This window comes from Schistocerca piceifrons, chromosome 4, assembly GCF_021461385.2.
Source record: "Schistocerca piceifrons isolate TAMUIC-IGC-003096 chromosome 4, iqSchPice1.1, whole genome shotgun sequence".
Taxonomy (NCBI): domain Eukaryota; kingdom Metazoa; phylum Arthropoda; class Insecta; order Orthoptera; family Acrididae; genus Schistocerca; species Schistocerca piceifrons.
In genome coordinates this window covers 141,164,812-141,236,900 of record NC_060141.1, presented here as the reverse complement: position 1 = coordinate 141,236,900, position 72,089 = coordinate 141,164,812, and the positions used below count along the sequence as shown (strand labels likewise).

General features: G+C 37.8%; 1 protein-coding gene across 1 annotated transcript; it reads left to right on the top strand.

Annotated features, from left to right (window-relative positions):
* The first annotated feature begins 16,936 nt into the window (after positions 1–16,936).
* Positions 16,937–54,421, top strand: LOC124795676. Its single transcript, XM_047259748.1, has 6 exons — positions 16,937–17,035; positions 17,218–17,303; positions 17,385–17,571; positions 29,766–30,001; positions 54,172–54,294; positions 54,403–54,421. The coding sequence occupies exons 1-6, from the start codon at positions 16,937–16,939 to the stop codon at positions 54,419–54,421; spliced, it is 750 nt and encodes a 249-aa protein (XP_047115704.1).
* The last annotated feature ends 17,668 nt before the right edge of the window (positions 54,422–72,089 follow it).

Genomic DNA, 72,089 nt, shown 5'->3' with positions numbered 1-72,089 from the left:
CAGTACAACAAATTTTGTTTGTGTGTTACAGGTGCGAGGGGAGGTGAAAAGTGCTAGTACCTGTTACAGGAGGAGAATGAAGTATTAGTATTCAAAATTTTCTTATGTTTCCAATCTGTGCAATCTGTTTATTTCCTCTTTAGGGCTCCATACCTTAAGAAGGTAGTACACAACAAGCGTCAAACAATCGGCACTAATACTTCGTCTACAGCAAATGTTTCGAGGTTCGAGAATGTAAACAATTTTGATGTACTTTGTTCTAGTAATAGTCTCACTGAAAGTGAAAACAATTGTAAGAAGAGTGTACCAATAAACTATCGGAAAAAGGTTAGGTTTGATCTTCCAAAGCCACAACGTTCAGTTAACAGCAATGAAAGTGGCAGTGGTGTGATCCAGTCTGCTGTGAGTGAAACATCAACAAATCGTTTTCACATTTTTGCTGATAGTCATGGTAGAGGCATGGCTGATATAGTGAAAAGCAGTTTTAATGCTGCCGATGTTTGTGGAATTGTGAAGCCAGGTGCTAAACTTCAAGAAGTTGTAGCGGGGTGTGATCCTGAAAAAGTAAAAAACGAGTGTGTGATCTTAATAGGTGGCTCAAACAACGTTGCCTGCAACGAAGGGAATGATGCCATACAGTCGCTCAGGAAGAAAATATCGGCGCTTCATCAGTCTAAGGTATTTGTTGTGAACATTCCACAGAGACATGACTTAATTCCACAGTCCTGTGTAAATGAGGCTATCTCACAAACGAACTCTAAGTTAGCAAAGTTGTGTAAGCATTTTAAAAATACTTGTGTTGTAGATGTAAGCAGTTTTGGACGAGAATTATTTACAAGACACGGTATGCACCTGAACAGATCAGGAAAAAAAGCATTAGGTACCCTCTTAAAAACAAAAATATTGGAAGAAGTCCACAAATGTACCCCAAAGTTGGAACCAATCGCACTTGAATGGCTCCAACCATCAAGTCAGACTCGGTTTCAAACTCAAATGTTTCAGGAAATTGTTAGTAATGAACGTACTGTGTCTGTAGCTACAGATAATTTTTTAGGCAAAAGCTGAGATCTGTCTCTAATTCCAAAGAAATGACGATTTTTCACCAAAATGTGGGAGGACTTGGTAATAAAGTAAATGACATTATTGTTCTGTTAGAGGAACCACAAGGAATAAAAGATACTGATCTATTATGTTTTAGTGAACATCATGTGAAAGATATTGAAAGGTTACAGCTAAGTGGTTACTGTCAGGCAGCGCATTACTCAAGAACCATCATGGAAAAAGGTGGAGTGGTAATTTATGTAAAAAACAACATATCTTACAATGCATTAGATTTAAAGAGCCATTGTATAGAGCAACAAATTGAAGTATGTGGTGTTGAGATTACTGTAAATGACTTCACGGCTGTAGTGTTAGCACTGTATAGATCCCCCTCAGGGAATTTGAATGTATTTCTTAAGCACTTAGATTCTTTATTATCCATACTGTGCTCAAAGTCCAAGAACTTGATAATTACTGGTGACTTTAATGTTGATTTCCTAAATGAGAGCAATAGTAAAGCTGATTTAGTACATTTAATGGAATCTTATAATCTGATGGCAATAGTAGATTTCCCAACTAGGGTTACTGTTAACAGTAAAAGTCTGATAGATAATATATTTATAGATAAGTCTACATGCAATGAGATCACTGTACATCCAATCCTTGGCCTTTCTGATCATGGTGGTCAATTGCTTAGGCTCAATTACATCAGTGTGTGCAACAGTTCCGAGCATTCTTGGAAATCTTTTAGGATAATAAATGAACAGGGCCTTAAAAAATTCAATGATAGCCTAAAAGAGATAGACTGGAGCCGAGTTTATAGGGAAACAGATGTAAACAAAAAGTACAATTCATTTTTAAATGAATTCATGTCTGTATTTGAGTCCATTTTTCCCAAAAAAGTAGTTAGAAATAGTCATATAGGCAATGCCAAGAAGTCTTGGATCACTACAGGGATAATAACATCTTGTAGAACAAAGAGGATGTTATACAGTTCTCTCAGGACTTGTAATGATCCAAAGAAACAACAACACTACAAACTTTACTGTAGCATTCTCAAGAAGGTTATAAATAAATATAAAAGTATGTGCATAAAATCAGAAATTGAAAGCTCAGAAAATAAAATTAAAACTATATGGAATGTAATAAAGAGGGAAACTGGCAGGACAGCAGGGAACATTACAAGTCCTGAATTAAAACAGGGGACAGTATCATAAAGAAACCTGAGTTGGTTGCAGAAATATTTACTAACCACTTTTTGAGAGCAGCAGAGAAGACAGGCTGTAATGGTTCCATGGAAGAATCATTGTCCCTCCTACAGAAAGCTATTAGCAACAGAATCCCACAGTTATCCTTATCTCCAGTTACTGTAAGCGAAGTCATAAGAGTAATTAGATCATTAAAAAATAAAAATTCTGCTGGTGTGGACAATATTTCTAGTAAAATACTGAAACACTGTTATAAATTTGTTAGTCCCGTCTTATGCAACATATACAATGCATCCCTACAAGATGGGATTGTCCCTGACAGACTTAAGTTGGCTGTAGTGATTCCTCTCTTTAAAAAAGGGGATAAAAGCATTGTTACAAACTATCGCCCAATATCCCTATTAACTACCTTCTCAAAAATTCTAGAAAAACTCATGCACAGGAGGATTGTAGACCATCTCAACTTCCACAGTATCTTAAGCAAAAATCAGTTTGGTTTTCGTGCCGGTCTTTGTACTGAACAGGCAATATTCTCTTTCAGCAACCAAGTTTTGGAAGTCATTAACAAAAAAATGTCTCCAGTGGGTATTTTTTGTGATCTTACGAAAGCCTTTGACTGTGTAAACCACCAAATTCTTTGGAAAAAGGCAGAATACTATGGTTTAGGTGGTACTGTTGGCTTGTGGCTACAATCATTTCTACAGGATCGGAAGCAGACTGTAATGCTAAATGGCTCTTCTGGAGAACCTGCCTCGTCTGAATGGGGCACGATAACGTGTGGTGTGCCTCAAGGCTCCGTTTTGGGCCCACTGCTTTTCCTCATCTTTATTAATGATCTTCCTCTTTGTTCTGAGACAAACAGCAAATTTACCCTGTTTGCCGATGATACCACAATTCTAATTGACGATTTGATTGATCATGATCTTGAAAAAACTACAAATACTGTTTTTAATGACATCTTAAATTGGTTCTCCTCAAATGGTCTCTCACTCAATGCAGATAAAACTCATTATATGAAGTTTCATACATCACAAAGTAATCCCGATGAAATTGACATAAAATGTAGGGATCAACCAATACAGAAAGTTGAAGACACAAAATTCCTGGGTGCTTACATAGACAGTAAATGTAATTGGTCAGTTCACATTCTTCATCTATGTAAAAAACTTAGCTCAGCAACATTTGCATTACGGGTAATTTCTTCAGTGGCTGAAGTTGACACTATTAAGGTTGCCTACTTTGGCTACTTCCACTCGTTGATGTCATATGCTATCATATTCTGCGGGAACCAACCACTTGCAAAAAAAGTTTTCACCATCCAAAAAAAAGCAATCAGAATAATGTGTGAGGTCCATCAAAGACACTCTTGCAGGCATTTGTTTCGGAAGATAGGTATCCTAACAACTGCCTCACAGTATATTTTTTCCTTGCTGACCTTTGTGTGCAAAAATTATTCCATCTACCAAGACAACAGTAAATTCCATGGCTATAACACCAGAAACAAAAACAATCTACATTTAGAAATGAAACGTCTCACTCTGGTACAAAAAGGAGTTTACTACTCCAGCATTAAGCTGTTCAATGCTCTACCACGACATATCAAATGTGTTCATACAGAACTGCCAAAATTTAAACAAGTTCTCAAAGATTACCTGACAGAGAAATCTTTATTATACTGTGGATGAATACCTGAAAGAAAATGTATACCATCACCAAACTTATTGTGTCTAGAAGTAGTTCAATTGATTTTATTGTGCATTTGGGCATTAGCACACTTTTTGTAACAACAGATTGGCTGTACATGTATTTACTCTTGTAGGCCTAATATCTGATTGAACTTTGTGCTCTTATCTTTAACCTTTATTTGAAACTCCTTTTTCTGTCAAATGGTTGTTATGTTATCTATCTGACATTGTATCTGTTACTGTATTTATAGTGTGTCTTACTTAAACTATGTACAATTTGCCATTGAATTGCCCTTGTATTTATTGTAAGTTTAAATTGAAACCTGTACAATTTGACACGTTTCATATCCTTGTGCTTGACTCACTAACTGGATCTATGGAACAAGAAATAAATAAATAAATAAATAAAATGAATAAATACCTTAATTGGTAAAAATGAACACTTACAGGATCTCTTTGTTGTCTGTCTGTCCAAATGTTACTGTCCATCGGTCCAACTGTTACAAATCCTTTTTCTTAGAAACAGCTAGACATATCAAGTTGAAATTTATGCGACAAATGGTCCCTTGGTGCTGTAAAAAATTGAAGTTTTCAGAGGGGCAATCAAAAGATATAGCCATTTATGTAACAGATTTTGATACTGGCAAACTTACTCATCATAATCTTGAGGGTACTTCCTGATGACTTAGGATTATGAAATTCGACAAGAAGTAAGATTTGACACTATAACAAAAGGAAAAAAACCTGAAAATTATTAATTTGTTTTGAAATTTATGTTGCATACTCAGGTCTATAGTCTCCTGGCAGTATAATAAATGTAAGCTTCTAAGTCTGTGGAATCAAATGATACAGTCATTTATGTCATATATTTCAGTACTGCCCCCCATGAACCATGCACCTTGCCATAGGTGGGGAGGCTGGCGTGCCTCAGCCATACAGATAGCTGTCCCATATGTGGAACCACAAAGGAGGGGTATCTGTTCAGAGGCCAGACAAATGTGTGGTTCCAGAAGAGGGGCAGCAGCCTTTTAAGTAGTTGCAGGGGCGGTAGTCTGGATGACTGATTGTTCTGGCCTTGTAACATCAACCAAAACGGCCTTGCAGCGTGGGTACTGTGAACGGGTGAAAGCAAGGGGAAACTACAGCCATAATTTTTCCTGAGGACATGTAGCTCTACTGTATGGTTAAATGATGATGGCATCCTCTTGGGTAAAATATTCCAGAGGTAAAATAGTCCCCCATTCAGATATCTTGGTGGGGACTACTGAGGTGTATGTCATTATCAGGAGAAACAGATCTGGTATTCTATTGTCGGAGTGTGGAATGTTAGAGCCCTTAATTGGGCAGGTAGGTTAGAAAATTTAAAAATGGAAATGGGTAGGTTAAAGTTAGATGTAGTGGGAATCAGTGAAGTTCACTGGCAGGAGGAACAGGACTTCTGGTCCTGTGAGTACAGGGCTGGAAATACAAAATCAAACAGGGGTAATGCAGGAGTAGGTTTAATAAGGAATAGGAAAATGGGAATGCAGATAAGCCACTATGAACAGCATAGTGAACACATTATTGTACTCAAGATAGACATGAAGCCCACACCCACCACAGTAGTACAAGTTTATATGCCCACTAGCTCTGCAGGTGAGGAGACCGAGGAAATGCATGATGAAATAAATCATTCAGATAGTTACGGGAGATGAAAATTTAATAGTTATAGGGGACTGGAATTTGATAGTAGGAAGAGAAGGAAAAGTAGTAGGTGAAAATGGACTGGGGAAAGGAGTTAAAGTGGGAGCCACTTGGTAGAATTTTGCACAGAGCATAATTTAATCATAGCTAAAATTTGGTTTAAGAATCATGAAAGAAGGTTGTGCACATGAAGGTTTCAGATTGATTATATAATGGTAAGAAAGAGATTTTGGAACCAGGTTTTAAATTGTAAGACATTGCTGAGAGCAGATGTTGGCTCTGGCCACAATTTCTTGTTATGACCCGTAGATTAGAGCTGAAGAAACTGCAAAAAGGCAGGAATTTAAGGAGATGGACCTCAATAAACTGAAAGAACCAGGGATTGTAGAGAGTTTCAGAGGGATCATTAAGTAACAATTGACAAGGACAGGGGAAAGGAATACAGTAGAAGAAGAGTGGGTAGCTTTGAGAGATGAAATAGTGAAGGCAGCAGAGGATCAAGTAGGTAAATAGGGCTAGTAGAAATCCTTTGGGACCAAAAGAGATATTGAATTTAATTGATGAAAGGAGAAAATATAAAAATGCAATAAATAAAGCAGGAAAAAGGGAATACAAACATCTAAAAAATGAGATTGACAGGAAGCATAAAATGCCATAGCAGGAATGGCTGGAGGACATATGTAAGGATGAAGCTTATATCACTACAGATAAGATAGAAGCTGCCTACACGAAAATTAAAAGGACCTATGGAGAAAAGAGAACCTTCTGTTTGAATATCAAGTGCTCAGATGGGAAACCAGTCCTAAGTAAAGATTGGAAAGCAGAAAGCTGGAAGGAGTATGTAGAGGGTCTATACAAGTGGGATGTACTTGAGGGCAATATTATGGCGTAGTGGCTCAGGATGTAGTGTCACTAGATACTGAGCATCGATGACAGAGGGAAACAAAAGTCATTATTTTGTCAGGGATGGTGGGAGGGAAAACATCACTTTGTGGATGGTGGACTGGGCTCTTGGCTCAGTGGTTGAGGTGTGAGTGAAACATTGGTGGTTCCATTGTCAGTCTTTTATTGACACCCAAGACCCTTTACAGAAACAGAGTAATACAATATGTTTTAACTTGCTCAATTCCTCAAAGCAAAGGTACTGCAAGGAGACATTCCAGTGACCACTGGTACAGTGATGGCTCGTGTTGCAGCAAACGCCAGGTGGCATACTATTCTTCCACTCATTCTTCCACTCATTATTGTATCTGTGACCCTCTGTGGCAGTGGCATGGTCTTCTCCTTGTGAATTTGCTGATTGCATTTTTAACAAGTGGCTCCGGGGTGGTGCGGAGTGCTCTGTCCTGGAATTGAACCAGCAACCCTCAGGTTTGGTGTCTTCTGGCAGAGTTCATCAAGCTCTAGGTTCACAGGTGACCCATTTGGTGAAGCAGCAGTCCCTTTGTTCTCACCAGCCACCAGGGTAAGTACCACACAAACTTCTTTCTGGTAACATCTGGGATGGCATCTTCTGCGTTGACCAGTTGGCGCGGTACTGACATGTTCTTCTGTTGAGCAGTGTAGTGACTAAGTCGTTGCATCGAAGTATGACGTTCTCTAACTAACCATCAGTCTGTCCGTCCAGGCAATGTTTCTTTGTCTCTTCTTTCTCTCCTCAAAGGACCACCTCGTGGCAATTTATCAGAGATATTTATTTGGTGTTTTCACCAATGTCACAAAGTTTGTAGAGCAGTGACTGACTCTTTCGTCATTTATCTATGCTTCTCACATTGGCCAGAAACATGACCAATGTTTTATTTCTATGCCTTGTTTTACATCTGTGCTGGCATGGTCATGCATTGCCCTGTTGTCCTCCTCTACATCACCAGATATGTCATTCACGTGAGTTCAGTCTGCAGACAGTTCCTGGAGCTTTGGCCACTGATGTGTGAACTGCACCGGTCGTTCTCCTTGGAAGCATTGCCAATCTGGTTGGTTGTTGATCTGTTGAAGTGCTGACTGCTGCAGTGCAAACTCCTCTGGTCATCGGCCTCCTTGTTCAACTGCTGTCACATCCAAATATTGTGGCTTAACGTGTCAAAGTCTCTAAATTGTTCATTTAATCAATAATAAGTTTTTACATATTTTTCTGTCAGATCTCTGCTTTGAACAACTCCAGATAACACGTAATTACTACACACAATTATTATATATAATTATTATACACCATACAATGGAAATGGGGAGGAAGTCGATGGAGGTGAGAAGGGAAGTATGATACTGCCTGAAGAGTTTGACGAATCACTGAAAGAAGTTGAAACAAGGTCCCAGGAGCAGACAACGTTCTGTTAGAGCTAGTGATAGCCTTGGGAAAGCCAGCCTTGTCAAAACTCTTCCATCTGGTGAGCAAGATGAATGAGACAGGTGAAGTACCCACAATTCCAAAGAAAGCAGGTGCTCACAGATGTGAAAATTACTGAACTATCAGTTTAATAAGTCATGGTTGCAAAATACTAACAGTAATTCTTTACAAACGAATGGAAAAACTGGTAGAAGCCGACCTTGGGGAAGATCGGTTTGGATTCTACATCTACATCTACATTTATACTCCGCAAGCCACCCAATGGTGTGTGGCGGAGGGCACTTTACGTGCCACTGTCATTACCTCCCTTTCCTGTTCCAGTCGCGTATGGTTTGCGGGAAGAACGACTGTCTGAAAGCCTCCGTGCGCGCTCTAATCTCTCTAATTTTACATTCGTGATCTCCTCGGGAGGTATAAGTAGGGGGAAGCAATATATTCGATACCTCATCCAGAAACGCACCCTCTCGAAACCTGGTGAGCAAGATTACAGAGAAATGTAGGAACACGCAAAGCAATACTGACCCTATGACTTCTCATAGGTGATACCCAATAAAGTGATTGAACCATTGTATGCCATATCACATCATACCATTGTATGCCATAGCCTAACTAAAATAATCAACCAATCTTTTGAACAGGGATGCTTTCATGATGTGTTGAAGTATGCTGATGGCTGACCTAGTTTCAAGAAAGGGTCAAGGGAAGACATGGGAAACTATTCCCCTACTTCTATGTTTCCAGCCCTGTCAAAAGTGTTAGTGAAAGTAGCTCTATACCACGTCAAATATTTTATTGTGAAAAAGTGGTATTATTATAAGCAAGCAATTTGAATTTCAACCAGGAAAAAACTCTCTAGGTGCAGTGAATAACTTTATTAGTTAACGCAAATCATTGGACCAGAGGAATAAAGTTGCCTGTATCTCCTGTGATCCTACAAAAGCATTTGACTATATGAACCATGCCGTGCTTATTTGCAACTAAGACAAATATGGGATTAAGGACAATGCTCTGAATTGGCTCACCTCATACTCACACAGCAGAAAACAAAGGCTAACTATCACTTCAATTCCATGGTTTATTATTCTGAATGGAGTACAGTATCAGAAGTTGTACCTCAATGCTCCATTTTGGGATCAATTCTGCACCTATTGTACCTAAATGACTTACCCATAAATCTAAATTGCCCATCAATATTGTTTGCAGACAGTATTTGTGTTTTAATTGAAGATAATAATGCAGAAAAAATTTTGAGCTCTTTTGTAAGCACACTGGATACCCAAGAAAACTGGTTCCAGTTAAATGGGTTGAAACTGAACAAGTCAGAAACCCATATAGTACATTTCAAAATTAAAAGTTTGAATAATGGAACATGTTGATATGATCAAATTCCTAGGACTACATGTAGACAATAACTTTGGCTGGAATACACATATTGACTTCCTATCAAACAACCTAAGCAGTTTTGCATTTGTAATGCAAATACTTGATACTTCCACTGACTTGGGTACATGAAAACAGTGAATTACAGTTACCTTGTATTTGTAAGTAGTTATGGTATACATTTCTGGGGAAGTTCAAGTAGTGTATCTGAAACTGCAGAAGAAAATTATCAGATGCATGTCTACTGCACAGCAAACAGAATCTTGTCACCCATTATTACAGAAACTACAAATTATAACTATTCCATCTGTATATATTTATGAAATTTTAATCTTCCAACATAGCAGACAAATATTATTTGTGAATCATTTTAACCACACACATCAGATGAGAAATTAAAATAATTTTATGCTACCCATGCACCAGCTGGAATCATATGCACAGACTCCACAGTATATGGGGATGACTATACAGGGCATTACAAAAAGGTACAGCCAAACTTTCAGGAAACATTCCTCACACACAAAGAAAGAAAATGATATGTGGACATGTGTCCGGAAACACTTACTTTCCATGTTAGAGCTCATTTTATTACTTCTCTTCAAATCACATTAATCATGGAATGGAAACACACAGCAACAGAACGTACCAGCGTGACTTCAAACACTTTGTTACAGGAAATGTTCAAAATGTCCCCCATTAGCGAAGATACATGCATCCACCCACCGTTGGATGGAATCCCTGATTCAGCCCTGGAGAATGGCGTATTGTATCACAGCTGTCCACAATACGAGCACGAAGAGTCTCTACATTTGGTACCGGGGTTGCGTAGACAAGAGCTTTCAAATGCCCCCATAAATGAAAGTCAAGAGGGTTGAGGTCAGGAGAGCGTGGAGGCCATGGAATTGGTCTGCCTCTACCAATCCATCGGTCACCAAATCTGTTGTTGAGAAGCGTACGAACACTTCAACTGAAATGTGCAGGAGCTCCATTGTGCATGAACCATATGTTGTGTTGTACTTGTAAAGGCACATGTTCTAGCAGCACAGGTAGAGTATCCCGTATGAAATCATGATAATGTGCTCCATTGAGCAAAGGTGGAAGAACATGGGGGCCAATCAAGACATCACCAACAATGCCTGCCCAAACGTTCACAGAAAATCTGTGTTGATGATGTGATTGCACAATTGTGTGCGGATTCTCGTCAGCCCACACATGTTGATTGTGAAAATTTACAATTTGATCACGTTGGAATGAAGCCTCATCCATAAAGAGAACATTTGCACTGAAATGAGGATTGACACATTGTTTGATGAACCATTCGCAGAAATATACCCGTGGAGGCCAATCAGCTGCTGACAGTGCCTGCACACGCTGTACATGGTACGGAAACAACTGGTTCTCCCATAGCACTCTCCATACAGTGATGTGGTCAACGTTACCTTGTACAGCAGCAACTTCTCTGATGCTGACATTAGGGTTATCGTCAACTGCACGAAGAATTGCTTCATCCATTGCAGGTGTCCTCGTTGTTCTAGGTCTTCCCCAGTCGCGAGTCATAGGCTGGAATGTTCCGTGCTCCCTAAGACGCCGATCAATTGCTTCGAACGTCTTCCTGTCGGGACACCTTCGTTCTGGAAATCTGTCTTGATACAAACATACTGCGCCATGGCTGTTGCCCCGTGCTAATCCATACATCAAATGGGCATCTGCCAACTCCGCATTTGTAAACATTGCACTGACTGCAAAACCACGTTCATGATGAACACTAACCTGTTGATGCTACGTACTGATGTGCTTGATGCTAGTACTGTAGAGCAATGAGTCGCATGTCAACACAAGCACCGAAGTCAACGTTACCTTCCTTCAATTGGGCCAACTGGCGGTGAATCGAGGAAGCACAGTACATACTGACGAAACCAAAATGAGCTCTAACAAGGAAATCAAGCGTTTCTGGACACATGTCCACATAACGTCTTTTCTTTATTTGTGTGTGAGGAATGTTTCCTGAAAGTTTGGCCTTACCTTTTTGTAAGACCCTGTATACAGGGTGAACGTTAATAAGATTGACAAACTGCAGGGATGGATTCCTGACAGGAAATAGAGGAAAAAAGGTCCTATGGACTTATGTCTGGAAATGGACAGTATGATTGGAACAAAAACAAAATGTCCTTTAACACAGTACAGAGCTGCATCGCATCCACATCACAATACATGTTCAAAGTGACCTCCATGGGATTGCGGGTGATAGGAATAGTGATGATTGTCATGCAGGTTACACGTAATTGTACTTTGGCTTACACCATAGCTGTCTGAAAGGATTCGTGCTCATACAGATGCTTCAAAAGGGCTTTAAATGTTGTGGGATGTCGGTGGTGTTAGTGAGGGGACTTGTTTTGGTATGTTCATGCTGCCACTTGTCTGTTTCCATCTGCTTGGTCACACACATAAAAAACTTATTTATTTTAGTTGTAAATATGTGTCATGTATTATTGTTTCTCTGACATGTTGTACATCCTGGAGGACCTCCTTACTATGGATCAAGTGGAATCGAAGTAAATCTAATCTAATCTAAACACAGACACCATCTTGGCTTGTTCCTGACATGAATAGCAGACCATTGTGCTGCTTACAGTATGCTGTGTCAACCACACAACCTGCAACACACAAGGAGCACACAGCACATGGTCAGAGGAACAGTCAGTCATCAGCACCATCTACTGTGGCAACGATGCATTTCTGGACACATGTTCATAGGACATTTTTCCTCCATTTCCAGTGAGGATTCTGGCCCTGCAGTTTGCTGGTATTATTAATGTTCCCCTGTATAACAATTTAATGGGCAAAATTTATTTAATATGAAGCCAGATATTCTAAAAACAAGGCTACAGGAGATTGTGTGGGAGAAATGCTATTATTCAGTAGAAGAATTTGTAAAGGATGAAATGGTAATTTGAGCAAAGGGTAAATAAGTGTTAGATTTTATTATACATACATATATAACAAAACTGTATTATTATTATGCTGTTTTAACAGCTGTTCTCTGTTGACAATGAAATTTTAGTAAAATTTTGATGTGTCTTTTATAATTGAAACAAATGATTTACATTATGTAAGTTATGAGACTAATAAACCACACAACACACTCACCCTGTGAATGATCTCCCAGACCCAGTTGCAGGTTCCCTATCTAATGGCTTCCAAGGGCAACAAAAATTTGATTTTCAGTACCTCATATAATTACTGAGTGAATGCTAATACTTAAAATGATTTCATGATCTACTCATTAAGAAGTATTATCATATGTTAAAGGTTTAACACAGTAAGACAATTATTACAGCTGGAAACTATGTAAATGTCTTAAAGGCAGCATAACTCTCCATGTGCAAATACCCAGGCTATATCCATCCAATGAATGATAAAAGGAAAGAAATTTATCCCTTATATTTTTTTCTGTCTGTGCAGTGAAACTTCAGCATCAGCATCAACTTTTTATTAGTTACTTTTTTATCACTAAGTATATTCACAACAGATTTTTTAGATAGTATCCACATATGCCACTGAGTATGACTGCAAAGTTATGTTATTATATGACACGTAATTCAAGACATATGACATCATAAATATTAAGCTGCATGGCAAACTAACTTTTGCTCAAAATGAAGCACAAATTGCCCAGACTTGATCCATCCAGTGTTCCCACAGCAAGAGAACTAGCAAATTCCGACAAACTTTATATGTGACTAGCTTAGCGCCCACTGCTTCGCTTGCATAGACTGTATGACCTGCAGAGACTTTTTTGCTCTTATTTAATTGAATCTTTATGTTGTTATCAGATTGCTAAGCTTTTAACACCAACTCTCTTCCAAACGAACTTCTGACCAAAAAGCGATTCTGGTGACTGGAGTCCAAAGTTTTTATTAACCATGCCTTTTGTGTTTATGTGATATATTTCAGTAGCAAGTTTCATCCCCTAATAAATACTTTATTCTATTTACCCAAGAAATGAAATACTAATTTTCGTAAATTTAGCTTTAAATTTTTTTAGTGTAACAAAACATTTTCTTAAAAGTTTTCATCCTCTATTGCATTCCCTTAGGGGTTGAATTTCCAGAAACACTGAAATATGTATATTTTTATTTCTAACTGAGAAGTTGTAATGATTCATGCTGAATGTTACTTAACTTAGTTTCTTCTGCCTGGTCCATTGGTGAATGAATGCGAAATTTTCATGCTACACAAAATTTATTCACATTAATTGACATCCGAACTACACACTTGTCATGTAAACAAAACATGGACAGACTTCACTGAACTCTTTGACTTCCAAAAGTAACTTCAAAACTGACTTGTTGCAACATCGCTTTGTATAGAATTTTAACAATAACTTCCAAAATAAAGTATTATTAATTTTGTGCACTTTTGGTGTTACAATTAAAATTTACAAAATGTAAAGAAACTGATGTTACAGCCGAATAAGGTATAAAATACAATATTGAATGACAACCTTTTATAGTAATGTCTTTAGTTTTCCATAGGAAAATCATTCTGAACTTTAATTACAATAATGTCTGTTGTATTTTTTTAGTTACATAATTAATTACATTTTGGATTTGGTTACTAACATTCAGTGGTAGTACAGATCTTATGGTTTATCTGATTACATACATAAAATGCACAAATAAGACCTCAAATTCTGGAAATTGGAGAACTGTGAGATGTAAGCAATCGGAGAGTTAATTAGGAATGTAGTTACAAAGAATATTAATTGCAGAGGAAGACATAAAAGTAAATAACAAATGAAAATACATTGCTTGGTAATAACTTTTAAGCTGTTTCTCAAGATAGTGAGGTCTTCTGCTATTGGATTTTTAGATTACCATTTTGTTAATTAGAAGCATTTATTTTTCATGCTAACATCTATTTAGTCTCTAGTTATTTATTGCTAAGGACGTATTACTTCAATTTCTTGATTAGTTACTTAATTTAGTATATGTACATAATTTTATCAGTGACAACAATCCACCGATAATGATGACAATGCATGTCCTTCTGGAACATTCCACATGCTTTTTCAATGAATATCAAGTTTTTTTTATCAAATAGGTCAGAGTGATATATATAAAGACACACGTACAAGGCCTTAGGAAGCCCTGAATTGTCCAATAACTGTCTGTGCTATCGGACATTTCATATGAGTCCTGGGGGAGGCTGTACCATTATAAAGGCAAATACCTTTTCGTGGTCTAATGAATAGTCCATTAAATTTCAGGCATGCAACCACGCAAGTAAAATTTCTTCCACTGATTTTTTGGCCGTGTATCAATCATCCATCCTCAGAGTAAGTTCCAAGACTGAGACAGTCTCACTATTTTATCCCCCAAATTGTTGAATTTCCCAAAAAGCTGAAACACCTTTTTTTTTTTTATTTTTTTTTTTTTTTTATTTTCTAATTGAGAAACCAAATACCAGATTTCGTAGTTCTAACTTCAAAATTCCCTTAATAGTGATATATTTTAAAAATGTCTTCCATCCCCTATTTCACCCCCTTAAGAATCAAACTTGTGACATCGCTTCTTAAATGATGCATACAGTACAAGCCCCCACACCCTCTCCAAACTTAAAGTTTTTATCCTTAGTGGTTTGGGCTGGACGATGATGAGTCAGTAAATCAGTCTGACCCCATTTCATCCCCTCAGGGGTTGAATTTCCAAAAACAGTGAAACACATATTTTTTCATCTCTAACTGGGGAGCCAAGCACTAGTTTTCAAAGATTTAGTTTTAAAAATGCTTTTGCAATAAAAACATTTTCATAAAACATTTCACCTCCTATTTCACCCTCTGGGGGTTGAATTTAGGGCACACACACACACACACACACACACACACACACACACACACACACACACACACACACAAAAGAAGAAGAATAAGTGACATGCATATGTTTTATTTCTAACAAGGAAGCAAAATACAAATTTTCATAGATTTAGCTTCAAAACTGCTTTCACAATGAAATATTTCCATAAAAACTTTCATCCCCTATTACAGACCCATAGGGATTGAATTTCAAAAAACAGTGAAACGTATTTTTTTAAATTTCTAACTGAGAAACCAAATTTTAATTTTCATTGATTTAGCTTTAAAAATGCTTTCATAATAAAACAATAAAATCTCAGCCCATATTTCACCCTTTAGGGGTTCACTATCTGTGAACGCTGAAACACGTCCTTTTTATTTGTAACTGAGAAGTCAAATACCAATGTTCACAGATGTAGCTTTAAAAATACTTCAGTAGTTCTTTAATAATGATATATTTTCAAAACAAGTTTACACCCATTCCTTAATAGCAAAATTCTTTAAAAAAGTGCATCATCCCCTATTTCACCTCCTTAGGGTTGGAATTTCGAAAAATCCCCTCTTAAATGTTGCCAGTGCTATAAGATCCACACCTTCTCCTAATTTCAAGCTTCTGTCCTTAGCGGTTTGTGCTGGGCAATGACGAGTCACTTAGTCACTCAGTCTGTCAGGACGTTGCCTTTTATATACAGTGATTTCAAACCTTTTCTAATCTTTTTCTTGCTTATATGCTTAAAGTCAGATATTTATCAAATTAAATTAATTTTAACTAAAGTACTATTTCAAGGTATTTTTTACATGAGAATTGAATTCTTTAAAGAATCAGTGGTTTACTGATGTATCTTAATCTGGCATCAACCATACTTTTCCTATAATTAATTTTATATGGTCATTTCCTTAAACCTCTCTATAAGAATGCTGCCCAGACATTTCATGGGTATGGCTTCCTCCAGTAATCGTTTAGCATTTATGTAATCATACAGTAATGAGTCATTCTGCTTATTTACACACAATATGTTGCATTTGTTTATGTTGAGTGTCAATTGCCAGTCTTTGCATAAAATGTTGATCCTGTGCAGATCTTCCTGTAATTCACTATAGTTTTCCAGCATAACAACTTGCCTGTGAGCGATAACAATCTGTGTATAGCCTTTGATGTTGTCCACCTGTCTATCATCACCACTACCTCAGAATGCATCCAAAGTTACTTTTGTGCCTGAAAATCCCTCTCCATTAAGAATAACATGCTGTGTTCTGTTTGCAGGGAACTCTCCAATCAAATCATAAAGCTGATTTGATAATCTATATGCTCATATTTTTTCACTATCTGACAATGCATAACTCTGTCACACCCTTTTTAAAGTCAGTGAACGTGACATCAACCATGGTGCTGGTATCAACTGTGTCCTGGGTCATGTGGATGAGCTGTGCAAGCTGTGATTCATAGAGTCATTACCTGGGGAGTCCATGTTGATCCTTAGAAGGACATTTTTGGTCCCCAGGAAGGCCTTAATATGCAAGCAGATACTTCAGTTTTCCCCTGTTTGCCACTCTAAGAACACAGAAATACCATACCATGTGTATTTTTCATTATGTGTGATTCTGGGATGGGAGGATGATTGGGCTTTAATGTTCTACTGATGAGGTCATAAGATTTGTTATACTAGTTTTGTGTTGTATCATTTACAATAATTACATAAATTACCACTAACAGTGATGGAGGTGAAACCCTGAAATGTGGTGCAAATCTGATAAGGAGAAGTCAGTTTATGGTGAATGTGTTAAAATTTTAAAGATAAGAACTGTTATTACTGATGAATTTGCAACAGATTGTGTATTTTATTGAAAACAGATTTTAAATTGCGTCTCTTAACTAAATTTTGCCCCGAGTTTACTGCACTGCAATCAAGTCTTCCAGTATTATTTAAATGTTGTTTACCCATGTGATATGCATCTCTTATAACGTTTTAATAGTCCTTGTTATTACCACATTTTGTAATGCTCATTGTGATTTAGCATCTATCTGAATTTTATTATCTTACAAATACTCAGAATTCTAAGAAAAATCTTATTTTTGGTCATGACATAAGTCAATATTATTGGTATACCAACTCTGTTTTTGTTACTTTACTACCTTCTTTCATGCCAGTATTGTGTCTTTCATTAACAGTTGTCTGTTTCAGTTTTTTAATTATGGGAAACTCTCGCCCATCTGTGTCTTGTTGCATTATATGTGTTGGTGAAGGACCAGTCATTTCTGTAGTGCCTCTTGACTTGCCTTGGAATGAAACTCTTCTCCTGAAGCCTTCTGTGAAAGAGATCAAAGTCATAAATGATGGACCAATTCCTGCTGCTATTGAAGTTACGCTTGTGAGTTGCATCTATTTTACTACAATACAAATAAAGCAGTAGGATATGATATCAGTGGAAAACAGTTATCCCTTGAGAGTACATAGGGGAGTAAACTTAATTAGCACACTTTGCTTTTATAAAAAAAATTGCATAGTGTCTGCACATATGCGCGCTACTATAGTTTGTACAATCAGTCAGCCTAGTTATGATCATATGTCAATTTACATTAAATACTTTTGAAAGTACTAGCAAGTAATTTATAATTCTGTAAGAGTATTGTGCCTGCACCCCCCTCTCCCTCCACTAATGCAGGTGCTGATACCATATTGCACTTGTGTTCAGTTACTGGACAGAACATTAATATTTAAGAATGAATGTTTTGTTTTTTGTCTGCTATGCATCTTATCCTATACCATTCATCTGATTACAATGAATGCTCAAGTCTGTGAAGGTTTCTGTGGTGGTTATTGCAAAATTTTTTAAGTCTGGCCAATTTAATTTCATTTCTGAATGGTTTTATTCACAGGATATGAACTGTTCAGTACCCATACAAAACATATGTCAGGAGCTTTTAATAAAAATCTATGATATTTCAAAAATAATATGAAGTAGCACATTACAGTGAACTCTCAAACTTTTTTGTTTATTTCAACAGTTTCTCAGAAGGAAAAAAAGTCAATCAAATATAGAAACAAAGAATTACTCTTTGACTCCCTGCATGCCAGTCTCTGCATGTAGCAAATTAAACTGAACTCATTTAAGTGGCATTGTCAGAAGATTTTATCAGTTAACCGGTTCTTTCTGTTTATATATTCCAACATATTTCACCATTCAGTAATCTTTCATGGACATGGAATTGTTGGACCTCTTTATGATTTTAATGTCAACAATATTTAGGGATTTTTGCTAGTTGTAATACACTGGCATTATTAGTGTAAAGTGTTGGATGTTGCTCTGGCAGTTCAGCTAATTTACTTGTTAAGTGACACAATCAAATTAATTTTTTGACTCCATCATTTGCTGAAATAATTTCTGCTTAACTGGTGGACATAGCCACTACCTTGTGCAACTGACTTGTCGATGATATTGTCCCACCAGAGTACTTTGCCACAATGCTGGTTGTTTAATAACTTATCTACTTGTCTCCAGTGAACTGAGTGTCACTGTAAGCTCTCAAATCTTCTTCTCTATCTTAAGTAATTGCATAATTCAAAGCCCCTTTCAGATTTCAGAATATGCATTTCACTTAGTAAAGGTCTCCGGGGACCCATATCTTGAGCTGGTTGATTCAAAGCAAAAGTTATGTCTGGATGAGGTCCTTGAAAGATAACTTGAAACGTCCATTGGCCTTGTGATAGGGGACAGAGGACAGAAGTCCTTTACTTTGGTAATTCTCTTCACATCCAATGATAGTTAAAGTCATATTGAAATCTACTGTTCAAAATCTTATTTGACTTACCATTATCACTCCATCTCCAATTTGTTTTATTTTTACGCCGAGGAAACTGTTAAGGGTAGCTGCTGTTGTACAAAATACACGTTGTAAAGTCTTCAGAAAAGTGGTAATTTCTGCTTGTGATTAAAAACAAACAATGATCTGAAGCACTGTTTTCAAAACATGGCTTTTTCCATGACTTCCATAAAACAGTGGTTTGATCAGTGTGGTTCTTGTTTGAGTCCATAGATACTTCATTTTAAGAGACACATGCAATCTGTATTATCTTTAAAATCATCTAGTTGTTTCTTATGCACTTCATCTTCAACTGTTCCATTTAAAAAGGCTATTGTCACACAAAATTGTTTTAACAACGTTTCCTTAAAGCCAGCTATGATAGCAAAGAATTGTGTCATAGAGTGCTAGAGGAGTAAAGACAACTTCATAATCAATTCCTGCTTTTTGACTGTAGCTTTTAGCAACCAATTGGGCTTTGAAGCAAATATTTCCATCACCTGCAGCTTCAACATAGAATCCAGTGATTTTGCAGTTCTTTGGATTCATAAGATGCCTAACAAACACCCATGTACTGTTTCTATGAAGAGATTCATTTTGTTCATTAGTAGTTCGCATCTGTTTCTCCTTCTCAAGTGACTGAAGTGCTTCAGAGCAAGTTTGGATCTCTGTATTCACCAGCACCAACATTTGTTAGCATCAAGAACTCACCACCTTCTGTGCAGGCCAGCTTTCTTCATTGTCTACTGTTCTCTGGTTTAAAGTCTTCAGAAAATTTAGAAGCTTCTGCTTTCAAGGATTGTGTTGATTGTGTTACTGATACTTTATATTAGGATTCCTCTAGAATCAAGTGTGCCAAATTTTTCTTCACTTTGACTTACTTTGGAAGCAGATTGCTTGTAATATTTGCTCTCTTCTGCTTTGGATATCACATCCAACCATTTCAGTCGTGGAAATTCTTGCAGAGAAATATTGAATTTAACATGATCACTACAGAAACTACAAACTACTCCTGGCTTAAATTTTATGTAATGACTCAAGACCAGATTCCTTTTAGAAGGAATCCTGATTATAAATCTTTGTCATTGACACACCTCTAAGCTGTCCAAAAACAGTTTTGTCACAAACTTTGAGTGGATAGTTTCGATTATATGACAATCAGTGCCAAAAATTCTGAGATGATGAAGATTTGATACTGGCCAGTTTTACCACATTTTCTAAGTGGTTTTGTTTGAAACTGAAGATCTTCTTGTATGATTTGAGATATAGACTTACCACATTTTCTAAGTGGTTTTCTTTGAAATTGAAGATCTTCTTGTATGATTAGAGATATAGAATTCTAAACTGCAAGCTTCTGCCCCAAATCCTCTCAGTAGTGCACTTACATTCAGCATTGAATATGCAGCTTCAATGATTGTACTGTTTTTATGTTTGGTCACACCATTTCATTAATCAGTGTATAATGGACGAATCAGTAATTTTGTTCACTTATCTATGAGCAATTTCTTAACTGTCTTGTTATGAAATTCTTTGTCTCCATTACATGTAAATTGTTTAACAGCATGTCTTTTGGCTTGAGCTTCATTCAAAAATTGTTTATGCAGATCATACTCTTCATTTTTGTGTTTCAGAAAGAAAATCTGATGACATTGACTGAAATCATATTGAGCACTATCAAACAACTGTACTCACTGTTCCATTGATATATGGATTAATTCACTAGTAACTGGAATGATTTACTTGTGTTCTATGCATCTTATGTAATGCATGACCATCACAAGATGCATCATTCAGCTTTCTATATTGATGTTTAGTTTCTTGAAGATATTCTTGATGTGGTGTTTATTTTGCTGAGAAAAACTTTCATCATACACTTACAATATTTCAGAGGACACCATGAATTTCATTTGATTATTCTTTTCTGGTGACCACACATATTCAGCACATACAGTCCATTTTCCTTACAGCCTGTCATAATAATTTAGCCACTGGCTTTTTTGAAATACTAACACTTCTCACTTTTGTAGTCAAACATTGTGTTGTAGTCATTACAGGCAGCTGCTCTGGCTGAGGACAAAACAACACTTGCATCAGGCATATTTAAAAATTTTCGATTCTAGCATTGTATCATTCAGTACATCATGTGATTTCAATGCCAGTTGTTCCTTGACCAGATACACTTTACTGATGCCTATTCTTTTAGTTGTCTTATTGTTTCTTCTTGTTTGTCCCAGTTTTTTGAGATCTCTTGATGAAGGGACACGATATAATAAGTTCTGTAGTGGTACAATGAAGTTACACAACAGTTGGTGATTTAACTTTTGAAACTGCCAGTTTATTGGCATTTATGGAAAGAGAAACACTCTCATTCTCTCATGTGGTCACGTGTAACATTTTGTGTGTGTAATGGGACTTACTGCATCATAAACCGTTCTGATAAATTAATTAAGCTGCCTTAAAGTGTTGCTAGGCAACATAATCAAAACGGTCATACGTGTCTCAATTAAAAAGTAACCTCGACATTTTAAAGAAACTTTTGGTCCATCCCTGTCAAAATCAGTACTTGTCTCAAAATCAACTTCCAACTTAGTGCATTAAGTCCAAGCACATTGGCAAATATTGCATGTGACTCACAGGACAGCCCGATTATGCACTGGCGTGATACACACTTTAAATCAAGCATGCAAGCTTCAGTCACTCCTAATGGGCCAAATGAGTCCTTTGTAATAATGCAATCCCATGCAAAGTCTAACTGGAACTGGATTTGTCTTTATCCAAGTGAAAATCTAAAAATAAAATCCAACGCACAGGTCAGTGAACTGCACATGCGCACTTTTGCACTCCAAGTGATAACTCATCTCAGAGTAAAAGCCGTACATAAATTCACATTTTTTTTATGCATACAAAAATCAGAACACCTTTATATTAAACAGATAAATTATGGCTTACAATTACTAACTAAACATTTCCAACTCTGAATAAACTTCAAGAACTTTTATTTCATAATCAATAAAATTCATCACCTGAGAGAAACTATTTGCTAAAACGGATTCAGATTACAGTCAACTCATGTCTGGATTGTGACGTCATGAATTGACACTTGCTTAGAATGAACTAAATACCTGTACTGAAAAATACTGTCCGTTGAGTGATTCACAGACTTCTATAGCAAATTTGGGTACCCCTTACATTGCTAGAGCATGCGCTGCTTCCTGGACTGGGGTAGGCGCGCCAGCCCTAGATCGAATTCACCCGGTGGATTACTGATGAGGACCAGTGTGCCGGCCAGCCTGGGTGTGGTTTTTAGGCAGTTTTCCACATCCCATTAGCTGAATACTGGACTGGTCCCCACGTCCCACCTCAGTTACACGACTCGCAGACATCTGGACATGTTTGCACTATTCCATGGCTTACACTAGACGCAGACAGCTGGGCTTCACTCATTCTGTCGTGGGCTGTATGAGGTGGCGGCAAGAAGGGCATCTGGCCACCCCTTAAAATTAACCATGCCAAATCCATCCTTAACTGTGCCAACCCTGCGCAAAATGTGGGGCAAAGGCACTAGCAAAAGAAGAAGAAGAAGTCATTGAAGAGAATGGCAGCTGCAAAAGTTGCTGCAGAACTGAATGTCACATTTGTGAATCCTCTCAGCACCAAAACAGTTGAAAGGAAGCACTATAAGTTGGGAATTGTAGGGCAAGTTGAAATTCAAAGACTGTACATGAAGCATGCAAATGCCTGTAACAAAAAACGTGGTGCCAAAGCCATAAAACCTGGACTATCGAAAATGGAAGTCAGTCATTTGGTCAGATGAGTCTTGTTTCACACTGTTTCCAACTTCAGACTGAGTTTAGATCCATAGTGTGAAAAATGGCAGTGGTATGTGACCATTTTTGGCTGATCATGTCCATCCCTATTAAGAAATAAACAATTATTTGCTCACTGACAATTTTGCCTTGTTTTCCTGTACTGTATATCGTGAATATTCCTTTAAAGAAAATATTTCCAGAAAAATCAAAGAGTATTATCATCCATAGTGTGAAAACTATTGAGTGGATAATAAATATTAATGAAGTAAAATATGAATTAGAAAGTTGCTATTTTGTGTAATTATCAAATATGTTGTATTAATAGTACAAGATAGAATAAAGAAAAAATTGTATTAATGTCAGAAGTGGTTAAGAACAGGTAGGGCAGTTCCACTTTGGTCTATTACATGACTATCATAACACTGGTTGAGTAGAGGAGGAGCCAGCAGGCTGCACAAAGGATGGAAAGTGGAGCTTAATGGAGTTAAAGCCATTTACCTGATGTGAGTTCTCATGTCAAGCTGGGCACTCTGAGATGAGGAGTAGGTCCATGTGTTTGATCTGTGGAAACACCTATGGGTAACTTCAGCCCTTGGTGGCTGCAGTGTGTGAAAGGGCCAGTGAGAATCAAGTTATACTCGTAGTTAATACTATGAGAATTCAGATTACACATTTATATTTGACCAATGAAATGAGCTTCCTGTCATTTCTCAGCATTCTGTACGGCTTGCAGAGTTACAGCAAAGGAACTAAGAACATATACACTAATAAGTCAAGCTTTAATTACTTTTATCTTAGTTTGATGTGCTAGAGGTGCCACCAGCTAATATCCAAGCAGCATTACAGTATGTTAGGAGCTCCCCTCTAACTCAATGGCGACTACCATTAAAAATTCATGTGAAATATTCTCAGCAATAAACAGCTGATATCCCCACACCTGTAGGTCTTGGTTGTGCCTGGGCATGATTTTTTTCAATGAAGATTTAATATTGTTCTTCTTTACCTCTTATTTTGCCAACTGTTGCATTGAATGCAATGATGTAAGACTTGGTCCAGTTTCTTGAATAATATACCGACACCTATTATATAAAAAGGGTGTTAACAGATAAGTGGGAAACCTCTAGATAATGGGTAGATGACTTTATGATTTTTGTAGTTACAAACACTTTTTTGTTGTTACATGTTTGCTTCATTTCTGTGATTTTGTTTTCAAATTTCCTGCTTGGTTCTACAAGTTCTTTTTCTTTTCAAATGTTGTTCTTTTTGGATGTGTTAAGTCAAAGTCATGTTATGTTTATCTTATTTACCATTGTACTATAGGAAATAAGCAAATGCTTTTAGTATTGCAAACACAATCAGTAGTGGAAATAAACTCTGCAGTTTTTATTGGACTAGTGTTTAGTGTGTACTGAACATTCTTCCCCCACCAGGAATCGAGTTACCTATTTCTGAGAGGGGCAGCCCTGAACAAGCGTGTGTTGTTGATTTCAGCTGGTGACTGATGAGTTATGTCCTACTTCCGGTCATGGGTGTGGTGCTTGCTTGATAAAATTCTTATTGGACTAATGTTTACTGTACATTTATGGCTAAAATGTATTCTAATTGGCATGCACCCAATGTATGAACCTGCAAATTGCAATTTATCTAAAGCTAGAAGATTTCCTAGTAGGAATTTACCAAACAGTAAGACCCTTCAAAGAATTTATGAATGTATTATGGATACAGGCTGTTTCTAGAAAATATCATTTCATTGTTAAAACACCAGACTTAAAAGATTGAGTACTTCATCATATTGAGGACAATAATGGCAGCAGTAGCATGGAAATGCAGAAACTGCGAATGTTAGTCATGTGACAGTGTGTAAAGTCTAAGGAAAGGAACTCCTTTATCCTTGCCAACTACAGAGGGTACAAGATTTTACTGAAACAGATTTTTGGTTCAGAAAAGCTCTTTTATATTTGGTTACTAGGGATGTGTGCTCCTGGCCAACACTTTGTGTTTACTGTACTATTCACTGATGAAGCAAAGTTTACCAGGAATGGAGTGCAGAATTTTCACAATGCTCATGTGTGGTCAAATGACAGTCCTTGTGCAGTGTCGCAAATAAGATGTCAATAACAGTCTACCATAATGGATGGCCTGGTGTAACTGGAGACAGATTCATTCGAAATTTCATTTTCTGTCGAGCACTGACTGTAGCATCTTACAGGAAATTTTTAAAGAAACGTTTAAATATTTTGCTGAAAGACTTCCCACTACACTTACATCAGAGTGTGTAGTTCATGCATGGCAAGGCTCTCCCCCATTTTGCTCTGCAAGCAAGAACAGTTTTAAATCTCCATATTTGAAGTAAATGCATTGTTCATGGGGTGACAACATCTTATCCTGCTTAATCCTGTGACCCGAATCTATCAGACTTTTATCTTTGGAGGAATTTGAAGGACATAGTGTGATGTTACAAATGTTCAAGGTCTTCACCACTGTATTCAAGAAGGTTTTCATCTGATGCAGCAGACACCTGGAATATGGGAGCAAGCAAGATAATCCACAGTACGCCATTTAGAAACTTGTTTTAGAGCTAATGGTAGTCATTTTGAGCATTTCATTTAGCCATCACAAGACAGCCCTTGAAAAAAAAAAAAAAAAAAAAAAAAAAACCTCACCTGTGGAAACTAGATGGAAATTTGAAAACAAAAAGTCAGAAGTGAAGCAAGCGTTTGAAAACAAAATAGTGTCTGTAGTAAAATGCCACCCTTAAATGTGTGAGAAGAGGGAAGCATTTTAATTACCACTAATGCTGAGTGAGAAAAAAATATACAGTTTCTCTAGTTGTGTCTGTAGTTCGACAGTAGTAATAATGAATTCTCAATCATACCTTTGGAGCAATTTAATAGTTCGGACCTCTACCAAGTACAAAGATGAACGAAAATTAGAAAATTTCAGTCACAGTTAATGAAAGTTTACACAGTAACTTAGCTGCTCCATATTATGAAATACTCAGCTTTGATACCCTTGGGGTTGTTGTGTTAGAAAGTCCAGCATTCAGCATCACTACTGTACTAATTTTTAAATAAAACGCAGAGTATAACACTTTTCTTGTCTTATATTGTGACCGAATATCATGTACATTGGCGGAATATACACTGGACAACTGACAGCCTCTGAAAGATTCTCACACAAATAGATTCCAAAAGACAATCATGCAGACTGACTTCATAGCTCATGTGCCACTTCCTTTTATATAAAACTAAACAGTTGAATACATTGCTAAATGTAAGATTTACAAAATAACAATTGAAAGACATGAGATGATTTTAGCTACTTACATCAGAAAATGGGCCACATATTGCCCCACAAGTCCTGATATTCAGTTTGGAAAAGTTAACTTAATTTTGTACACTATTTCAATGCATTTTACAGTGCAACAATTTAAATTACATTTTAGTAAATTCTAAACAAATCACATTGAATTAAAATTTGTATTTTGGTTTGCTCTCGAGTAGAGCAATCATTTTAAATAATCATAATGAATAAACATCATGGGTTTTCAGAAATAGAACAGAAGTAAATTTTCAAGAATATGTGGTGCAATATGACTGCACAGTTCATATCACAAAATTTTGAAGTTGGGTTGTTAACAAGCGGTTTACTCCCCTTAGCTGCAAATATAAATCGGGTAGCATACTAATATAAAATTTAATCTGGGATAATAAACTCATTTGTACTAATTTTTTAAAGGGCAGTTCACTACTGGAATTGGGTATAGACCTAATAGTATAAAGTCTAGAAAGTCAAAATTCAAGCTAAAATGACCTCTTCAGAGAATGTTGACATGAGGCAGGAATTTCAGATAGGATTGGGAAGGTAGTCCCATTTCAGTAGCCACAAAATAAAATAAAAGATGACAATATGTGTATAAGAGCATTTTTGCTTCATTTCAAGTCCTCTCTCTATTTTCCAGGGGTTTTCCACATATTAGTTAATGTCCTGTATATATATTCCATCAGTGAATACAGCCTTAACTAGATAACATCAGGCTTCTGTGAAGTCAAAATGGCCAACCCAAAACCTCTGCCTACAAACCCAGCCAAAGAATGATAGAATCAGAATGATATTTCATTTGTTTTATTAATCATTACATGGAATGTGGGAGCGAGTAAGATAAACCACGATGTGGCGTTTAGAAGCCTGTGTTAGAGCTAATGGTAGACATTTTGAGTATTTTGTTTAGCCATCAGAATACAACATTTAAAAAGAAAAAGTACCTGTGGAACCAAAATGAAAAAAAAAAGACAGAAATGAAGCAAACATTTAAAAACAAAATAGTGCCCGTAATTACAAAATAAAAAAAAGAGAAGATGACCATATGTATGCAGAAACATTCTCCATGAACTTCCCACATATTAGTTAACACCCTGTATATATAGGCCGTCAATGAATACAACATTAACTATACCTTGGAGCTTCTGTGAAGACAAAATGTCCAACACTAAACCTCTACATACAAATCTATCCAAAGAATGATAGAATCATAATGACATTTCATTTTTGATTAATCATTATATCTATTGTCAGAATTATATGTTCATTGAGGATGTTGTGCTTCTACAAGTAAGCCAGTGATGCTAGGAGGTTATATGTCTGTATCTGCAGTAGTATTTCTTGCATTTTGACTATATGTGTCATCCCTCAGTGTGGTTATCCAAATACAAATAAAATAACAAGTGCACACAATATTTTGGCCCTCTTCTATGTGAACTTTTTTTAGGATTTTCATTTGTGGGTATCATTCATTTGTAAGGACACGAAGGATACACATCATTCCTCTGGAGTGATATATAACAGCACACCTCTTGATCCCGTCACCCAAACAAAACATAGTATATAGGCTGCCAGCCTATTCAAATGTTGTGTTTAAAGCCGTATCCACAAACTATTCTCCATCATGAAAGCTGACTGCAACAGTTGTGGGAACTACAGTTATTTTAGCACATCATCAGGTGATCACTACCTCCGTGAAAACCAGTGGCAGTATATGTAGTATTCAAGTGGATCATCAGTTATATTTGATTACAAACTAATCCATAGGTGTAATAATATTCTCACTTCTGTTTTTGCTGTGATCTTATTATATGATAGTGGGGTATTTTGTGTAAGTTTAGTTTCAATAATAAGACAGAAGTTTCTTTCACATACTGCTTTCAAGATATATATTTTTAATTTATTATTATCAGTCAGCATGCTAAGATGGCGAAAACACTTTTCTGATGCACTCTGTGGATACCATTTGTAGTGTAACGGATTTGTGAGCATCACACTGCATATTTTGAGAATGACTTGGAGTGTTGTCACACTTCCATGAATGCCATTAATAGTGATAACCATAGCCTATTTAATCTGTTGTAAAAAGTTAAACAATTTATGAACATTTGGAGAAATAATTGTATTCCACGTGCTACTTGACTGTAGTTATCCATAGAGCTGGAGCATGAGAAATAATTTTTTGTTGTAAATATTCTATGTTTAAAATAAAATTTGAATATTAATTAGTGCCTCAAGAAACTGGATATGGCATTTTAGTCCTCCTTCCATTGCTAAAGAAATTCTCTTGAACATTGAATCCTGTCTGAGTTTCCAGCTACAGCTGCCACTGAGGAAAAAAATTATCAGAGAGAGTCCTTACTGTACCTGACAACAGATCAATGTAGTCTCTCAGAATTCGATTGGTAGACATCCCTAAGATCTTCCTCAAGTGTTTTCATGTTAGAAAGCTTCCCAGCTGAAAATACCACACCTGTACAGTATCCTGTTACTAGTGCGTGTGAGTGTGAGTGTGCTGAGAGTGGTGACTGTGTTGAGAGTGGTGTCGCCACATACGTGTGTTTGAATCGGTCACCAACTGTGTCAGTGTGGGTCAGTTGCTGGAGGCTGCTGTGTGCGGTGTGTGCATGGTGCAGTCTCTGCCACACTTTCTACCGGTGAATTGGGTATGTATATGTGCTGAGCAGCGCTGACTGTCTCTCTATATTATTCTAGTTTGTATCATACACACCGTTGTTCTGTGTCTTGCAGAGTCTGAAGATGTATATTGTTCAGGAGTTACGAGTAATGTCATATTTGTGTGACTTGGATCAATTTTATTTATTACTTGGTTAGTACACTCTCAAACCTCAGAGTCGAAGGTTCATTATTTATAACTTTGGCACAATTTACTTCACAGATTTGATTTCTGTAATTTGGCTTTGTTCTTTGTGCAAAATGCAGCTTACCAGTTGACTCAGGAACTTAACAGCATTCATGTATCTGTAACTCTTCTCATGATATTCATCCTTCCCCAGTGACTGTTGGCAATCTGTTCATCAATAAAGGTATTGCAGTACATAATGTAGCCAAAACAGTCAGTTTAACACAAGAAAAAACATGTCATAATACTGAAATCCTGCTTGAGAAACCCTCATATCTATCTTACTGCTCAATTAAGTCCTGATTTTATTTATTAAATTTATCAGAAATGAGAAAAAGACCTCTTCTAAATGTTTTGGCTCCCAGAAAGTAGTTTTGTTTGTGTAGGATACATTCCTGAGTAGTCTCTATGAGTTGGCTTAACATTAAACTTTTGATGGTGGTGGTGTGACAGAATGCAACATTCAACACAACATCTGGAATGGAAATGTGTTGACAATATAGGGAAGTATCCTCTAGGAAGAACAGAACTTTTCAAAACTTTCAGATTGACTCTGTTATATTGTTTATTCATCTCTCTCTCTCTCTCTCCCATTCCCCTTCCTCCTTCCCTCCATCTCTTTCCCCCCTCCCTTCATTTCTCTCTCCTTCTACCCCTCTCTCCATGTATGTGTATGTTCACTTTCTAAGAAGAGCGAAGAGGAGAAATTCTATTTTTTTCCTTTGTCTGTGTGAATATCTTTTAAGTTTTCGCATTTTCCAATTTTTAGATCAAAACCAAATCACCCTGGAGCATCAGCCCCACATGTTTTATGATAAATCCAGATGAAACCAAACTTATTGAAGTCGTGATATATCTGACTGATACTGGTAACTACAGTGACACCATGGAGATAAAAGTCACAAACAGCAGAACCATTACTGTAAACTTAACAGCAATTGGAATTGGAACCAGTATAACTGTTGAACCTCCTATTTCTACTGTGGATCTTGGCTTACTGTACATGTGAGTACTGTTTGATTTGTATAATGATTGAATGCTATGTGCACTTAGTTAATGTCTTACCATTTTACATGATGTCTCAAAAGAAAGTTCATATTTGAAGAGTTCTCTGTGCATGCATGACAAATCAGTGGTGTGTGTGTGTGTGTGTGTGTGTGTGTGTGTGTGTGTGTGGGTGGGTGGGTGGGGGTGGGGGATATGTTTATTGCTTGCTTGGCCTTTAGGATTCAGTTGATATGGAGTGCTTCTCAGGAGTGTATCATGCATTCTGTTGCATTCTGTGTGCAAGAATTTTACAAAGACAGTGATTTGGGGACTGTAGCATGGAGGAAATTTTGCACCAATCGTGGATTGTGTGATGCAAATGATGCTCCAAGTGTTCCCCTTATCTGGAAATGGGTCAAAACGTTTGAGGAGACTGGTCCAACACTGGCCAAACTGAAATCCAGGTGCTCAGTGCCATCAAGAATGGGCAAATCTGTGGAGGATGTAAATCAGTCTGTTTTTAATGATCCTAACCTCTCCATTCATAAGCATGCAAGTTCTTTAAATGTGCATAGGTCAATACTCCACTGAATTCTGCAAAAAGGCCTTAAACTACTCCCTTACAAAATCCAGTTGGCGCAAAAATAAAACCCTCAGGATGCCAAATATAGGCTGCAGTTTGTTAATGATGTGACTGAGTGTCCTTCATTTAACAACATATTTTTTTCTGACTATGCTGATTTTCACCTGAATGGTTATGCCAGTAAGCAAAATTGCTCTACCATAGTGCAACAAATCCTAAACAGAACCATGAGAAACCCCTTCATTCACCAGTAGGTACTGTATGGCTTGTGATGTTGGCTACAGGAATAAGTGGCGGATGAGAGCAATTGTGCAGTTGCTGTGAATTTGGAACATTATGTGACAATGTGAAATGATTTTTTGTGCCTTAATTGCAAAATTTTCTCGTTTAAGAGAAATTTGTTAACAGTGAGTGTAGATTTAAGTGTCAGGAAGTCTTTTCTGAAAGTTTTGTATGGAGTGTAGCCCTGTTTGGAAGTGAAACATGGACAATAAATAGTGTAGACAAGAAGAGAATAGAAGCTTTCGAAATGTTGTGTTACAGATGAATGCTGAAGATTAGAGGGGTAGATCACATAACTAATGAGGAGGTACTGAATAGAATTGAGAAGAGGAATTTGTGGCACAACTTGACTGGAAGAAGGGATCAGTTGATAGGACATGTTCTGAGGTGTCAAGGGATCACCAATTTAGTATTGGAGGGCAGTGTGGAGGGTAAAAATTGTAGAGGCAGACCAAGAGATAAATACACTAAGCAGATTCAGAAGGTTGTAGGTTGCAGTAGGTACTTGGAGATGAAGAAGCTTGCACAGGATAGGGTAGGATGGAGAGCTGCATCAAACCAGTCTCTGGACTAAGACCATAATAACAGCAACATAACCAAAGATCATGGTTTCAGCAAGGTGGAGCCACAGTATACATGTCCGATGTGTTTATATTGCGAGTTCATAAAATTTTCCCTGGTAAATTGATTTCCAAGAGGGGTGACATAAATTGGCTCCCATACAGTCCAGATTTGAGCCCCATAGATTTTTTCGTATGTGTGTATGTCAAATCTAAAATGTAATCTGACTTCTTTGGAGTGAAGTGGCAGCCATCCCAGTGTCTACATGCCCAGCCTTCATGGAATATTTTGTTCATTGTTTAAATAAGTGCCATAACCATGCTTGATTTCATTTAAATGACATTATTTTTAAGAAGTTAATTCCTAAACTGTGTATTTCAATAATAAATACAGGCTTTGTTGATAGACTTTGGCCCCTATTTTATTTTGAGTTCAAATATAAACATTTGTTTGAGGTACCCCGTATAGATGTATGATTTGCTTTCCTGCTTATTTCACTTATGGATTTCACCAGATTACTACACAGATTCTAAAATAGTGCTCTGAATTAATGTATGTTATTCTGTAACTTATATTCATTGAATTGTAACAATAAGCATTTATCCATGCTATTGCGAAGCTGCTTGTCGAAAAGGAAGAAAAACTAATGTTTTAGACTGCAATCCTATCTCTCTTTTAACAAGTTTCTCCGAAGTACTAGAGAAACTGAGGCACAGGGTACTTGTACATCACCTGAATATTAATAACATTCTGTTTCAGAGTAAGTTTGGTTTTTCAAAAGGCCTGTCAACATATGACACTGTATTATCCCTTATCTGTGAAATTTTGGTAGCACTAACTAATGGAATCTTTTATGATTTTGCATTTAAAATTGAATTTTATGCTTAATGATGCCTGTGGAACTTGTGAATGTAACAGTGTGTTTTATAAAAAATAAGTACCTTATTGTTTTATGTATTTTCTGTGTATTTACCAGTAATCTATTTTTTGTCTTGAAAATGGCAGTGAATTACAAAATTCTGAATGTAACAGTGTGTTTTATAAATGCTTGGTATCCCATCATTTTATATATTTTCTGTATACCGTATTTACACAAATCTAAGCCGCACTCGAATCTAAGCCGCACCTGAAAAATGAGACTCGAAATCAAGGGAAAAAAATTTCCTGAATCTACACCGCACCTGAAATTTGAGACTCGAAATTCAAGGGGAGAGAAATAGTAGTTAAGCTTTACCAGGTAGCCGTTGCTACGCGTCAGGTGCTCCATCCGTATTTATATGGGTACCCTTCCTTTTTCACGTGCTTCATCTGGTTTGAATTGATTGCTTATTTTTCTTTGATCTGGTAAGTGCCATTCTCTGTGCTATGGGTGTTTACGTCACTCTTAGCTGAAAATGCATTACTGTACTGTGTCATGCATTGTTTGTCGCATTCTGATAATGAGTGTTTACGGCCTGTCGCCGCTCGCGGCATGGCTTGCTTTTGTGCGCGCTACTGCCGCTTACAATTTTTAAAAAAAAAGAGGAATCGTCTCATTAGCAAAACAATGGCAAGAGACTGCTATTTGTCGTTACTTACACTGCTGCTTTCTTTGATAATGATCAACAAGAACCAAATAATAGACTGTATATGATAGATGTTTTGAACGAGAGTGTAGCGAACATTTTTCTCCATTTCAAAATCTTTGCAGACACCTCTTTACTGGTACATTACATTCTGCACAGAAATTAGAGTCATCTTAGATTTAAAAATCTAGTCAATTACCATGCTTCATTTCTGACCCTATCACTATCAGGCATAAGAATAATACGAATATAAACATGACATGATATGTAGATTCTTCCGCGTTTGCTGTTGTCTCACTCTAGTTTCGTAATTTATTAGGCAGACGGGATTTAAATGAGATAGCAGCAAACACGGAAGAATACATGGCAAAATGTTTATATTTGTATTATTCTTATAGTGAACAGAATACTGTATGTGATTCACAATTCATAAAAGTTCCTACTAGCAACCATCTCTTCTCACAGGTAGGAAAAAATTCAGAACGTATAGTTGGCCATATTGACAACATCCCAACAGTCTTGCCAGTCGGATTTTCGTAGTACATTGAAATGCTGCTACATTCGACGATGAACAATACGGAATTTGTATTTACTTCATTGGATAGTGTATGAAAATGCAGTGGTCGAAACTTGGGGTGGAGAAAAAAGCTCGTCTTCCACCCCTTTTTTTTTTACTGACGCAGAGGTTTTGGTGCCAGTGTTTATTGTTGTGCCTGCAAAGCATGTCTGTGTAGAGCTAAATATATTTGATGGCAGAAGTTAGTTGTGGCGGCACCTACCAATATTTTTCAGAACTTCCGCTTGCTTTGCACTCGATTCTAAGCCGCAGGCGGTTTTTTTTATTACAAAAACCATAAAAAAAGTGCGGCTTAGATTTGAGTAAATACGGTATTTAGTAGTAATTTAAGGGTCATTGCAAAGGTCATGGCAATCATCTTTTGTCTTGAAAATGGTAATGAATTTAAAAAAATCTTAAATATGTGAATGGAAGGTTAGTTCATATGTAAACATGACGTATAGGGAGCTTGATGAACACACACACTGCAATAAAGATCTAGAAGGAGAAGAAATACAAAACAAATTTTGTCATTTCAAATGTGTTCTACTGTCAGTTGCAACAGTACACAATAGTATAGACGACCAACATGGACCTATGACACCTTAGAGTCCCGCAAAAGGGCCTCCCAACAAATCCATCACACACTGTCAACGCAGTGGAAGATGCTGAATACCCTTGGCCTCACCATGAGTAAATCATCAGGTCCCATGCATCACTACTGTGGCAATGTCTTCACATGTTCAAAAGTTTGTTCCACACCATGGCTGTTTCAGTTTTGGTACGAGGTCAGAATTGCGAAGTGATAAGTCTGGCAATTATGGTGAATGATCCTGTATTTCCCATCCCTGTTGCATGGGGAGATTCTGCACACACACACACACACACACACACACACACACACACACACACACACACACACAGTCATATGGGGTCTCGCATTGTCCAGAATAATTAATGCACCAAGTAGATGTTCAGGACATTTCTCCCATGATGGGTGTCATTGCAGGAAAGTGCAACAACAGTACAGTGCATTAACGGTTCCTCCACATGGGGCAAAATTGCACAAAATCAGTCCTGTAATGTCGTAGGCTATGCTAACCATTAACTTGACAGGAGAGGGACTGCAACAAAATTTGTGCCTGTGTCATACAAATGGACGATGCTATTCTACAGACTGGCATTTCTGTTCCAGGTCATAGTCCCTGGCCCAAAATTCATCTTTAGTGATGATTCTTACAAGTATATTGTCTCCTTCCTCATAGCCTTATAGATGCACTGACATGTCCACTTTTCCACTTCACTTATTGGTTGCAGCAACATTACACACGTGTAGCTCCTCTTGTAAAATCCTTGTCTTCTTCAATACCAGTATAGTGCTGTGATTCTGCAGCATCCATTGTGACTGTCAGCTGAATGGATTGGAGCTGCAAATGCTTCTGCTCACTGGCTCTCATCATCTAACTCGAGTATGATCTCCTACCCTTTCTTTTTCCAGATTCGTGGGCTGAACACCTGTTAAAGTGCATAAATATAGTACTCTTGATGCTGCTGACCAACGAGAACAAATGTTAACCAGAGTACAGCCTAGGAGACTGAAGTCAAATGATGAATCAAATGTGTGTGTTAAGTTCCTTAAAATTCACAAGTTTTTATTCTTAGCTGAATGCAGTTCATTGGTAGTATCTTCCAAACAGTTACATGCCATTTTAATTATTGCTCAAGCCCACAGTAGTAATACTGAACATGGTATATAAATTTTAATAAAAGTTGCTTAATGCTGAAAAAAATCAAGTGATATTTAGCAAATTGATCAGTTTGCTAAAATATAGCCTAATTTCAGTGATATAAAGTTCACTCAACACTAGCACATATATAAACAAGAGCCCACAGTATCATTTCAGCGGCTAGTGTGGCAGCCCTTGAATGGAAAAAAGAGTTCCACAGCTACAACATTTCAGCAAAGTCCCATTTCCTTACAAAAATGATCACCCAAAGACAAAATACATGAAAAACACAAGTCCCTGGTGTGTTCCACACTGAAAATATCCTAAGTTCAGTTTCTTTGCGAAAAGTTCTATCTTCCATTTGGATGCATATGCAAAATTTGGTCAAGTTCAACAATTCTGGGACTGCAAAAAACTAACACCAAAGTGTTGCATCGAAGAACACAGGTCTGGCCTTGGAAAAGGCGCGCAGAAGTCAGTTCAGGAGCTTCGTGTCAGTTCTGCTTAAATACCCTTGATCCAAGCTACATCACGTAACTGCTTTCCATTGGTCACCACTTCTTTGCATAACTTTGTACATAGAAGAGCAATCTTAATTTTGTTTGCACCATTATATTCACACCCTAATTCTCATAAAGAAGCACACATTACACAAATTTGTAGCTGCATTAGTTTGCCCAGAAATAATGTTTTGCAATTATCTTTGCAGAATGCAAAAATAGTTATGTCCATTTGTGCCACTAAATAACATTACAGTTCTTTATAAAGAACTATTTTCAATATGAATGTGAAGCAGTCTTTCAGAAGCACTGATCAGAATATACATATATACAAAGGTTAAACAAATATGGACAAAACTATGGAGAAATGATTAATAAACAAAGGCAACATGTCATAATAATTACAAATATCACAAGATAACCAAGTTGAAATGTGTGTAATGACACTCGCTATCATACACTGCCTTGCTGTTCATGTATCTGCCTTGTATTATTTCTTTTACCTAATTATTAGCAACAAATTAATAAAATTGGTATTTTACCAGTGAAATAGTGATGCTGAAAAATATACAAGTGTGTGAGTCATTGCATTTTGATTAGATCTTTAAAATGAGCACTTGCTCTGCTGTGTACTTGCGTTCGTTCAAAAGTTATAAATTATTCAGTAAGTTGCACATGTTGCAGATTTGTTTATTTAATATCTTTCAATGTAAAATTCATATAAATTATATCAGTGTCTCAGCTGATTCATGTCAATCACCTCATTCATTTGCCTTATTGTACTTTGTTGTACTAATTAGCATTTGTGTGTAATCAGTGCAAGAGTTGATAAAGTATAGTCTTGAAGCTGCGTGCTGGAATGATGTAAACCCTCATGACATTACTGATAGGTTCACGTGGGGTGACCTGTCACTGACCACTCGCCCGCCACCATCTTTCATCTCATTCTCACCCCCTGCCTGGATGAGCCGACCTCACCGGTCGCCGTGCGTGTGCCCTTTAACGTGCACGTGCCCGTAAATGTGACCCGTGATCAAACTTCACTCTCCAAACGACAACAAATGATGCACTCCTTCCATGCTGAACTACAGTCTTTACATAAGAACTCTGAGTCAGGTAACAGCCATCCTGAATGGTTGCTCAAGTCACACTGTGGTCTCTCTTCATGATTTATTTGCCTGTAAAGGGCAGCCATGTAGCATCACATAACATTGCTGTGCATTCTTGGGGAGACTTCTGATGCCATGGAATGTGCATAGTTTGTAATGTACTATTGCAAACTGTTGCAATTGACAGTGAAATATGTTTACAATGACAAACTTTTTTTGTCATTTTTTCTTGTGCTACCGTATTTACTCGAATCTAAGCCGCACTCGAATATAAGCCGCACCTGAAAAATGAGACTCGAAATAAAGGAAAAAAAATTTCCCGAATCTAAACTGCACCCGAAATTTGAGACTCGAAATTCAAGGGGAGAGAAAAGGTTTAGGCCGCACATCCAAATCAAATCAAACTTGGTCCATTGTAAAATAAGACACAATTTAGGTCGTATGAATGACGATACAGCTGCAGTAGTTTGGTTCGAGTCGTAAGCTTAGCATGCGGGGAAGACGCATGTTTAGCATGCGTCAGGCTCTCCGTCCGTATTTATACGGGTACCCTTCCTTTTTCACGTGCTTCATCTGGTTTGAATCTATTGCTTATTTTGCTTCGATCTGATAAGTGCCATTTTCTTTGTTACTCTAAGCTGAAAATGCATTACTGTACTGTGTCATGCATTGTTTGTCGCATTCTGATAGTGCGTGTTTACGGACTGTCGCCGCTCGCAGCATAGCTTGCTTTTGTGCACACTACTGCCGCTAACAATAAAAAAAAAAAAGAGAGAGGAATCGTCTCATTAGCGAAACAATGGCAAGAGACTGCTATTTGTTGTTACTTACAATGCTGCTTTCTTTGACAATGATCAACAAGAACCAAATAATAGACTGTGTATGATGGAACATGTTCTGAACGAGAGTTAGGCGAAAATTTTTCTCCGTTTGAAAATCTTTGCGGCCGCTTCTTTAGTACATCAAATTCTGCACAGAAATTAGAGTCATCTTAGATTTGAAAATCTAGTCAGTTGCCGTGCTTCATTTCTGACTGTGTCACTTAATACGAATATAAACATGATACGTATATTCTTCCACGTTTGCTGTTGTCTCACTCTAGTTTCGTAGTTTATTAGGCAGGCAGGATTTAAATGAGATAGCAGCAAACACGAAAGAAAACATGGCAAAATGTTTATATTCGTATTATTATTATGGTGAAGAGAATACTGCATGTGATTCACAATTCATAAAAGTTCCTATTAGCAACCATCTCTTGTCACAGGTAGGAAAAATTTCAGAACGTAGAGTTGGCCATATTGACAAACATCCCAAACGGTCTTGCCAGTCGGATTTTTGTAGTACATTGAAATTCTGCTGCATTCGAAGATGAACAATACTGAGTTTGTATTTACTTCGTTGGATAATGTATGAAAATGCAGTGGTCGAAACTCGGGGCGGAGAAAAAAAAAGCTCGTCTTCCACCTTTTTTTTAAAAAAAAAAATCTATTTACTGACGCAGAGGTTTTGGCGCCAGTATTTATCTTTGTGCCTACAAACCATGCCTGTGTAGCACTACATATAATCGACGGCAGAAGTTAGTTGTGGCGGCACCTACCGACATTTTTCAGAACTTCTGCTTGCTTTGCACTCGATTCTAAGCCGCAGACGGTTTTTTGGATTTCAAAAACCGGAAAAAAAGTGCGGCTTAGATTCGAGTAAATACGGTATATCGTTATGGCAGTGTGTGTGTTTATCCATTTCCCTATGTGTAATGTTTACATATGAAGTAACCTTCCATTTCCATACTTCGTAATTTTTTAATTTGTTACTGTTTTTGAGACAAAAAAGGTTCTCTTAACTTTTTCAATGAGCCTCATATTTGTGAAAATTGCCTGTAACTTTCTCTGTTTGTGACATTATCTACATCTACATTTATACTCCGCAAGCCACCCAACGGTGTGTGGCGGAGGGCACTTTACGTGCCACTGTCATTACCTCCCTTTCCTGTTCGCGTATGGTTCGTGGGAAGAACGACTGCCGGAAAGCCTCCATGCACGCTCGAATCTCTCTAATTTTACATTCGTGATCCCCTTGGGAGGTATAAGTAAGGGAAGAAATATATTCGATACCTCATCCAGAAATGCACCCTCTTGAAACCTGCACAGCAAGCTACACCACGATGCACAGTGTCTCTCTCGCAGAGTCTGCTACTTAAGTTTGCTAAACATCTCTGTAATGCTATCACGCTTACCAAATAACACTGTGACAAAACGCGTCGCTCTTCTTTGGATCTTCTCTATCTCCTCCGTCAACCCGATCTGATACGGATCCCACACTGATGAGCAATACTCAAGTACAGATCGAACGAGTGTTTTGTAAGCCACCTCCTTTGTTGATGGACTACATTTTCTAAGGACTCTCCCAATGAATCTCAACCTGGTACCCACCTTACCAACAATTAACTTTATATGATCATTCCGCTTCAAATCATTCCGTACGCATACTCCCAGTTACAGAAGTAACTGCTACCAGTGTTTGTTCCGCTATCGTATAATCATACAGTAAAGGATCCTTCTTTCTATGTATTCGCAATAGATTACATTTGCCTATGTTAAGGGTCAGTTGTCACTCCCTGCACCAAGTGCCTATCCGCTGCAGATCTTCTGCATTTTGCTACAATTTTCTAAATCTGCAACTTCTTTGTGCACTACAGCATCATCCGCAAAAAGCCGCATGGAACTTCCGACACTATCTACTAGGTCATGTATATATATTGTGAAAAGCAATGGTCCCATAACACTCCCCTGTGGCACGCCAGAGGTTACTTTAATGTCTGTAGACGTCTCTCCATTGATAACAACATGCTGTGTTCTGTTTGCTAAAAACTCTTCAATCCAGCCACACAGCTGGTCTGATATTCCGTAGGCTCTCACTTTGTTTATCAGGCGACAGTGTGGAACTGTATCGAACGCCTTACGGAAGTCAAGGAAAATAGCATCTACCTGGGAGCCTGTATCTAGTATTTTCTGGGTCTCATGAATAAATAAAGGGAGTTGGGTCTCACACGATCGCTGTTTCCGGAATCCATGTTGATTCCTACAGAGTAGATTATGAGTTTCCGGAAACGACATGATACGTGAGCAAAAAAGCATGGCCTAAAATTCTATAACAGATCGATGTCAGAGATATAGGTCTATAGTTTTGCGCATCTGCTCGACGACCCTTCTTGAAGACTGGAACTACCTGTGCTCTTTTCCAATCATTTGGAACATTCTGTTCTTCTAGAGACTTGCGGTACACGGCAGTTAGAACGGGGGCAAGTTCTTTTGCGTACTCTGTGCAGAATAGAATTGGTATTGCATCAGGTCCAATGGACTTTCCTTTGTTGAGTGATTCCAGTTGCTTTTCTAGTCCTTGGACACTTATTTTGATGTCAGCCATTTTTTCGTTTGTGCGAGGATTTAGAGAAGGAACTGCAGTGCGGTCTTCCTCTGTGAAACAGCTTTGGAAAAAGGTGTTTAGTATTTCAGCTTTACGCGTGTCATCCTCTGTTTCAATGCCATCATCATCCTGGAGTGTCTGGATATGCTGTTTCGAGCCACTTACTGATTTCATGTAAGACCAGAACTTCCTCGGATTTGCTGTCAAGTCAGTACATAGAATTTTATTTTCAAATTCACTGAACGCTTCACGCATAGCCCTCCTTACGCTAACTTTGAAATCGTTTAGCTGCTGTTTGTCTGAGAGGTTTTGGCTGCGTTTAAACTTGAAGTGAAACTCTCTTTGCTTTCGCAGTAGTTTCCTAACTTTGTTGTTGTACCACGGTGGGTTTTTCCCGTCCCTCACAGTTTTACTCGGCACGTACGTGTCTAAAATGCATTTTACGATTGCCTTGAACTTTTTCCATAAACACTCAACATTGTCAATGTTGGAACAGAAATTTTCGTTTTGATCTGTTAGGTAGTCTGAAGTCTGCCTCCTATTACTCTTGCTAATCAGATGAACCTTCCTCCTTTTTTTTATATTCCTATTTACTTCCATCATATTGAGGGATGCTGCAACAGCCTTATGATCACTGGTTCCTTGTTCTGGCCTTACAGAGTCTAAAAATTCGGGTCTGTTTGTTATCAGTAGGTCCAAGATATTATCTCCACGAGTCTGTTCTCTTTTTAATTGCTTTAGGTAATTTTTGGATAGTGCATTCAGTATAATGTCACTTGATGCTCTGTCCCTACCACCCGTCCTAAACATCTGAGTGTCCCAGTCAGGTGTGTGTGTGTGTGTGTGTGTGTGTGTGTGTGTGTGTGTGTGTGGGGGGGGGGGGGGGGGGGGGGGGGAGGAGGGGGGGGGGTCAGTAAAAGGAGCCAATTATTAATCTCGCTCGGTTCTTGAGTGTAACCTCCACCCATTATAATTCACAGGAACTATCCACTTCTACTTCACTGCAGGATAAACTACTACTAACAGCGACAAACATGCCACCACCGGTTGCATGCAATCTATCCTTTCTAAACACTGTCTGTGCCTTTGTAAAAATTTTGGCAGAATTTGTTTCTGGCTTCCGCCATCTTTCTGTACCTATAACGATTTCAGCTTTGGTGCTTTCTATCAGTGCTTGAAGTTCCGGTACTTTACTAATGCAGCTTTGACAGTTTACAATTACAATACCAATTGCTGCTTGGTCCCCACATGTCCTGACTTTGCCCCGCACGCTTTGAGGCTGTTACCCTTTCTGTACTTGCCTGAAGCCATCTAACCTGGGGAGGGGGGAGGGGGGGGGGGGGGAAGCACGGCCAGTCTACACCACACAACCCCTGCTACCTGTGTAGACGCCTGCTGCGTGTAGTCGACTCCTGACCTATCCAGCGAAACCCGAAACCCCACCACCCTATGGTGCAAGTCAAGGAATCTGCAGTCCACACGGTCGCAGAACTGTCTCAGCCTCTGATTCAGACCCTCCACTCAGCTCTGTACCAAAGGTCCACAGTCAGTCCTGTCATCGATGCTGCAGATGGTGAGCTCTGCTTTCATCCTGCTAGTGAGACTGGCAGTCTTCACCAAATCAGATAGCCGTTGGAAGACAGAGAGGATTTCCTCCATTCCATAGCGACACACATCATTGGTACCGACATGAGCGACCACTTGCAAATGGGTGCACCCTGTACCCTTCATGGCATCCGGAAGGATCCTTTCCACATCTGGAATGACTCCCCCCGGTATGCACATGGAGTGCACATTGGTTTTCTTCCCCTCTCTTGCTGCCATATCCCTAAGGGGACCCATTACGCGCCTGAAATTGGAGCTCCCAACTACCAGTAATCCCACCCTCTGCGACAGGCCGGTTCTTGCAGACTGAGGGGCAACCTCTGGAACAGGACACGCAGCCATGTCCGGCCAAAGATCAGTATCAGTCGGAGACAGAGCCTGAAACCAGTTCGTCAGACAAACCGGAGAGGCCTTCCGTTCAGCCCTCTGGAATGTCGTTCGCCCCCTGCCACACCTCGAGACGACCTCCCACTCTACCATGGGTGAGGGGTCAGCCTCAATGTGGGCAGTATCCCAGGCAGCCACAGCCGTAGTCCGATCGGGGGATGCGTGGGACAAGCTTGCCGTCCCCGACAAACCCCCATCTGGACCCCCACAGTGATGCCCATTGGCAACAGCCTCAAGCTGTGTGACCGAAGCCAAGACTGCCTGAAGCTGGGAGCGAAGGGATGCTAACTCAGCCCGCATCTGAACACAGCAGTTGCAGTCCCTATCTGTGCTAAAAACTGTTGTGCAAAGAACATCTGAACTAATCTACAGAGAGCACAAACAATTCGACACAAAATTTAAATGGTTATTAAAATACAAGATTGCCTAGTAAATGCAGTAATGCTGTTACTTGTGCACTGCTGACACACTGCTCGGCGGCAGAAGGAGACTACGTGATTTTACACTATTCAGGTACTAAAATGCGATGCTACAACTCTCAAATACTATAATACGCCCGAAATTTATGAATTAAACAATGCAAGTACCCAAAAACACGCAAAGAAATTAAGAATTAAACTACGTAACAAATAAGTGAGCTAAGACTATACGACTTGCTGCTGGCAGCTGCTTATCAAACGGCAGCAGGGAGCACACTGGCGGTGACCAATCGACAGTGGCCGTTCAAAACAAAAACAGAAGACAGACGACTACACGAATTTACACTATTCAGATACTAATGTGCGATGCTACAACTCTCAAATACTATAATACACCCGAAATTTATGAATTAAACAGTGCAAGTACCCAAAAACATGCAAAGAAATTAAGAATTAAACTATGTAACAAATAAGTCAGCTAGGAGTATATGACTTGCTGCTGGCAGCTGCTTATCCAGCGGCGGCAAGGAGCACACTGGCTGTGACCAACAGACACTGGCCGTTCAAAACAAATAAAAGATAGACAACTACGCAAATTTACACTATTCAGGTACTAAAGCACGATGCTACAACTCTCAAATAATACAATACGCCTGAAATTTATGAGGATGGCCTAAGACACTGAAAGTCAGTTCATCATCAAATAAATAATATTTTTCAGAACATTGAGAAAGTGTTTCCTGTTTAATATTTTAAACTCCCTAACTTTTCCTGGTGGTTGATGCAGATAAATTATGAATAGTGGTCACATTACTTCCAATTTAAGACTGTTTTAACTTCTTGACAACTGCTCAATGTAACCAGTCTGAATCACAGTCATTCAATAATATTCAAATGTTCCAATATCACTTTTTTTAAAGATCATCAAGCCAGTTTTATAAATTATAAAATTGTGCTACCAAATTGATGGTCAGTACTTATTTTCGGCAGAAATATCAATTGTTTGATAGACTCCTATAGAAACCTTTTGGAACTAATAGTTCCTTTCTTGCCATGATGGCTACCATCTTGATATTGGCTAACTGTTGAGATGATGTTGTTGTGTGTTAAAAGTAGTAAATAAGAGCTGTACCAGAATTTATGTTTGTCCTGTGTTGTGATATATTAAAGAGAAATAAGGTGTGAATGTGACAGTTTCAGTGATCAAAGTTTTGAAGTGCAAGCAGTTGCCACAAACATGGAGGGATCTCCACACACTCAGTACTGAGTGTGTGCTGGTACTCATGAAAGGTCAGCACTTTGCCTATTGTCAGCTGAGCTGAGGGAGTGACATGCAGACTTCATCACTGCATTGAGCGTTACCAACTACCCTGCTGGCTCTGACAGTTGCAGGTGACTCAGCAGGCAATATTGTGTAAACGCTCAGCAGCACTACATTGAGGCATAGCTTGCAAAAAGCTATTTTGCAGGTACAATAATACATTGGTAATATGAGCCCGGAAATCTCAGTCTCTGTTTAATTCAAGGTGGATGACAGGTGACTACTGCGTTAGAATATCACAAAAGTGGAAATAAATTGCATTGCCAGTTTTGTTAACTGGTACATCTGCCAATCAAGAGCATTCAAAAATATACATCAGCCTTACCAGTTTAAAATAAAAAAAGTGCATGTGTGGATATAACACATTTCAAGGAGTGGTTTATTGACACATTTGTGCCAGAAACAAAAACATACATAACAATTAATAACAATTATAAAATCACCACTCAAGACAATACTTACTCTAGGCAACACAAGATGTCACCCCAAGGCTTAAGAACGTTGTACCAATTTTTTTACCTCCCAATACTACTAGCCTTGTCCAGACCTGTGGACCAAGGAATGTCAGAGTATTTGAAAAAATTGCATCGGCAGAAGTTGTATTCACTTCTGCACTCTACGGAAACCGAGCCCTAATTAATAGCAGCTGCTCCTGAAAAAATTAATTTGGTGGATGTTGTCTCATGAGTATCAAAAGCTTGGGGCCATTTAAAATCAGAAACACCAAAAAAGTCTTGGGAAGCATAATGAAAACAAAAAAATAATGAAAGCAACAATGGCACTCTTTTGGAAGAAAACAAAAATGAACTTCTCAACATCTTTCTGGGTATAAAAATGCAGATGGCAATGAAGTGCAAATGTGAGTGAACAAAGAAGATCAGCATGAATTGCCTGACAGTGCTGATGTGGAAATGGTAAATAAAGGAAACATAAATTCTAATGATGAGGAATAGGATGATGCAAGTGCAAAAAAGTGAGTCATAGTGATGGAACGATGGAATTATAGTTAGTGTTGTGCTATGTGGAGAAACAGAATGTGAGGACACCAGCTGATGTTAGGCTTCTACAAAGGTGGCAGGACTGCGCTGTGAAGAACAGACCCTACAAAAACTAAATCTATTGATTATTTTTTATGAAATATGTGCAGTAGTATCAATTGTGCAGTAGGTTACATAATGGGTATGTGTTTACAGTATCTACTAGTCTGAGTCTCTACTAGAGCAATATTTCTGAAACAAATTCTGAGTGACATATTAACTGATGAAATAACTGTGTGTACTGTAATAACATTTATGTCCAAATCTGTTTTTAAATAAAAGGTCTCTGAAATTGGCAGTGTTTGTGTAATTGAGTTTTCCCAAATTTGAGCTGCACTTGGTCCCAGTTACCTCAAATAACCGAGATTTCACTGTATTCTGATTGATGAGAATTATGAGGCATTCTCATTTAGTCCCACAACTTGTGTCACAGTTCTCGTTTGTTAAATTTGGCAGTAGATTTTAGGGGAGGAAGCTAGTGGCTGGCTGTCATGTGCCATTCGTAGTTGGTGGCAACTCCCATAATATCACTTCGGTGAAGTGTTTTCAGATGTGGACATTTAACGATGTGTAGTGTAACATATCAGTTCAGTGACGTGATACATTGCACAAGCATTTACTAACTGACAAATGCTGATAATTACTATTAAGAAGTTTATTTTTTTAATGAATTATTGTAACCTACTGTTTGGATGTATGTTTTATTTATGCACATGCATTATGGAAAGGAGGGACATTGTGTATCTGCAGGCTAGTTCAGTGATAGACATTTTACTATGTTCACAGTACCTGCTGGTAGAGTGGTTAATTCCATGTTGTTGGATCCTGTTTTGAGATATGATGTGAGCCATAAAGGAAGAGTGACTGCAAAAATGGCTGTGACATCAAGGGGACAAGAGAAAACTTGTCATCTCATGGAATCGGGTCTGCATCTTCCCAACACAATATTTCAACGTCATAAGTCTGTGTCGTCAACAGGTGTTTCCTGTGACTGCATCTGCCTTCAAGAGCCAACCATTTCAGTTCCTTCAGTATCTCTGTGACACTCTTCCAAGAATTAAACAAACCTGTGGCCATTCTTGCCGCCCTTCTCTGTATATACGTTCAGTATGCCCTGTTAGTTCTATCGGGTAAGGGTCCCAAACACGTTAGCAATATTCTAGGATGGATCGCACTAGTGATTTGTAAACGATTTCCTTTGTAGACTGATTGCACTTCCCCAGAATTCTGCTAATAAACAGACTTCTAACACGTACCTTACACATGACTGAACCTATGTGATCATTCCATTTCATATCCCTACAAAGTGTTACATCCAGGTACTAGTATGAGCTGGCCGATTCCAACAGTGACTCATTGATATTATAGTCATAGAATACTGCATTGTTTCATTTTGTGAAGTGCAAAATTTTACATTTCTGAACATACAGAGCAAGTTTCCAATCTCTGCACCATATTGAAATCTTATCAAGATTTGACTGAATATTTATGGAGCTTCTCTCAGACAGTACTTCATTATAGATAACTACATCATCTTCAAAAAGCCTGATTTTACTATTAATATTGTCTACAAGGTCATTAATATACATCATGAATTGCAAGGGTCCCATCATAATTCCCTGGGGCACACCCGAAGTTCCTCTATGTCTGATGATCACTCTCCATCCAGAGTCCTCAATCCAGTCAGAAATTTCTCTTGGTACCCTTTATGATCATACTTTTGACAATAAGTGTAGCTGCAGTACTGAGTCAAATGCTTTTCAGAAATCAAGAAACACTGCATCTACCTGGTTGCCTTGATACAAAGCTTTCAATATGCCATGTGATAAAAGTGCAAATTGAGTTTCACATGATTTATATTTTTGAAAACCATGCTGGTTGGTACTGAGAACGTCATTCTGTTCAAAATACCTCATTATGTTTGAGCTTGGAACATGTTTTAAGATTCTACAACAAATTGATGTCAAGGATATTGGACAGTAGTTTTGTGGACCACTTCTACTACCCTTCTTGCAGATGGGTGTGACATATGCCTTTTTCCAAGAACTGAGCATGGTTTTTTGAGGGATCTATGACAGATTGTAGTGAGAAGAGGGGCTAACTCAGCCACAAATTAGGTATATAATCTGATAGGGGCTCTATCGTGAACTGGTGCTTTGTTAAGTTTCAATGATTTCAACTGTTTCTCAACACCACTGACATTAATACTTATTTCATTCATCTTTCCAATGGCACGAGGATTAAATTGGGGCAATTCTCCCGGGTTTTCCTTCGTAAAGGAATATTTTAAAATGGAGTTACACATTTCAGCTTTTGCTTTGCTGCACCCAATTTCAGTTCCCATCTAATTTGCTAGGGACTGGACACTAACTTTGGGTCCACTGTCAGTCTTTACATATGATCAGAATTTATGTGGATTTTGTAAACTGTCATTTGATAGTATTCTGATACAGCAGTCATTGAAGGCAACATGCATTGCTCTCTTTACAGCCGAACGTGTTTTGTTCAGCATCTCTCTATCTATAGCCCTATACTTTGTTTCACACCTATTATGCAACGATCTCTGTTTCTTTAGAAGTTTCTTTACGTAACCTGTATACCACAGAGGTTCCCTTCTGTTATGAACTGTTCTACTGGATATATATCTATCCAGTGCAGGTCAACTATTCTTTTAAACTTGAGCCAGAGTTCCTCTACATGCTCCAGTCCTGTACTGAAAGTTTCTAGTTCCTCACTGACGTATGACACTACTGATTTTTTATCTAGTTTACTGAACATACATAAATCTTTCTGCTTGCTTCAGTTGTCATTTGTTCTTTGGTAATTATTGTTGCCAGAACCATGTCATGGTCACTGATAGCAGTTTCGATGTGAACATACTCAAAGAGGTCAGGTCTATTTGTTGCCATTAGATCGAATTTATTTACATTGTGAGCAGGGTTCCTAACTATCTGTTCTAGGTAGTTTTCAGAGAAGGCATTTAGTAAATTTTCACAGGATGTCTTACCACAGCCACCACTAACAAAATTGTAGTTAATTGTTGGATTATTGAAGTCTCTGTCAACGATCACAGTATGATTGAGGAACTTAGGTTTTCTGTTATCTCAGGAGATGAGTCTAATGGGTGACAGAAGGATCCAATTATCATTTTATGTCCACCCCCGATACTGAGTTTTGCCCAAAGAACCTCAGATGCAGCTTCAGTTTCTATATCAGTGGATTCGAGTTTTTTGTCTACTGTGACAAATACACCATCTCCATTTCCCATTTGCCTAAACTTTCGATGTTGTTGTTGTTGTGGTCTTCAGTCCTGAGACTGGTTTGATGCAGCTCTCCATGCATACAGTAAAGCTGCATGCCCTCGGGAAAAATTACGGCTGTAGTTTCCCCTTGCTTTCAGCCGTTCGCAGTACCGGCACGGCAAGGCCGTTTCGGTTATTGTTACAAGGCCAGATCAGTCAATCATCCAGACTGTTGCCCTTGCAACTACTGAAAAGGCTGCTGCCCCTCTTCAGGAACCACACGTTTGTCTGGCCTCTCAACAGATACCCCTCCGTTGTGGTTGCACCTACGGTACGGCTATCTGTATCGCTGAGGCACGCAAGCCTCCCCACCAACGGCAAGGTCCATGGTTCATGGGGGGGAAACTTTCGATATATACTTAAATTTTCCCCAAAAATCTTACTGATATCAATTTCAGGTTTCAACCAGCTTACTGTACCTAGTATTATGTGAGCTTCACTGCTTTTGACGAGTGCTTCAGATTCTGGCACTTTGTTGTGAATGCTGTGGCAGTTTAGCATTAGGATTTTAATTCACTCACCTGTGGGAGGCATATCTTTCAATATCTGGATTGGTTGGAAAAAAAAAAAAAAAAAAAAAAAAAAAAAAAAAAAAAAAAAAAAACCTTGTGTTTAGTGTTTACCCCACACCCACACGGCTCCCGGTGTTGTGCACACCTGACCTATTTATGGGGACCCTACAGTTCTCCAGTTCTCAACCCTATGACGCAAGTCCAGGAAATTCCAGCCTAGCTTGTCACATCACTTTAAAGTCTCTGGTTCAGTCCTTCCACTTAACTCAGAACCAAAGGACCACAATCAGCTCTGGGGACAATGCTGCAAATTGTGAGATTTATAGAAATACCACATGCAAGGCACATCTTCTCAACCTTCTTTGCCAGTCACTGGAGTGACCCAAGAATGGCTTCAGAGCCCAGATGACAAGCATCATTTGTTCCAACTTGTACCACAATCTGAAGTTGATTGCAACCTTTTCCATCAATGGCTGCTGGAATAGCCTCTTCAGCTGGTTGAATGAGGTCCCCAGGCATACACGCTCAGTGCAGCTGGTGTTCTTTCCTGTCGCTTGCTTCCATTTCCATAAGGAGTACCATTATTTGTCATTCATATCTTTGAACTGCCGACAATTAATAGACCCTTACCCTTTTGCGTTTGCCGCCACCTGACACCAGACAAAACAGGTTTCCCTACAACAGGTGAGGTGAGTCTCACTGGGTCAGTTTCAGTTTCTGTGAAAGACAGAACCTCAAACTTGTTGGTTAGGGGGATTGGTAAAACACCCCGAGTCCCTCTGGTCTCTGTCCACCCTGTACAGGAAGCCTAACTCCACCATTGACATGCCACTCACAGTCAAGTGGATGGGTAATGACAGATCCTATACTTTCTGCAGTGGAGACAGGAGCCACAGGAGAGGATAGTGGCTGAGGCTCCTCGGGTATAGATATTGCAGATATGCATTTGACTTTAAATATTTCTTAGTATAACTGTACACTGTGTAGCTACTGCTCAGTTTTGTCCTCCAAAAATAGTTTCTCCTTTTGTTTAATTCTTGTTGCTCTTAGCAATGCCATAATTTATCATTCATTGAATTTCAAAACTTCACAAATTTTTAGCCCTTATTTTCTTCCTTTTGCTCCAATGCTCTGCATCCTGTACACTGGGAGCCAAATGAAGTGAGTTTTCATGTTGGTTTAGTGTTTTATGTAGCTGCTGGCTCGGTCCTTCCAGTTGAAGCTGAGTCAGAACACTTCATGAGATCTGTCACATGATGTAATATCTGACATATTTACCTTTTTCTTTTAATCTGGTCACTGTAGTTGATTCATTTGAAGTAGAGGCCCGGCTAATCAGTGCCCTTGAAATCCCATGCGTGACTGAGGAAAGATTTGACTTCTTCACATTCTGCAGCTGTTATTGGGGTGAAAGAAGATAGCTTCCACTCATATCACTACTTTTCTTTTAGAAACATATGTTTCCTTGAATGGGTATACAGAACATTAAGAGTGACTCGTGAATTTGAGTAGAACACAACATATAGTTCATTTCTCACAAAATTGTTCTGTCTTTTGTTTTCAACCTTGGAGAGTGTGGTTCCTATTTGGTGGTCCGTTCATCACCAAGCCGTGATGCCAAAACGTAAAAGACTCTGCCCACAGCAGGTGAAGTCATTCACTTGTCGTCACACCTTGCTGTTTCCTCATAAGAAAGACTGTCATCTCGTTGTGTAAGTCTCCTCTAACCAGCAGTTCCTTGTGACTTTTCTGAAATCTACCCCATTTCTTAGACCACTCCAGTCTGTTTCATTCACTCCTATTCCTTTCTCTTCAACCCTTCTTTCAGAAGAAGAAGCCATGGGCTCCAAAAGCTTGCATAATTATGAACTTCTTTATTTGCATGTTATGCTGCCACTCAGTGACTAGATTTTCTATCCAATCAGTTACATTGTATTGTCAAAAATTGATTGTTTTGTTGGTATAAAAACAATAAAAAGATATATGACTATTTTAAAAATAACTGGTTATTGAATAATAATAAGTTTGGCTTTTTGAGTTTAAATCAAATTTGTCAACAGTGAAATTGGTAGCAAATCTATTTGATGTTATGTGTGATGGTGTTGAAAAGAGAGAAGCCACATGTTCTGCACTTATAGACTTGAGCAAAACTTTTGAGTTTGTCTCACACAATACTACATTAATAAAATTAGCACACAATGGCATTACAGATAAATTATTAAGGAAATTTTGAACCTATCTGACAGGCTTCAGCAAGTATATGCCAATAGTCAAGAAACACAGTTGTTGAAAATAAAATGTGGAATACCACAGGTGTCAATTCTTCAACCCTTGCTCTTCATTGTTTATATAAATGATTTCTCAAGTCATATACCTTGTGAGAATAAGCTGTATGTTGGCGTCACTCTTACAAAGTGTTAAAAAGTACAACATAATAGAAATGACTAATCACTGTGTGTGGCCAACCAGCTGTCCACTAACAAAACAAAAACAGATGAACTTCATTTCACTCTCAGAGCAATGAAGTATGAGAATAAGAACATGAAATTACATGGACTTGTGATAAAAAAAAGACTGTTGTGGGATGGATATACAAATTAGGTAGAGTATTACTTATTATGTAAATTGAAACAAAAAGTCCGTGAGAAACTGCTGTTACACTCTTCTGTAATAAGGAATAATGCTTTGGGGAAATGCCCAGATTCAACATACATTTTCCAATGGCAGAAGAAATATATTTGTCATAGTTACCAAAAGAGAATTACAGATGTCATTTCAGTTTTTTTTATTTTTTATAAAATCACATACTTAGACTAAGAAATAATGTTAATTTACTCAATACAAGAAATAGATGCATGAAATAGCTGCATCTCTCTCTCTCTCTCTCTCTCTCTCTCTCTCTCTCTCTCTCTCACACACACACACACACACACACACACACACAAATAGCCATAAACATATATGCCTTAAATTCTTCAAAAGAATGCTGAAAATAATGTTAATTTACACAATACAAGAAATAGATGCATTAGATGCATGAAATAGCTGCATATCTCTCTCTCTCTCTCTCTCTCTCTCTCTCTCTCTCTCACGCACACACACACACACACACACACACACACACACACACACACAAATAGCCATAAACATATATGCCTGAAATTCTTCAAAAGAATGCTGAAAACAGCACACTAGATTCCCTTTCACACACAAACACACACACACACACACACACACACACACACACACACACACAAATAGCCATAAACATATATGCCTGAAATTCTTCAAAAGAATGCTGAAAACAGCACACTAGATTCCCTTTCACATGTTTGAAAAGGTTTTAAAAAGTATATTAAAAGAGAAAGAAATTCACATGGAGAGTGATTTTCAAGAACTGTGCTTTGAATAAGTGTACTGTCATGTCTAATAGTCATACAATTAGAAATATTCAGTTATATACCCATAAATAGGCATACCAGTGTCATTGCTTCAAGAGTCCATAAGTAATTGTAAACTGTAAATGTTGGTAATAATTGCATGTAAATGAATGTAATTTATTGTAGTTAAGCATTTATATGTATGTTAAATAAATATTCCAGAACCTACACATAGTTGTTAATAAGTTTACTAGCAAGTGGCATTGTAAACTACATATACACAGTTTTATTTTCTCATAAAACTGTTGTATTAATTGTATCATCTGCGCCTTACATTTTGATGGGGCTGGTTGTATCAAAATGTGCTGAATGGCTGATAATGTTGATTATAGCATGAATGTTATCAGAACTTTCTCCCAGCAGATATCCATTTATTTTCATAATTAAAAGCAACAATTCCGGATGGGTCTCCTGGACAATTATGCCACATGCTCATTTCATTTCATTATATAAAATAATCTCATTTCTGAGTAAACTGCCCTATATCAACTTGTTTTAGAGCATGCAAGCAATAGCAGTACAATGCTAATTAGTCTGTGGTTTCTGTTCTTTAACATACCTGATACTAAAAACTTATAATATACACTCTTGTAATGTGTTTTCAGTCTCCAAGTGGTGCTGAATAAATGGACAATGTGAGCCTATCTTGTGGAAGAACATGTTTAATTTGTAAAAATACTAGCAAATTATACTCATCATTTCATTATGGTGTGTCCAATATAAACTCATCAGTAAATGTGGATGACAACATATAAACTATTTATACCCAGTACATTGGAGATAATGGTGTCCACATGCCATGACTATTTGATTCTTCACTAAGTCATTTGGCTTCTGTGCCCACCATGAGGCTTATTTTTGTATCTTTTGTTACCCTTTTTGTGTTCGGTTCAATTGATGTGTGTTGTTTTATTTCTCTCATATAACAGTTTTGTTTTGCACAAAAAGTTGTTTTCTTTTGTTTACCAGATACCTGTGTTTCTTTCTTCCCTCAAGCTACATCTATTTTTCTTTTTCATTCATTTATTTATGGTGGTACGCAGATCCAGTAAAGAAGAAGATCAGTGAATAATTATTTGTTAATCTCATAACATACAGGTATTACTCCTCTGATGAGGCTACGGGAAACATGTAAAATAATTGTAATATAGTTTACTTACACATATAACAATCTAGTAATGGGATAGACCAGTATTCTAAAGTCACTAATTTGTTTACTGTGAACGAACAATTATATTTATGTAATAACGCTATTGGTCAGTGAAATTCTGTATTAATGTTTAGTTTGTCCTTTGTGAATTCTACCTCTGAGTAGTAATATTTCTTTATCAGAGTATCATATAGCTTCTCTTTGAGTAGAGAATATATGGAGATCTGGAGTTAGTCAGTGTATACATTAGGAAAGGACAATCATACCATGAAAATGAAAAATGTACACTGTATGAACAATAGGCGATCAATTCATTGCATAATGCAATTTCTGTGGCATCTCTCTTTATGTCTTAACCATATCTGCATTGTGTTTTGTCATATTTTCTCACCACGTTCTTCTCTGTGCTGCATCCCTAATTTATAAATCATGTCCATGTGTGTAAGTGTATTTATTGCTTTGAATTAAGGAATTAGTCTCCATTTCACCCATTGAAAAATTCATAAATGCAGCTATACCTTTAGTGCGATCCTCTTAAATTAACGTTTGTTGACTTTTTAGTTGTGTTATGATGCATCCTTCTTTACACGCATTTATCCATGGTAAACTAATATAAATTCTTGTTGCAGTATTTCAGTTGTTCTTTAGATTACATTGTGTGAGATACCAATTGTGGTTTTTGTTAGTTTCTTGTATGTTTTGGTTTCAGATCACAAAAGATTGTAAAAGAGTTTGTTGTTGAGAATAAGGGCACAAGGCATCATCAGCTTGTGTGGTCACCAGTGGCAGATATGAAAGATAATGCAAAATCTGCAGTCGAATTCCCAAAACAGTGAGTGTTTTTTTTAGATACATAATTATACCTAAATTAATTTGCTAAAACTTGAGTTGCAGTAATTATTAGAATTTAATGCTCCTTACAAGGTTAATTAATTTTTAGCTTAAAAGATAGTGCTTAAACGTTTTTCATTTAAGTGCTCTTTTTACAACTACAAAAGTGTTATTATCAATGAAGTTACAGAAAGAAATATGAATTATACAAAAGAGTCTCTGAACCACAAGTTACTAACAATGCTTAAGAACTTATGTAAGTTATATGTAATGTTTCATTTCTGTTTCATGTATTTGTCATTTAATAATTTTCTTCAGTTCTTGTGTTGATAAATCTCACTACTTGTTGAATAAAGTAGGTAATAAATAGTTGTTACATATGTAGAAAAGACTAATTAAGAACTACACTTTGTGGTACTGGTGACTGTTTGACACTGTGTTGCATACTCATGGTGTGCCACACCACGGAGGTTGAAGAAAGCAGTCAGCATCACTTTGACATTGCTGTGCACTTGATGAGCCCTCATTGGTCTTGGTGATGAGGGATGCTTCCACTGTGATGACTGGGATTTGGTTTCTGGTCATTACCATACATCCAGGAGTCACTGTTTGTGGAGTCCAGTATGTCCCGTGAGGCTTCAACATGAAGTTGCTCTTTCTGCTGTCAGCAGGCTTCAGCACAAATTTTTCCGACACTCTCTTCATGGCCAAATTTTTGCTCACAGTGGAATGTGTGAAAAAGTGCTGATGGCCACCTCTTCTGCAATTTCTCTGGTAATCAAACAACAGTCCCACATCACCACAGCATTATCTTTGGCTATAACCTGATCATTTTGGTATGTCTACAGCTTTTGAATAATTGTGTTGAGCTAAGGAAGTATCACAACCTTTCAGTTCCAACAAATACTGTTTGTTAAATCATGAAAAGTGCTCATCTACATGTGGAACATCTTGAATAAGTCTGCATTTATTTATCCATGTAGGAGTTCTTAATTCAGTGGTAAACTTTTAGGTACCTGAAAGCAGAGTTTTGCTCTGTTTACCTTCAGGTTCCATAAGATACAGCTATTTTTCAACACAGTATCTGAGATTTCAGAAGCAGATGGCAGATCACAGGTAATCTTTCTTTTTTCATTGTTTTCTTGTTACATTGTACCACAAGAACCTGTTGAGTAAGAGGCAAGAAAGGATATTATTGCTGTAGCAGGAACAACTATGAGTGATCAGAAGAAACACTCAAACTGTGAACTATGTCCCATAAATGTGCACTTCACTACTTGACTTGTCTGAGTGAACAACACAATGTTGAACTTTCAGAATATGAAAAGCCGGAAGTCTGCATTTGATGTCCACTGTGACACAAAATTTCATTAGTCAGACATATTCAGTAAAGTGATGGATTTCTGGTACAGAGTTCATCTGTGTATGAATAACGTTGTGTACAATAAGATTTTAGAACAAGTTTCTTATGCAGCCACATCAGTTATCAACCCATCTTAGATGGTGAATGTGGATAAATATTTGTCAGAGTAGTGGCTAATGAGACAGATCTTTAATTCTTATTTTAGTCTACAAAGTTTCCTAATTTCTTACTTTATATCTGCCACCAGTTTGTTAAAAGAACTTTGTACAAGTATGAATGAGCACAAAGAGTATCTCTTTTATTTAGGCTGCGTATTTTTAAGTGCACGAAATATGAACAGTTACCTACTTCACAATTTGCTTCAATAGCCAAAGATGACATACAACTTGATGCAGTGATGATCAACTTGGAGGTGGGCATTTTGAATCCTAACGATGGAAGAAGTTTTCACTGCCAGCATTTGGCTGTCAGATAGAGAGGTGGTGGCAACTCATCAGGTGTTGTGTGAAGCCCTGGGTTAAATTACAGAACTCTATGCAATGACTCATGGAATGAGGGCATGTGGTATTACTGTTATTGGTGATTCAACTGTCAGATGGAAATCTGTAAAAGTCCCTTTAGCACTATTCAACAGGGATAAGCTGTGTGTTTATTATCTTTTCATGTTTGGATCGAAACCCACTGATTTGGTATTCATTTTGTGGTGTAACTACTTTGTCCAGTGCTTTATCATCATCTTTATTTGTGTGTGATTATATTTCTCTCAGATTTCTTCTTCAGATCTGTCATGATTACTTTAAAATCCAGAATTGATATCTAAGTTTTGTAAAGAACTTCCCCTGCTAATTTTGAGTTAACAAATCATATATTATACATTTTTTTCATTATATGCATGAACTAAACTTCCTGGCAGGTTAAAACTCTGTGCTGGGCTGAGACTTGAACTTGGGACTTTTGCCTTTCATGGGCAAGCACACTTCCCATAGACTCACGACCTGTCCTCACAGCTTTACTTCTGCCAGTTCCTCATCTCCTACTATCTGAGGGTTGCAGAAGCACTGCTGAAAAACTTGAAAGGCTGGAGAAAAGGATATTGTGGAGACATGGCTTGCCACAACTTGGGGGTGGTTCCTCAATGATATTTTCAGTCTGCAGCAAGGTGTGTGCTGTTACAAAACTTCTCGGGTACCTCAGTTGACAGAGCACTTGCCTGTGAAAGGCGAAGGTCTCGAGTTCAAGTCTCAGTCCAGCATGAAGTTTTTAACTGGCCAGGAAATTTCATATTAGTGCACAATCCACTGCAGAAGCTCTTCTGCAAAAATTGGAGGACCAGTGCTCCTGAAAGAAAGGATATTGTGGAGACATCTCTTAACCACAGCCTGGGGGATGTTTTCAGAATGAAATTTTGACTCTGCAATGGAGTATGCACTGAAATTCTGTGCCAGACCAAGACTCAACCCAGGACCTTTGGTCTTGGCCTGGCACACAGTTTTAACCTGTCAGTAAGTTAAGTTCACATATATAATGGGAAAGAACACTCTTTCAATGTTTACTCTGTTGAAGAGTGAAAATTTCATTCCGGAAGCATTCCTAAGGCTGTGGCTAAGTCGTGTCTCCACAATATCCTTTCTTCTAGCAGTGCTAGTCCTGCAAGTTTTGCAGCAGACCTTCTGTGTGTTTTAGAATGTAGGAGATGATGTATTGATGGAAATAAAGCTCAGAGGAAGGATCAAGAGTCATGTTTGGGTAACTTAGTTGCTAGAAAAATTGCTGATGAAGGCATAGGTCCCCAGTTTGAATCATGGTTTGGCACAAAGTCTTAATCTACCAGAAACTTTCATATCAGTGCACACTCTGGTGCAGAGTGAAAATTTCGTTCTGCATAGATAAACTACATTAAACAACAACCCTCATTCAGTGTACATGAGAGAATCATAGTAATCTCCTCAGAGTTCATTTCCTGTGTCTAACAGCATGAATCTGTCATTAATATAACCATTTTGTGGATATCTGTGCATCTCCAGGGCAAGATGGTGACCCATGAAATACTTACTTTGTGAAGCTGCCATGATTGCCATCCCATGCTGAAGACTTGTGCGAGAAAAATAAAACCATCAAAGAGTATCTGTACATAGATATTCAACATGTTATGTTACTATTTTATTATTGTATAAATAATATTTGGTTGCCAGTATCATTCATCGGTAAGGAGACACAGTGATATGCATCACTCCTCTTAAGTAGTATGTATGAGTACAGATGCATACTCATTAGGTACCGTAATTACTGGCACTGTTAGGACATAGTGATTTAATTTGGTGGAACTGCTCATCGTATATTCTTCTAACTGCTTTGTTGTGCAGTTCCCACTCCTGTGTTACTTGCTGAAATGTGGTATTCATGTGTAGCTGGTTCAGGGAGAAAGTACCAGGCTATAGATGCAAAGATCTGGCATTGAATATCCAGCTGGCCCTAGATTTTTTTCTGGTACCTGTCACTTTTTTCAACTCTTTCATTGGGTTATTAATGACACCACCTAAAGTTGATGCATGTCTAGTAAAGCAGTGTTGTGTTCAAGCCAACCTTGGATTGATGACAAACTTACATTTTCAATTATTTGTATATAAAGACTGAATGCTACTTTTCAAATAACAGACAGGTATGTAGAAAGCATGGTGAATTGCTAATATTTTGAACAGAGTCTTTCTGGAAAGCTATTATAAACCAGGTGCACAGCTCACACTTGCACAGCCATTCTAGGGTGGTGCCTCTATTCAAGCCTAAATGTGGAAGGAAATAGTGGCTGTATATACATGAGTTATGCATGTTTATATAGTACAGGAAACTTTTAATGAATACTGGTATGTTTGCCATGAGGTTTGTATTAGAAATAATTATATTTTACTTTCAAAAGGGCTTGTCTTATTTCTCTGAAACATGTTAAATTTTGCTTTTTTGTGAATAAATCAATAGTTTATGGAATCAGATAAAAGTGTAAAACATCAAGTACAAAAGATGTAAGTTGTTCATCATGAAGGAGTATAACTGAGTGATGTGGATTTGAAATTGCATTTTTGCATTTTTACTTGCACTGAAAGTTTGTTCTTCAGGATTTATGTTAATACCTTGTTTCTTTTACAGTTCAGTATTCTGTGTAGAGCCATGCAAGTTTGATTTGGCTGCAAAAGAGCAAGAAATCCTTTTGCTGAAAGTTGAGTGTTCAGAGTATGTATATTTTGTAATACGATAATTTTTGACTTAGGATTAATGAATTTATCAATGTTATGAAAAGAATAGTTGCTACTCACTATATAGTGGAGATGCTGAGTCACAGTAAAGGACAAAAAGACTGTCAGAAAGTGAGCATTTGGCCAAAAAGGCCTTCATCAGAAACAGACAGCATACACACACACAATCACACAAATGCAACTCACACACACATGACCACATTCTCTGGCTGCTGAAGCCAGATAGGGGATGCTCGAGATTCATTTAGAAGTGGAAGTAGAATTTAAACAGACGAGATCACTGTTGTACAGCATTTATTGTGATGACTGGTTTCAGCACACTATGCTGCCATCATCAGATCTGTAAAACACAGCTCAACATATTCAAGCACAATCGGATCAGATGTAAAAGGGATGTAATACAACTTCGTATAAACATGGATTATTCCATGGATTATACCATACCGTCTGCAGTACATTTCACTGATTCTTGATCAAATGTATATTATAACAGTTTAGCATTTTTTAATATAAACATGAAAACTTTCCAAAATAATGTTTTATTATTTAATCAGTACATTCATAACAACAATTGCATACCCACAACCCATAATCACCACTGAGTAATTACAACACAAAGGAGTAAACCAATAAAAAAATGTCAATATCAATTTGTGCTCTTAAACTAACATCGACACATGGTATGAAGTCTGAAATGTACAGTCCCTCTTTCACTTATTTTGGACGGCCAGTTTCTTACATGTTTCATATCTGGCATTGTTAAGTGGTTTTGTGAATGCATCAGCTAACATTTCCTCAGAAGGTAAATGTTCAGCATTAATAACACCTGACTCAAGAAGCCTTCTTATAACATGATAGTTTAAATGCTTGGATGTAGAGTTTGTCATTAAATTCTTGGCTAACTGAATGGCCCCTATATTATCACAATATACTGTAAGTGACTTTATGACACTGCCTGGATATAACTCAGACATAAACATATGTCTTAACCACAGTAAATGCCAAGGCCATATATTTTGCTTCACAAGTAGAAACTACAGTAATTTTCTATTTGATACTAGACCATGAAATTAAGGAGGTTTACATTTTTATACATGAACCAGTTACAGAGTGCCTGTCATTGATTTTCTTTCCCAAATCTGCATCACTGAAGGCCATTATTTCTCTGTTACCATCTCTAGAAGATTCTAGCTTGTTGTTCATGATTCCCTTTAAATATCTAAACAATCTCTTTGCTGACAACCAATGAATCTTTCTAAAACACTGATTATATCTGCTAAGGAGATTTACAGCAAAACACATATCAGGTCTGGAGATTTGTAATAGATATGGAAGACTTTCTATTGCCTCTAGATAAGGTACGTTGATATCACCTGATTTGACTGCTCCAAAGTCCAAACCAAGTGTGGCTTTAACCATTCCAAATTTATCAATAACTTTCTTTGCATAGGATTTCTGGGAGATCCAAATTTTTCCTTTTGCATGATCCCATGTAATTTCGTTGCCTAGGCATTGGCTTATCTGTCCTAAATTTTTTATCTCAAAAAATTTCTTCAAATAATTTTTGAATTGGTCCAAAACACTTCTGTCATTTGAGAATAATAGAATATCATCTACATGTAAAGATATGTTGGCTGGTTTGGTGCCATCTCTGTGAAAGTAGATACATGGATCAGTATTTGATGTGTTCAATTTCAGTTTTCTTAACACTTCATAAATTTTAAGATTCCAGTATCTAACAACCTGTTTCAGTTCATAAACAGCTTGCTTCAGCCTCCATACTTTGCAGAGTTGCACAATTTTCTGGTGGAACGAAATAAATTTCTTCATTTAAGTATCCATAGAGATAAGCAGTAGTGATGTTGAAATATTTTATCTTCATGTTCTCTTGGCTGCCATAGACAAGAGATATCTAATGGATGCATGCTTGATCACTGGTGCAAAAGCTTCCTGATAATCAACACCTTGAACATGAGCGCATCCTTTTACCACTAGGTGTGACTTAAATGATTCTGGTGTACTGCTAGTTCCCGGCTTCATTTTTAATACCCGCTTAGGCTTGAGAGGTTCGTGTCCTCTGGGTAGCTCTACTTTTTCAAATCTGTTATTATGAACTACAGATGAGAATTCTTTCTTCATTGCTTTTATCCATTCTTATTTATCTGTTCCTTTGAAGGCTTCTTTGTCATCAGTGTCTTGACTTGGAAATCCTTCTTTCAAATAGTAAGTAACATGATCATGCCATGTCTTGGATTTTGGTTCTCTGTTTAACTTCAAGGTGTAACCTCTTGAACTATGTTTTGATTCTCATGACCCTCGTATTGATTTTCAGTACCTGTTGAATCACTGTCAAAGTTATAAAAGGATTGATTATCACTTTCTTCTGATTTAACTTCTCCTACAGCTTCTAAAGTATTGATGTCCTGAAGAACTACTTCTTATTCCAATCCTAAGGCATTTGTGGTCTTGGGCTCCTCTGTCTTTGAACAGGAAAAATTCTCATCCTCCAGAAATTTTACATCCCTGCTGACTGTTATTTGGGCAATGCCCCTATTGATGAATTGAAAGCATTTGGTTGCCTGACAGTAGCATATAACTGTCAACTACTGTAACTTATTATCTCACTTCTTGCGATGGGGTTTTGGAACGTGAACCATTGCATTGCAGCCAAAAATTGTCAAATCTGATAGGCAAGGCTTTCTTCTATGCCAAAGTTCGTATGGTGTCTTATCTCCAAGTGCGGTGGATGGCAAGCAATGTAATAGGTATGCAGCTGTGGACACAGCTTCAGCCCAATGCTCCTTAGGTAGGTTAGCATTGAAGATCATAGTACGAGGTTTTTCAATCAGTGTTCTACTAGCTTACTTGGCAACACCATTTTGCTGTGGACTGTATTGTACTGTAAGCTGGCGGAGTGATACCTTCAGAAGTCAGAAATCTTTTTGGTTCATTGATGACATATTCCTATAATAATAATAAATAATAAATAATAATATATTATTAATAACTTAGTTATTTTTTAATGTGTAATCAATAATTAATTAGTCAGGAGGAAAGCTAATAAATGAATTTAAATATCTCATTCGCATACACAAATCACTTTCGTAATCATTTTTACCTTTTTTGTTGTTTGATGTGAAGATCAGTAGACTCTTAATGTGCTGAAAAAACATTTAGTTTGCGATCTTAAAATCTCAGGGGAATGGAAAATTGTCTTCTTGCCTGGTGAGAAAATTCAGATCAGATCTAAATTAATTTCGTTGGTATCGCATTCACAATGTAAGAAAAAAGGTAGTAAAGCAAAATCTGTAACATTTTACAAATTGGGGATTGATAACTGTTACTATGAAATGAAAGCGGAAATGCCAAATTAAACAATTATTATTTAACAAAGTAAGTTTTTTATACAGACATCTGACAATAAGTGCTTATCTTATTAAGGCATTTGGAGACATCATAGGGCCGTCAAACATTGTGAGTGTATAATGTAAAGTCATTAACCTGATCCTCTGGTGAACAAGGGCACCACTGGTTTTGCACTGGGTGGTGTCGTGAAGCAATACACCTAGGTAAATCATAAAATTTTTTTTCAACATTTTGCCCCTGTTCTGTAGCAGTTTTAGCCTTACATTTTACCACCTGGGATCCTTCTACTGTAGTTGCTCCATGCTTTTGCACATTGTAATGTAGTATGGCTGTTGTGTTTTATCTTTCATTGACAGAACCCTGATTTCTGAATTGTTCTCCATGAATACCAAGAGTTTGTCTAGACCTTGTGGAAGCCTCGATAGGCCACAGCAAGTATGTTTTGACTACCTTTGATATACACAATTTCAAAATCAAATTCTTGTATGTACAAACACCACCTAGTGATCCTCATATGTAAGAGTTTACAAGTGAAAAGGAAGGACAAAGACTGAGGGTCACAATACACCTTGGTATGCTTTCTGCAAAGGTAATATTTGAAATTTTTGAACGTCTATGTTACCATGAGAGCTTGCAGTTTGGTACTGAAAATGCTTGTTCAGCTTCAGATAGGGTCCTACTATCAAAAACTAATTACCTTGGGGGTAGGCTCCCCATTCATGTCAATGGTTTGGAATAAACAATTGCCCAGCCCCTGTGGTGACATGTCTGTATCTTTGCTGTACAGAGACAGCCTGAATATTTATTTATATGTGTAGGCCATTTAAAGAACCTAACACTATCTACTTAAATTTCACAACAAGGTTAACTACTTCTGATAGCAGTAAACACCCTACCACCAACTGTATTTAATCTGTCCTTTCTGAATGCTATTTGACCCATTGTAAAAATTTCAGCTGAACTTATTCCTGGATTTAATGATGTTTGTTGACCTATAATGATTTGAGATTCAGTGCTTCCATTATTAGTGCTCTTAGCTCTGGTTCTTTTCCAACACAGGTACAAGAATTTACAACTACAGTACTAAGTGTCATTACGTCTACTCTCCTGTATTTACTGTGAACACTTTCAGACTGATGTCCTTTCTGCATTTTTCGTAGACCTTCTAACATAATAAATCATGCAGTCCCCTCCACACAGCCCCTGTTATCTATGTAGCTGCTTCCTGTGTGTAGTGGACCCCTGGCCTATTAAGTGGAACCTGGAAACCATCACCCTATGATGCAAGTTTAGGAATCTGTAGCCTTTACCCTTCACTCAGCTCTGTAACAAAGGACCACAGTTCTGTTGATGATGCTACAGATAGTGAGGTCTGCCTTCATCTCCAAAGCAAGAATGGCAATCTGCAGTACTTCTGCTAGCTGCCTGAAACCTGAGTGAATCTCTTGCGATCCAAAGTGATACAGATTGTTAGTTCCAACATGAGTCACCACCTGCAGGTGGCTGGACCCTTTACCCTTCATGGCATCTGGAAACACTCATTCCTCATCTGAAATATCTCCTCCTGGTATGCACAACTGAGTGCACAGTGGATTCCCTCCCCTCCTTGGCAGCCATACCCTAAGGATCCCCATTACATGCCTAACATTAGAGCTTACAGCTACCAGTAATCCCACCATCTGTGAATGCCCAGGCATCATGGGCCAAGAGACTTTCTCTGGAACAGGTTGAGAAACTGAACCTGGCTCAGAGACTTCATCAACCAGCAATAATAGCACCTAAAACCTGTTCATCAGATGAAATAGGGAGGCCTTCCAGTTGGCCTCTTGGGAGAAATTAAACTAGTTTCATGGGCTAAATTACCGAAACCCTCTGTAGAAAAATTCCCATAAAGGAAGCCATGTCACTTATAATAATAGATATAGAAATTCTCCTTGGAAGAGTGCATGAATCTTACAAACTTATGAAGCTATAACTGGGTATTAACCTTTGTAAGTAGTTATAGGAAACATCGTAACTTTCAGTATTTATTCTCTTGAGACCCTTGCAAAAACATTTTCTATAATTTCTAATATTTTTTTGAGAAAGACATAGCATGTATATTTTTGTTATTACTCATCTGGGCAGAGATTTTCCTATCTCCAACCAGCTGGACCCTGCTACTCTCAGTGACTATTCATGATATTTGACCATGAAAGTAATTAGACAAATTTATGTTCTTTAGTATTTATTTAACATTTAGATACATTATATACAGAGTATCACTAAAGTATGACACAAGAAAAGCAGTTTCAGTCATCAATATTTCTGAAATCAAATGAACTGTCAATTTGTGCTTCAGGTACACACAGGTCAGTATTTATTGTAATGTCAAGGTCTTCCTTGTCAAAACAGTCCACTATGTCACACAAATCACTGGCCCGCTCTATTACTTTTAGCAGTTCTCTTTTGATATCAGCTTCCGTTAGTGGTCTATTCATGCCTGCATTAGCTGGGAGAAAAAAATAAATAAATAAAAAAAACTGTGAACTTCTAAAGCTAATTAAAAATTAATATTTATGAAGGAACAATGGTAATTTCCAATAAACAGCTAATTTTATACATATCACAAAGTAGTGAGAAGCACAGGCATCTTTTAGAGTAGATACTGTACTCAGAGAAATTAGTCAGGGATCAAAAATGAACAAAGCTGTGACCATCTGTCCAGCCAGCTGGACTTCATTGTTTACTCTTGGAAATAAGTAAGAAGTAATGGTGTTAGATTATTACAGAGAATGGAACCTAATTTTTGTTTACTACAGAGACTGTGTAGCATCGCAAGTTGTTTCCGAGCGAACATTTGTTTTAGGATAGCTTGCTGCATGTAACTTTGGGAGCTGACATCTAGAGTCCTAACTGAGAGACACACGAGCCTGGCATGGGAAAGCTATTCAAGGTCTCTTACTGGATGTGTACGTTCACCACCTATAAGAACATAAATAAATTATATTAAATATTATTTAATCATTTTCAAAATTGGTGCACCACCTTTTGTTATTCAGGAGATGATTGTATAAAAATTTCAACGTTGTAACTATCATAGTTTTGGAGATAAAAAAATTACTAAAAAGTAAAAAACTGACACTTAGAGAATTAAATTCAGTTAGGAAATATGATAGTTTATCTTTTGGTATAATTGGATAACATAAACTGAACTCTCAGTGTGCAGAATTAATTGAGATTTTCATATTAAAACTTTAATTATTTTTCATTTTTATAATATAAAAATCAGACAAAGTTATTATTTGTGTCTAATATGGTTGTGGGAGTAAATGTCAGTAAATGAGAGTCTGTAAGTGGGACATTTGTTTAATTTCAGTGTTGCATTATATACTGTCTTAAGTAACCTGCAAGAGTTACACAGGCCTGTCATGGGAAAATGATCCTAAGGGATTTACTCACTTGGTTGATGATGTATGTCTAGGTGTGTTTGCTATTGTAACAGAGCAGCCAGAAAGTCAGCTGGAGTAAAAACTGTATGTAAAGAATATTTCCAGAATTATTGTCATTTTGTTTTCTTTTATTAAACATTACTTTCATATTTGCATGTCAGATTGACGCAAATGCGTCTGTGTATAAGAATTGATGCAGGCCAATTTTGGAATAAGTATGATCATGAGCGAGCATTCTGATTGGCAGTGAGTATGGTCAGCCAATCAGAATTGAGATGGTTCCCACTCATTACCTGATAGTTATACTGGGAGTGAGGCTGGAAGAAGGGGGTCACTTGCTAGCTTTGAATGCGGACAGTCATGTTACTAGAGTGATTCAAAATAATGTGTAAAATGAAGAAATATTTGGCATCTTGTGTCCAGATTGCTTGGCCATAATAACAGTTGCATTTATGGACAGTTTTGTGAAGTTTGCAAGTTTTGGAATTGTTTTTTTGGAAGGACATTTGTGTGTGAAAATTTGGCCTTCATAGTATCCGTGCGGCATGTTTCAGTATTCAACCATGGTGCATTTTTGGTGAGCAATTTCTTTTTTAGAAATCCACAAGAAGGACTGAATGTAATAACTCAAATTAGTGGTGAAATTTATGACTGTGAAAATGTTGTTTAATTCAGGTCGGATCTGGACAGATTTCTGGCTGCTGTGCATATGAAATGTGTGTATGAATTGTGAACTGGAAGAAAATAGCCAATAGTTTAAATATGGACTGAATAGTACCGTTTCTTTGCCTGTAAGGACAAAATAAGCATTTTTGTATGGAAATTTCAGGCATCATTTCCCAGAAGCTAATCCATTTTCTTACTGCCTGATAAAATTGAGTGACAGTTTTTCTACAGATCTTTCTTTCATTACTAGAGTTGCAGGGCCTCAGTAATTGTTGATATTAGATGGTGTTTTTTATCAATGCTGCTTTTACATCATGTTGTAAATATGACTGAGCAGATGCCGTTCTGAGTTAGGTGAATTTTAATGTGCAGCCTGCACAGAGAGCAAACCCCTGCCCCACTGCAATTGGTGTATCAGCCGGGAAAAGTGTCCATTGAACTTGTGAAGTTTTCACACGCATGTGTGAAAGGAACTACGTATATAGGACAATAGACACGTGTGCAAAGGAACTTTCATTAAGTTTTGGCAGCCAGTGGAACAAGGTGGCAGACTACGTTGGTGACCACGGAACTTCAAGAGACGGCATTACAGCTGCAGCTGACCAGCATCTGGAGCAGTTGGAGCCATGGCGGAAGCGGTGGCCCATAATCTGGTCAGACATAAGCAGAGCTCGGAAGCTGGACCCGCTGCGCAGTCAGCCGGACGAGGCCAAAGATAAGTAGTGTTTACTTAAATTGTGTGAGTGTGCCAAGAAACTTTGCAGAATGGCTGAAAGAAATCAGGAAATAGTAGATGAGAAACTGAGGGTAGATTTAGGTAATGTAAATTATGAAGATGATTCAGTGATAGGTAATTTCAGTTTTGATGTATCATGAACAGAGGACAGTGGTTTACCTGAGTCAATATTGTCTAACTGTGGTGTAGATAATGAACTGAGAGTGGTGGAAGCCGATGCTAAATATATACCTGTTACTGTTAAAGAAATGAAACAAGAACTAGTGTCAGGGGCTTGTGAACCAAAGGATAGTGTTTCAGATATGTTTCCTCAAACATATGAAGGAGATGGATATAGATATTAAATCTTCAGTAAGTTCTGATATTCACACAAAAATTATTAAAATAGCTAATGATATTGATACCAAAATGAATAAATTAGGTACGCATATGGATACCAAAATGAATAAATTAGGTTTGGAAATAAATGAGTTACACACCGAAGTTGATCAAGGGTTTACTAACTTGTCAACAGAAATGGGAGCTAAAATGGAGGATAAAATTTCGAATTTGAGATAGTCTTGGAAAAATGACCTGACTTTGTTCAGTAACAATGTTAAAAGTGACATTAATGAGGTCACACAAGAATGTAATATTGCTATTGTGACAGTGAAAAGTGGACTAACTACACAGATTGAACAAGTTGCTGAGAACAACCAACAGTCAAAGCAGCAGTTATGTTTAGAATTAGTCAAAGTTAATGAACAGTTCTATCTTGTAGAAAAGCACTGTGAGGAAAGTCATACGATGTTAGAAAGTCAAATCAAAGATGGAAAAGATGTATGTGCGAAGTTTGGCATGCAAATAGCAAGTAAAATTACAAACACTGAAACTAACCTCCAACAGTTTAGTGCAGATGTGAATGGGCAGTTCTGTGAGCATGAAAGTAGACTAACAACAGTAGAGCCAAAGTCTAACAACCATAGTGGCTGTAAAGCATCTAACAATGTTGTAGATTCATCTGAAATTGTCCATGTTACTCATCGCCAGTTTTTATGATTTGATCCCAGTAAAAATGTTCACCTTAACGAATGTTGGAGTGATTTTGATGAGGTTTTGCCAGAAGTGTGGAGTGATAAGCAGAATATTGGATTCATTACTTCAAATTTGATGGGAGAGGCAAGAATTTGAGGAAACTTGGCCTCAGATAAAAACGATAAATTAGCAGAATTTAAGCAAGCCTTTTTTGAAGAGTATTGGGGAAAATGGAAACAAATGGAGGTTTTAAATAAATTTTGGTCAGGGGAAAAGTGTGATCCAAAGAGAGAGGGCATTAAAAGATTTGTACAGAAATGGGTAACTACTTTGTCATATGTAAATGCCAAGGTTGAAGCAGAACAACTTATCATGGGAATTGAAAACAAGTTACCATTGTATTGGAGGAACAAGATAATATCAGCATCCAGGGATGACATTGACCAGTTTATCCATTATTTGGAAAGGGTGGAAAATATTTTAAAAGAGGAAGAAAGTACTAGGAGAGATTTTAGGCCTCCTGCTAGACCAAATGACAACAGAGCTGAAGTAAATGTAAACAGAATAGGCATACAGCATACGAACAGTTATAGAGGCAGATACAGGGGGAGAGGGGGCTCTGTTGGAAATAGATTCAATGACCAAGTACAATACTTTGATTGCCGTCAGCTGCAGTCTAATGACGTAATGGGTAGGGCCGGCCTGACGGGTGATGGAAACATCAGAGGCAGTGACGTCAAACAGGAGGGAAACTGAAAGCAGTCTGTAATGGCGCTAGCATGTAAGTTAAACCCACTAGCGACACCCTTTGTAAAGAAGGCACCAAATAAATAGCAGGGGAGGGGGGGGGGGTATTATAGAAAACAATGGGGCAGGGAAGAGTGGCAGTATAACAAAGTTTGTTTATTTAGAAAATGAAGTAGCATCTTGTGAAAGGGAAAGTCAAAATAGAGACCATAGGAACCATGTTAGTGAGGAACCAGGTACAGAAAGCGAAGATTTAAATTAGGAGGTGTGGGAGAATCAGCACTGCAAAACAGATGAGAGGCCTACCAGAGATGGTGGAAGTAGCATTATTATCGGGGAAACTGTTGTGGAGGTACCCAAGGAAGAATATAATAGAGCAGAGGAGATTGTATGTAGGTTGAATGAAGTAATTTCAAATAGTGAGGAAGAAGGGTCAGAAGAAGAGGAAGGAGGAGTAAATGATTTTGAAAATTCTGACACCACCTTGGAGAGGGTTGGGGAATTAAGAGGTTATTAAAGAGGGTGAGAAGCTAGAGAAATATTTTGATTTATCAATAGTACCCCTCCTAATGAAGTGAAAGAGGACCCAGTTAAGGTAATGAGGTGTCTGAGCTAGGGCACAATCGCCAATTTGTCTATTAAAGCTTTCTTGTATGATCTGCAATGGGCGAGCTGTGTTCTGTAGACATGCGTCATGACCATATGGTGTGACTGCAGGGTGTGAAAGTAGTGGAGAGGCGCTTACAGAGTAGTTACATTCTCTGGAACTATAAAAATTAATAACTGATCTAGAAATAGCCTGAGGAACTTCATATTAGGTACATAATGTTCTAGGTCAATAACTGTCATAATTTGGAAGATTTTTTTTTTATAAAAAAAACAGTTTTTATATGTTAATAGTTCACCAACTATGACTATATGAAAAGATATGATAACACCTTCAGTGTTTAGATTCAAATTTGGAAAGTTCTCATTTTAGAAAACCTTTCATAATTTTGCTGTGGTTCTCTATAGGAACTTGCAAGTGTTTCAGCTTTGTATCATGGGAACAAATCCACCAGTGGTTCCTCTACTAGTGGGTGACGGATGTCCAAGCATGTTTGAATATGAGAGTAAGCCAGAACATACGCGACTATATAGTTAAATTCCAGACGTTAAGTACAGCTTAAAGTTTATTTCATTTTATTTGTTTAACAAGACAGTTTTGAGTTGCTTATTTTAATGATGTCAGTGAGCTGAGAGCAGTGCTTGGTTCTTACTAGATTTTGGCGTGAGGCACGTCCTGAAAGTCACTTGTGATTGGCCATAATTCTGTACAGCCAATAAGAAGTGAGACGGTTTGCCACCTAACACAGCGCTGCCAAGATTGCGTAAGCCAGCGTCACGCGTTGGGGTCAAAGGTCAAACTGATAAGAACTTTAACATGGAACATGCTGTTGCCTCCTTGAGCCCCCGGTTCGTGATGTACCCTTGTCCGGTTCTCAGCTACGCTACCGATCAATTTATTAATGAAAATACAAAGTACAGTCTCCAACAAATTTTACATATTCACATACACCTTTCCCTTTAATCCAAATGAATACAGACTCATTTACAGATATTTTATGTCTACTACGGGTGTAGAGGGATAGTGAGGATGGGGACATATACACAGATTTTCCAAAGTATTTATTTGCCAGTTCACCAATATGATAGGTACAGTAAGCAATAATGTCTCTGTCTACAAAACTTTCAAGGCCAGGCACGTTAGGAACTCCAGTACCACCTCGTACAATAGCTACTGTAAGCCAACAATTACCATTTGTAAAAGAATCGTTAATGTCAGTCTGCAGCAGATGTGGAAAATTTGATGTTTTCAATTGTTTTATAGACTGTTTGACGAGAACGTCGACGGTACCTTCTGTACGGCATCTTGGCAGCGTTCAATGCAGTTGCCTGTGCAGCAGCAGCAGCGCGAGTGATCCGCTCCGCGGGCCTCGCTCGCTTTTATAGATACTTTGTGTACAAACCTCGTAGCCAAGATTGCGTAAGCCAGCATCATGCGCTGAGGTCAAAGGTCAAACTGATAAGAACTTTAACATGGAACATGCTGTTGCCTCCTTGAGCCCCCGCTTGTTCATGTACCCTTGTCCGGTTCTCAGCTACGCTACAGATCAATTTATTTATGAAAATACAAAGTACAGTCTCCAACAAATTTTACATATTCACATACACCTTTCCCTTTAATCCAAATGAATACAGACTCATTTACAGATATTTTACGTCTACTACGGGTGTAGAGGGATAGTGGGGATGGGGACATATACACAGATTTTCCAAAGTATTTACTTGCCAGTTCACCAATATGATAGGTACGGTAAGCAATAATGTCTCTGTCTACAAAACTTTCAATGCCAGGAACGTTAGGAACTCCTGTACCACCTGGTACAATAGCTACTGTAAGCCATCCATTACCATGTGTAAATGAATCATCCACAGAAAATACATGGTCCATCGACAAGTCCAGTAGCAGCAATATTCTTCACAGTATTCTTCTTCTTGTCTGCAGCAGATGTGGAAAATTGGATGTTTTCAATTGTTTTATAGACTGTTTGACGAGAACGTCGACGGTACCTTCTGTACGGCATCTTGGCAGCGTTCAATGCAGTTGCCTGTGCAGCAGCAGCAGCGCGAGTGATCTGCTCTGCGGGCCTCGCTCGCTTTTATAGACGCACAACAGCGCGTGACCTTGATTCGGACTTAGGTACAGAAGGTACCGTCGACGTTCTCGTCAAACAGTCTATAAAACAATTGAAAACATTATATTTTCCACATCTGCTGCAGACAAGAAGAAGAATACTGTGAAGAATATTGCTGCTACTGCACTTGTCGACGGTCCATGTATTTTCTGTGGATGTCGACTGAATTTCAGCATTGACATTAGTGATTCATTTACACATGGTAATGGATGGCTTACACTAGCTATTGTACGAGGTGGTACAGGAGTTCCTAACGTTCCTGGCCTTGAAAGTTTTGTAGACAGAGACATTATTGCTTACCGTACCTATCATATTGGTGAACTGGCAAATAAAGACTTTGGAAAATCTGTGTATATGTCCCCATCCCCACTATCCCTCTACACCCGTAGTAGACGTAAAATATCTGTAAATGAGTCTGTATTCATTTGGATTAAAGGGAAAGGTGTATGTGAATATGTAAAATTTGCTACAGCCGCGGACTTAGCGC

What these genes read in the sequence shown, in the direction of transcription:
- LOC124795676 (XM_047259748.1), top strand. Translation starts at nt 16,937, where the DNA reads ATGTGGTGCAAATCTGATAAGGAGAAGTCAGTTTATGGTGAATGTGTT. An exon ending in GACATAAGTCAATATTATTG is followed by an intron (nt 17,304 to 17,384) that starts GTATACCAACTC and finishes TGTCTGTTTCAG; the next exon opens with TTTTTTAATTATGGGAAACT. An exon ending in GATCTTGGCTTACTGTACAT is followed by an intron (nt 30,002 to 54,171) that starts GTGAGTACTGTT and finishes TTTTGGTTTCAG; the next exon opens with ATCACAAAAGATTGTAAAAG.